General features: G+C 43.5%; 1 long non-coding RNA gene across 1 annotated transcript; it reads left to right on the forward strand.

Moving 5' to 3' along the window:
* Nucleotides 1-1,549: 1,549 nt before the first annotated feature.
* On the forward strand, nucleotides 1,550-34,090 carry LOC141575059 (uncharacterized). Its single transcript, XR_012502338.1, has 6 exons — nucleotides 1,550-2,406; nucleotides 9,824-9,976; nucleotides 10,726-10,833; nucleotides 28,095-28,663; nucleotides 31,916-31,988; nucleotides 33,357-34,090. It is a non-coding gene; the product is annotated as an uncharacterized LOC141575059 (long non-coding RNA).
* Nucleotides 34,091-72,089: the final 37,999 nt, after the last annotated feature.

Raw genomic sequence — 72,089 nt, forward strand, 5'->3', positions numbered from 1 at the left:
AATTAAGTATGTTTTTAAAACTAGAAATGTTTCAGGGGGCACTCAGGTCCTCCTCTTGCACCAGTTCCTGGTGTTGGCAGTTTCTGCTCTGAGCTCCAGATCTTGATCCAGCCGGTGGTCTATGGTGATGCCAGTGTGTACATGCTCTTCCTTGTGCACTGGTGAGGAAAGGAGGCAGCCCTTCCCCTAAATGAGGCTGCAACATGCTGGCACTCAAAGCAGGCACAATGAAGAATCAGCTAGAGTTCCCGGTACCAGCTGTCCCAGGTAGAAACATCACCTTCACCACAGTGTTCCTGTGCTCCTATCAGGCCTTCACTACTCGCAGCAGGCCATGCATGAGCAGTGTGACAGGTGACTGCCTGTCCCAGCACAGCATGGTGGTGATGATCCCACCTTATCTGTTTGTCTTTGGAGTGTCCCCACACCTCTCTGAGCTTCACTTTGCTCTTCTCACAGGCAGGCTTGTACAGGCATGAACCTCACAGGATTATGGTAGGTAGTCATGGTAGCTGCTCACCCAGTGGCAGGCTCTGCCGAGAGGGCTGCTGGGAGTGCTGTGTGTCTTCACACTTGTCCTTCACTCTCCCCAATGAAAACACTCTTGGCCTTATCCTTCCCTGGCCTGTGGCCTTTCTGTGTTTGCAAAAGAACATGGAAGCAATCTGCAAAGAAGTTTTGAGGTTCTGTCCATCTGGTCCAGGAAATGCTGACTCTGCTAGATGTGCTGTTGTGTGGGGTCTCATGGGAGAGGCTTGGGCAGGACTTCCCTTGGCAATAAGCTGCCCCACCCAGGCCTTTCCATGATCCAGACTCCTGGGACCAGGGTGCAAATCCCCAGCTCCTCACTTGTCAACAATGTGACCTGGGCAACTTTCTCAAACCCAAGCTTTGTCCACCCAAGGTCAGCAGAGATGGGGGATAACAGGATGTCCTGCACAGAGTGTCTGTGCAGATTAAGTGAGGTAGAACAGACAGAACAGTGGTGGGGCCTGGCCCGTTGGTTGGCAGAAGGGAGCTCACCATGTGCAGCAATTTCCGCCGGTCACCCAGCAATCTGCCCAGAGGCTTAGCCACTCCATCACTATCATGTGTCTGAAGTCCACTTAACCACATGGGAGAGAAACAAACACATATTCTGAGTGTAGCTGCCACAGGAAAAAGTGCATCTGAGCGGGGAGTAATACCAGAGGCTGATCAGGATGGTGGAAGATGCCCCCTTGGGTTGAGCAGAGTGTAGCTGCCCTCTGGAGCCTGGGGTTAGTGAGGATGTGCTTGTAGAAATGCCCCTCTCCTTTACCCATCAATGCTGGGTCCTGCGGGTACTGAGTCCCACAATCGGTGTGCTGCTAGTGCCCTCAGCACAGAGAAAAACCCAGGGGTTCCCACAAGGCTTCGGCCACATCCTCTGCTTCCTGAACTCCCATTCTGGTGACCCCACCTGGGATGCAGAGATGAGGTGAGGCAGGGGCTTGTGCTGTCAACACCACTGCTCTACCCTGGGAATCTGACACACAGTAGGTTCTCGGAAAGTCATTGTTGAATGAACAGCAATACTGGGTCAAGTTTCTGTGGGTGTCTGTGCCCCCAGATCAGGGACCCCTCAGGGCCCACCTCACAAGTGACATGAAAATAATAATGCCACCAGGAGCAATAACAGTTCCTCAGAATAAGTGGGCTTTTCCAAGCACTCTCCACCTGTTGCAAAGGCCTCCCAGCAGGGAAGTGGGCTGTCAGGGGCAACACTGCACTCTCCACTGTAACAAGGAGAAAGCCAAGGGCCACAGAGAGGAGTGCCTTTCCTGTGTCACTGCTCACTTTCCCACCTTTTGGGAGACTGGGAGGCTTTTCTACTACATTCTGGCTCTGAAGCCCCAATATTGTTTGGACATGCCTCCCTCCCTGGAGCAGGGAACCACTAAGTGACCTGTCACTTGTCACCAAGCAGACAGGCTCATTTCAGCTCATTGTGCCACCTGCAGTTTGTGCTAGTAGCAGGATCCTCTGGGAGACATCACACTCTCCCAACCTGAAAACAGGTGAACAGCTCACAGGTTTCCTGGAGAGGATGGTCACATGGCCTTGATCTGGCCAATCAGCATTTTCCATCCTCCCTGGCCACTGTGATTGGCTCAGGGCTGGGCACCAGCCCAATCAGGCTCCACGGAGGTCAGGCCTAGTTGCTGGAATCCTGGGAGCAGAGAAGTTCTATTTCAGTTGGGAGTTGAGGGGTGGTGATGTCAGCCTCTGGCAGTTGGTGACTATCTTGCTCTCGTAAAGGCAGAGCCATGTGAAGATGACACCAGTGGCAGAGCCCAGAGGTGGGGAAGGATGACTTCTGCTGATGTCACTGAGCACCAGGTACAGCCCTGCCTGAAGCTATCTCCCTGTGGATGTCTCAGTTAGGTAAGTCATTCTCTCCTGCCCTGTTTGCTTCTTTAAGCCACTTTGGTTTTCTGTCACTGGTTTTAAGAAAAAGTTTCACTATTCCTTCAAGCTGGCTAAATGGAGACCCTGGAACTGCAACAGTGTGGTGACAGGCAACAATGTGGCTAATAGACTCCAGAGGCCTCTGTTCAAACAGGGGATTGTAAATGACAAGGGAGAGTACACATGGCCTCAGTGAACAGATTTGCTAGTGGTAGCTCGCAGTTCCTGGATATTAGAGTGCATGCACTCAGCCAAGTCTCAGCCCTGCTCTCACACCTGCTAACCCATACATCTCCTCTCCCACCTGCCCGGCCTAGGGGCCTGGACACCCCCAGGCACCTGAAACAGCCCAGGGCTTTGTGTTGTAATTTACACAGGCTGCCCCCACTTCTGAGGGTGAGGGTGACTGGGTTCCAGTTTACAGAGAAACAGACTAGACGGTCTCACTGGTGAGCTGTGGGGGTGGGACCCCAATCTACCATCTGACCTATGACTTCAGAGTGGACAGCCTCCCCACCCTCAGCCAGGATGCTTGCTAAGCCTAGGGGCTCAGGAGTCCTGCTCCCTCCAGCACCCCTCCTGGAGGTGAGAGTGGGGGGCTCTGCCCTATACAACATTCACCCCTGCAGGGGCACACGTGTGACCTCACAGTCTGTCATCCCTTCCTTATGACCTGGACCTCCTTGGCAGGGCATGAGAGGTGCCTTGATGTGTGAGAACTGCAGTTCATGGCTGCACATGTGGGGAGGTGCACCATGACTGAGAGGACAGCACCCCAATTTAAGCCCCCTCCATGCTCAGATGATTACATCCTGGAATTGAGGGGTTCCCAGGGGTCAGGTGGCCAATTCTGGCCTTAAGGACAAATTCTTATCACCCAGGAGGCTAATTTTTAAATTAAATTACACATTTACAATTCAATAGTCAAGCCCCTTTCTCAGCAGCCTTGTAGCCTCTCAGCTTTTACCCCTCGCTGTGACCATGTTCTTAGCTTCAAATTGAGTGCCATTATGGACATGAACATGTCCCTGTCATGTGTCACCTTCAGAGTAAGGGGCCACCCAAAACTCCCCTCCCTTCCCCTTGTCGATACCTCCACACAGGGAGTAGGGCCCTTTCGATGTAGTTGTGCAAATGTGTGAGCTAAGGGTTTAGAATGACCAGGCTAGGAGGGGTCTGCCCCACATGGCAGGGCAGGTGGGCTGGCAGGGGGTGATGGTTCACTTGTAAAACTCAGCTGGTGTCAGGCAGCGACAACAGACTGGCAGCCAAGGGCTCAGCTGGTGCAGAGTAAGCGGATTAAATGTGTTCACCCAGACGCCTCGGGGATGGCAGCCCTGGAGTAAGACTACAAGTGAGGAAGGTGGAGGGTTCCCAGTGCCTGGACCTCCACCTTCTAAAAATCAGGACTGAGATGTGGCTTTGAAATCAAAACACTGGAGTTCAAAGCTTCCCCCACCACTCGGTCAATAATTCAAAGCAAATGAGCCTCAGTTTTCTCATGTGTAAAATCGGAACATTGAAGCCTCTCCCTCTGAGGGTGTGGAGGGAAGTAAATGCGGTGACAGCAGAGCACAGGAGCTGTCTGGGCTGAGCCTGAACACAGGCAGGCCGTTGTTGCTGCCATGACCACCGTCTTCCAGGGCAGGGTCTGCACACTCTCCCTGTGAAGGTCCAGACAGTAAACATTCTAGGCTTTGAGGGACCTACAGTCCCTGTCCCAACTACCACCCTCTGCTGTTGGAGGACAAAGGCAGCTCCTGCAGTAGGTAATCCAGGCTCGCACCCCCGCTTCCTGGGATAAGTATTCCTGAGATACAATTGTCACATAACTTTGTTGGCTTTAGGTGTGCAGCATAATGGCCTGTTACATGTGCATATTGTGAAATGATCACTGCATTAAGTTTACTTGACGTCTGTCATCACCCATAGTCACACACTATTTTCCTTGTGATCAGAAATTTTAAGAGGTACTCTCTTAACAACTGTCAAATGCACAGTGCAGTGTTATTAACTACAGTCACCTTGCAGTACATTATGTCCCCAGGACTTTTTTATCTTCTAACTGGAAGTTTGTACATTTTGATTATCTTCCCGTATTTCAATCACCCCCTGACTCACCTCTGGCAACCACCAACCTGATCTCTGTTTCTATGGGTTTTGGTTTATTTTATAGATTCCACATATAAATGAGATCATAGGTATTTGTCTTTCTCTGTCTTATTTATTTCACTTAGCATAATACCCTGAAGGTCCATCCAAGTTGTCACAAATGGCAGGATTTCATTTTTTTAATGTCTGAATAAGATTCCATTATATATACATATATATGCATCACGTTTTCTGTATCCATTCATCTGTTGATGGACACTTAGGTTGTTTACATATCTTGGTTATTGTAAATAATGGTACAGTGAACGTGAGGGTGCAGTTGTCTCATTGACATAGTGATTTCATTTCCTTTGGATATATTCCCAGCAGTGGACTTGCTGGATCATATGGAAGTTCTAATTTTAAATTTTGGGGGAGTCTTCTTACTCTTTTCCAGAGTGATGGCACCAATTTACATTCCCACCAACATTGCAGAAGTTTCCCTTTTCTTCACACCACCACTATCACTTGTTATCTCTTGTATTTTGATGACACCCACCCTGACAGGTGTGAGGGGATATCTCATTGTGGTTTTGATTTGCATTTCCCTGATGGTGAGTGATGTTGAGCACCTTTTCATGTACCTGTTAGACATCTGTGTGCCTTCTTTGGAAAAATGTCTATTCAGTTCCTCTGCCCACTTTTTAAATCAGATTGCTTGTTTTTTTGCTGTTGAATTGTAAGAGTTATTTATATGTTTTGGGTGTTAACCCCTTATCAGATACATAGTATGAAAGTACTTTCTCCCCTTCTGTCTGTTACCCTAACCTCTGCTTTCTGGATGACAGGGGTCCAGGCACTTGGGAATCTCTGCTTCTCACATGTTTCCAATGGTGGGTGGGTGAGGGCTGTGTTCTGATAAAACTGTGCACAACCGTGGGTCACTACCCCTTCTTTTAGAAGGTGGGCTCTGAAGAGTGCAGTGTGGGCAGGGATGTTTTCCTGAAGTCATCATTTGGATGGTCATGTGCCCTGGAACTCACATCTTCTAGCCCGGATGTGATGGGGGAATTTGCAAAGGGAGGACCTTGCAGCTAAGAGACTGACCAGGTGCTCTTGTGTCTTGTTGGAAGCACCTGGAAAAAAAGTTGTGTGGAACAGGGACTCCTCCAGGTCACAAGGCTCAGTTCAGGCTTCTGGGATGCAGAGACCTGCTCTGAGCCACTCACTGAGGAGGGAAGGGCCTCAGGCAGGAGGGAGGTGTTGCTGGATTTCACTTGCCCTGTTTGTCAAGTATCAGCTCTGTTGATGTGTGGCACATGGGCTTAGCTTTGGGCATGTAAGAGGAGAGGTTCCTGGGGAAGGGCTGGCTTTTTCCTCTGATTGAGGTCCTACTGTTTGCCAAGCACAGCAGTCCTCTGAGTCAGAGCTGGAAAGCCAAGCACAGAGAGGTCAGGGAGTTTCCAGGTCACACAACATTAGGGGCATCATTAGGGTCTGATGCAGACCTGACGCCCAGCCTACATTCTCTCTCCTTTCCCAGGACCATCATGATCCCACATGTCAGCATCACCCAGAGAGGCCCAGGTATGGGCACTGGGACCTTTCCTGCCTAACATGCCAGGAGCCTTATGAGGGAGGACAAGACACTTCCTAAGTCCATGATGCCCAGAGGCTGCTCTCAGCGAGAGGCCCAGCACACACTCTTGGATGAATCCTATCTCTGTACTGAGTCACTGTGTCCTCCTTGCCTCAGTTCTTCTGCCCACATGGGGCTGGAAACAGCAGCCACTTCACAAGGGTCTAAGGAACCTCCAGGATCCTGGAAGCAGCGCCCTCACACAGGGAGCATGGTGGGGTCAGCCTCCATTGTCTCCTTAATTTTTCCTCACCTCTTTGCTGGATGAGGAGCCCTAGCGGGGCCCTGGCTTGTCCCAATTCTCACCCCAGATCAGGGTCCAGCAGGGGGTGGTGTCCAGGCTGGACTCTGTCCTCTGCCCCTTCTGGGCAACCTCATTCCCCACACCTTGGCTGCCTGGACACTGTCTTCCAGGGGCCACTCTGTGCCTCCCACACCTACCTAGCATCCACCCACCATGGGTTAGTCCATCGCCCTCTGGCCCTTGGACACACACCTCCGTGTTGAGTGGAAATGAGGTGACGGACATGCTGGGCCTCCTAGACAGTCTGGGGGAGCCCGATATCCCCATCCTGCCCATCGCCCCAAGAGCTCAAGTTGGGGAGAGGGTGTGCCTCCATTCATACTCTGATTTGCTCAGATTCTCAGCACTTATTTGCTGGGTGGATATGGGGGCAGAGGGATGATGTAAAAGCAGGAGACCTGGACAGCAGAGCATGAGAAGGGGGCTAGCACAGGCTGGTCTCATAACCCCCTTAGACTTGGCTTTCTCATCTTTAAAGTGGGACAGACTATTGTGAGGTGAGCAGGATCCTGACCCATAGCCAGGCACTGTCCTACAAGCATAAGAGATCACTGACTCCTCATGAAAACCTGTGGGGCAGGGACAGGCGTTATCACCCATTTCTGCAGAAGTAACTGAGGCACAGAGAGAACAGGGGAGGTGACCACCCCAGATTACAGAGCCCAGGCCATCTGATTCCAGTGTCCAGGCTCATGGTCAGTGCCCACTCTGGGTTTCCTTCCTCCCTTCACCCTCCACTGGGACCCATGGCTGCAGCCTCATCTCAGTGTGATTGTTCATGGGAAACAGGATGGGGGCTCTGAGGGCCTGTTTCTCTGAGCACTGCTTTCCCAGAAGGCTCAAGGGGTTGACTGTATTCACTACTGGACACCCAGGCCTGGGCCCAGGCCAGCCACACTGCAAGGCCTGAATCAATGATTGTTGAGTGAATACCTGAACCTCTGCATATACCTGCATGTTGCTCCCATTTCCTCATCTCCACAGCTGGCTACCCGACCAACACCTCGTGTCATCTGGCCTCTGCCAGGGACAGTCAAGGGGACTAGAGCTGCTCATCTGGGGACAGGGAGCCTCAGGGGCCCTGTGTCTGTCCCAAGCATCTCCTGGGCCAATTCACAGGGAAGCCCAGCCAGCTTCCAGGAACAGCAATCAGGTCCCAATCCCAGGGGTGTAGAGTAGGTCTTGAGGGGTGTTTCCTGAGACTGATTTTGTGTATGAAGGGGTCCTGGGGGTCAGGCTGCTTTCAACCTCCATTCCAGGCCTACACCACTGCTGGCAGCATTGAGCTAGTCATAAAGGACACAGGCCGTGGGGCCAAGGCTATAGCAGGGCTCTGCTCCCTCTCTGTGGCTCAGTGTCCTCATCTGTAACAGAGAACTAGTAACAGGGCCAAGGGAGGGCTCACTGAGACCCTCCTCTGTAGCTTTGGTTGGACACTGCCCTCTCTCTGCTCAGTGCCCTTCTCTGTAATAGAGAACTAGTAACATTTTTCTTAGCCCCTTTTGGCCCCATTTTTCTGAGTCTCTTTCCACATTGAACCCAGGGCTTTCACAGAGATCACAGACTTGGGAGGTAATCAGAGTGTGGTCTCAGCCCTAGTGGTCCCAACTGAGGCCAGAGGAACTTCAGGAGGGGTGGGAATCCAGAAGTGCTTCATGGAGGAGGTGAGATCTGAGCTGTGTCCCCAAGGATGAGCTGTCATCCAGCTGAGACCTGGCACTGAGCAGGACCCATGTACATGGTGAATGAGGGTGTGAATGAATGAATGGGCACCCCTCTAACAGAGAGTGAGGGGGGAAGTCCCCCAGGCCAAAGCAGGAAACACAGGGCACCCTGGGGGAGCAGAGGGCGGGGCTGCAGTGTGATGCCTGCCTCACCCTTTATGGGTGTCTTGCCCCCACTTTAGCCTGTGTTCTGGTGGATTGGGAGCCCTTGCCTCTCCTCTGCTACAGTATCCTGCTCTTCATTCCTAGCAACACCCGCCTGTGTCACCTCAGTGTCCCCAAGTGGACCTGGACCTGTCTTGTGGGAGATTGTGAAGAGGGAATTGGTGTGCAGCCCAAGACTGAAGTGGGAGGGAGAGGATAATAGGGACCTCCAGAGGGGATCATGGGCTGGGGGAAGTCGGAGGGGTGGGGAAGGCAGAGACTCAGGGCTGAAGGATCCTGCTAGTGGTGGCTCCTTCACAAGGGGCTTCACAGGGAGGAAGCATTCATGGGGTAAAGGCAGAGCTCAGTTTGGGGCTCGCTGACATGGAACAGCTCATCACAGAGACGTCCAGACGAGCTGGATATAGGGAACAAAGGTGCCACTGATATCAGGGTCAGAGCCTGAGACCCAGATGAGGTGGGGTGGTGGTGCAGGGTAAGGGGCTTGAGAATGTCAAGATGTTCATTCATTGGGTTCCTCAGGGTGGGGAACTTCATGTTCATTTCACAGCCACCTGGTTTCTGACAGAGCTAGGCTTAGGGAGGTCACTGAGTAGACACGTGCTGACAACTTAGATTCTCCTGTTTTCACATAAAGTCCCTGGTGTGAAGCCAGGTGGCACTCTTTAGAGTCATACGCCCTCACCCATGGGCTCTCTGTGTGTCTAGAGCCCAGTGGCACCTTTCCTCCCACTCCCCACTGCAGGACCCTTTGCACACCTGAATTTCCACAAGCTATAAAACATCTTCTCTTGCTGTGTGTTTACCCTATGAAAACTCATTGCCCTAGGAAGAGAGGCCTCACATCCTGCCCTTATTAAAGTGGTAAAGCCTGTTGTTCAGAGAAGCCCCTGTCAGATCTCACAACCAACCAGGTACCTGTGCAAGAATTGATCATGCAGCCCCCTCCTCCTTGTGTGAACAGCACCCCCCCAATAACAGACCCCACACACTCAACCTTGGCCCTCATGTAGGCACCTCTTGCCTGTGTGGCCTGATGTTGCCTATAGCAGTGTCCCTATTAAACTTTCCTAGACCCTTCTCAGACGCTGGTAATTCTTTACCAACCCAAGTAACTAGCCCGCCATTGTGCCCACAACACCTGAAACAGAATTGGCTAAATTATGCAGATTGATGATGCAGTTTAATTTGCTATAAAGGTGAAATCAAGGTTTACAAATAAAACAACATACGTACTCAAGGCAGGACTAAGAACTCACACGGATAACTAAGACCCTCCACCCGCATCCCACTGTGGCCTCAGGGCCTTTGCGCTGGCTGCTCTTTCAGCCAGGATCTCTCTCCGCCTGCTTCTTGAACACCTCCAGGAATCTGCTCAAATGTCCTCCCTGACCTTATTTTTCTCCATGGAACATATCACCTCCGGACATTGTGTATATTTTACTTAATTTTCTCTGTGTCCCCCACCAGGCTGTCTGCTGCATGAGAATGGAGACCTGCCTGCTTCACTCCCTGCTGTGCCCGGTATATGGAACCCGCCCAACACACAGTAGAACCTCAGCGAATGTGTGACGGGTGTGTGATCACTGTAGGTCACAGACAAAGGTCTTCCCAGCAGTGATGGTAAGAGTCATTCATTCTCTACTTACTGAGCCCTACTGTGCACTGGATACTGACCTGGGTGGGAGGCATGCAGTGGATGAGACACAGTGAACACACACAGCATGTTAGGAGGGACACGTGCTCTGGAGAGCACACAGGGCTGGGGGAGTGCAGGAGAGGAGGAGAAGAGAGCCAGGTGGAGACAGTGGTGGCAGAAGAGACAGAGAGGTGGGGCCCAGGTCGTGCAGGGCTTGATGGCTCCTGTGAGGGCTTTTCCTCAGGGCAGCGGAACCATAGCTGGGCTTGGAGCAGGGGCCCGGTTCCTGAATGCTATGCAGGAGATGGAGCAGGTGTCTGCTTTGGAGATGTGCGTGGAGGAGGCTGTCCCTGTAGACTGTGCAGGCAAGGAAGGCTCCTCTGAGGGGGTGACATCTGAGCTGAGCCCTTGTATGGGCCATGTTTCCACCTTCTGTAGACTGGATGCTTTCGTCTGCCCTGCAGGCCAATGCAGGACACACCCTTTTCTCAGTCACCTGGGCTTGGCCTCCTGCCTCCATTATGGGCCTTCCCACCCCAGAAGGAGTCCTTCTAGATCTAACGCACTACCCCCTCCACTGGACTTGGACTCACACTGAGCCACTGTCCACCTGCCCAACTCACCCAGAGTCAAGTCCAGACACTTGGGGGAGCCCCTCCACCCCAGAGCCCATGAACTTACTCAAATAGCCAGTCCTCAGCCTGCTCACATGCCTCACCCTCCCCTCCTGCAGAAACCCTGTGACAGTTCCTGTCCACAGCACCCTGCTCCTCCGATCCTGACCCCAGGCTTTCCCATGGGGTGTGACCCCACATGGGGTGCAGTCCCCTCCTCCAGTCTGGTGAGTAGAAACTACCTTTTCTTTTTTCTTTTGTTAATATATTTATTTTTTAATTTTTATTTTATTGAGTTATAGTCAGTTTGCATTCTTGTGTCAATTTCCAGCATAGAGCATAATTTTGTCAATTGTGTTTACTCTTTCAAGAAACCATCTCTTGGCTTGATTTTTTCAAATGTTTCTAATATCTCTATTTTATTTATTTCCTCCCTGATCTTTATTATTTCCTTCCTTCTGCTTACTTTTGTTATTTTTTGCTCTTCTTTTTCTAATTCTTTTCGGTGGTAAGTTTGATTGTTTATTGCAGTTTTTCCTCTTTTTTGAGGTAGGCCTGATTCTCTCGCTATAAACTTCACTCTAAGCACTGCCTTTTCTGGATCCCATAGGTTCTGTGTGGTTGTGTTTTCATCATCATTTGTCTCACTGTGTTTTTTTTTTTTTATTTCTTCTTTGATTTCATCATCCACCCATTTTTTTTTAAAGTAATATGTTGTTTAATCTCCATGCTGTCATTTATTTCTCCTTTATTTTTCTGTAGTTAATTTCTACTTTTATGATATTGTGTTCAGAAAAAGTTGCTTCAAATATTTTCTATCTTCTTCAAATTGTTAATGCTTCTTTTGTGCCAAAGTATATGATCTATCCTAGAAAATGTGGTTCGTGCACTTGGGAAGAATGTATATTCTATTTTAGGGAAATATAATGTTCTGAAAATATTAACCAAGACAAATTGTTCTATTTTATCATTTAATTTCTACATTGTCTTATTAATTTTATGTATGGAAGATCTGTCCAGTGATGTTAATGGATAGTTAAAGTCTTCTACCATGACTGTATTCTGATCAAATTTTCCCTTTTTATCTGTTATGTATTTAGGTGCTCCTATATTGGGTTCATATATGTTAATGAGTGTAATATCTTCATCTATGACTCCTTTAATCAATATAAAATGCCCTTCTTAATCTTTCTTTATAATCTTTGTTTTAAAGTCTATTTTATTTGAAATCACTGTTGATATTCCTGCTTTCTTGTCATTTCCATTTTTGTGGAATATCTTTTTCAATCCTCTCGCTTTCAATCTATGTGTGTCCTTCTACCTAACGTGGGTCTTTTGTATACAGTGTATTGTAGATACTTGCTTTATTATCCACTCTGCACTCTATGTCCTTTGATTAAAGCATTTAGTCCATTGACATTTATAATAATTATTGATAGATATGTGTTTATTATATTTTGAACTTTGTTTTGCAGTTGATTTTGTATTTCCTCTTTGTTACTTTCTTTTTCTTTTTGTGGTCTGATAATTTTCCTTTTTATTATCTTGGTGTCTTTTTAGTTTTGTGACTCTATTGTAACTTTTTGGCTTGTGGTTACCTTACTTTGTTCATATATTAACCCATTACTATACCTGTTTGTTTTAAACAGATAGTAATATAAGCTCAAACTCATCCTACCAAGAACAAAAGAGAGAGAGAGAGAGAGAGAGAGAGACCTGTACATTTTCTTGTTCGCCTCACCCACCCTTAATGATTTAGATGTCCTCTTTTATGATTTCATGTTTATTCTGTTGTAATTCATTGTAGCAATCACCTTTCCAATCATGGTTTTCTCCTTTTTGTAGCATCCTGCTTCTTTTCTGCTTAGAGTAGGTCTTTCAATATTTCCTTTAGCATAGGTTTAGTGTTGCTAAATTCTTTTAGTTTTTGCTTGTCTGTGAAGTTCTTTATCTCTCCTTCTATTCTAAAGGATAGCCTTGCTGGATAAAGTATCGTAAGCTGCATCATATTTTCATTCAGGACTTTGAATATTCCTTGCCCCTCCCTTCTGGCCTGTACTGTTTGTGTAGAGAAATCAGCTGAAAATCTTATGGGGGTTCCCTTGTATCTCATTCTTTGTTTTTCTCTTGCTGCCTTTAGAATCATTTCCTATTCTCAACCCTGGTCATCCAAATTGTAATATGTCTTGGTGTGGGTCTGTTGGGTCCTCCTTGTTTGGGATGCTCTGTGCTTCCTGCACTTGTGTATCTGATTCCTTCTTTAGGTTTGGGAAGTTTTCAGTCATGATTTCTTCAAATACCTTTTCAATCCCCTTTGTTCTTTCTTCTCCTTCTGGGACCCCCATTATGAGTAGGTTGGCATGCTTTATGTTATTCCATAGGTCCCTTATATTGCTTTCATTGGTTTTTATTTGTTTTCTCTCAGCTGTTCTGTTGTCCTGTCTTCTAAGTCACATATTCATTCCTCTCAATTATCTAGCCTACATTTTACAGCCTTTAGCTCAACTCTCATCTCAGGAAATAAGTTTTCCAATTTTCGCTGGCTCCTCTTTAGAGTTTCAATTTCGTTTTTTGACATATTCTCTGTCTCTATAGACAATCTCTTTTAGTTTCTTCAGTATTTTGATCACTCCTTTCTTGAAATCATCTAGTAGACTATCAATGTCTATTTCATTGATTGTTCTTTCAGGGGATTTATCTTGTTCTTTTAATTGAGAGAGGTGGCTCTGCTTCTTCATCTTGCTTATATCTCTCTGGCACTATGGCTTATGGAGTATCAATTATCTACTGTGGTCCTTAAGAGTTTATTTATTTATAGAAAGTGGATGCAGAAATAAAACTAAGCACAAAGAAATTAGTTTTAAAAGCAGTATAATCAATAATAGAAGAACATATTGAAACAAGATAACAATTGAGTTGGGATGAATTTTTAAAATATTAAAGTAAGAAAATATTTGAGAACAGTATAATCATAACAGAAGAACAGAACAAAGATAAAAATGAAATTGGACAAATTGAAAGATAATAATATAAGTATTTTAAAAGAAAATTTTAAAAGGGATTAAAAATAGAAATATAAAAATTATTTAAGAAGTAACATTTAAAAAGTAAAAGAAAATGGAACAGAAAAAGAAGAGGGTATGTTCCCGTGAAGATTGTGTGCCCTTAATAATTTTATCAAGAGGTCCTTCTTAAATATGTGTGGTTGCCAAGTCTTACTTCTGTGCCTTTTGTCTGTTATCCCTTTGGTTAGGGATGTGGCCGTTAACATGTTAACCAGAGCCTACCCTGGTTATTGAATGGGGTCTCCTATTTTTTTTGTGGTTGTCACAGCTCCTGCCCTTGCCTTGCTTCATGAACTCAGCTCGTTGTTTCCAGAGACCCTCTGGTCACACCCTTGGTCTGTGCTGCTCCCAGTGCCTGTAGGTAGACATGTCACATCTCCTCCCAATGCTGCATCTTGGTGCTGCTCTCCTGCATGTTAGGTGGGCAGGTTGTGCCCCTTCCCAATGCCATGTCCAGGTGCAGCAGTGCTGCACAGTAGTTGGGTTGGTTGCTCCCCTGTTCAGTGCTACTCCCCACTCCACATCTGTTCCACACTCTGTAGGTGGGCTTGAGGCAAATGGCCACACCAGCCCTAGTCCCTGCTCTTTGCCAGAACTCTGCTCCTTGTTCATTTGTCTTAGAGGTGCGAGTTCGTAGAGGCACCAGGACAGAACCTTCCTATATGTCTGGGGATGTAAGCAAGTCTGAGTCCCACCTATGAGGCTGCAGAACTGCCAGGTACATATTCAGGTTTCCACCCTGCCTCTGCCTGGGTGGGTATGATGGCTGTGGCTGAGCCTCATCTCTCTTCTTCTGAGAAATCACCAGTTATGTTGCCGTGGGTCAGCAGAGACAAAGGCAAAACTCCCCTTCCCCCAGGCAAGCCAGCAATGTTGCTTTGCTTTATTTTTTTCTTATTTTATCGGGGTCCCAGGCTGTTCTGCTCTGTATAGAATCCAAGCAGTTGTCCACAGCACACTGTAGTCCCCCAGGGTTACCACTGTACATTCAACCAGAGTCTGCCTGGATCCAGCAGCCTGTCCCTTCCCATCCCTGATTCACTTCTAGGTTTGGGGGTTGTTGACACACTTTGTGCCCATGTAACTTAATTCTGTCAGTCAGGGCGGTTCTGTACACTTCTGAGCCTCAGAGGTTCCCTGTCGATCCTGCTGACCTCTCCGTTGGGAAGGGGGAGACCCAGTCAACCAGCACTATCCCTCCTTTGCTGCTCCCTCTTCAAAGGACCAAACCCAAGCCATTTTGCATTTTCGTCCTTCTTTTTTCCGTTTCTCCTACCAGATTGGTGGCACATTTTGTCTTTTGAAGATGGCAATGTTTTATCAAAGTTCAGCAGATGTTCTGAGTGGGTGGGTGTGTCTGTGAATGTCAGTCTTGGTGTATTTATTGGAGAGGATAAGATACAAGTATCCTTCTACTCCACTAACTTGGCCTTTCTCCAAGAATATGCACTCAATAATTTTGTCATAAGGTTGTTTTTAATTATGGGTGGTTGCCAAGTCTTCCTTCCATGCCTTTTGCCTGTTATCCCCTTTGTTGGTGGTGTGGCTAGTGTTCTGGTGTCCTGAGTCTGCCCTGGATATTGAGCAGGAGCTCCTTTTTTCCTGTGGTTGTCACACTCCTGCCCATATCCTGCTGTGAAAACTCCACTTGCTGGTTCCAGAGGCCCTCCAGTCGTGCTCCTGGTCTGTGTCCCAGCATCAGTAAGTGTGTGGTCTGCACCCCCACCAGATGCCTGGTCCCAGTACCACACTTGTGCAAGGTAGTTGGCAGGTAGCTCCCCTGCCGCATTAGGTCCATGCTTCATAGGTGGACTCAGAGAAAACAGCTGCACTAGCCCTCACCCCTGCTCTGTTCCAGAACACTGCTTCTTGTCCATTTGTCTTAGAAGAGCCAATTCAGAGAGGCATCGGTGTGTAATGGTCCCCTCTGCTTGGGACTGTAAACAAATCTCAGTGCCACCTATGAGGTTGTGGAGCCCCTAGGTAGGGATTCGGGTTTTGACCCCTCCTTCACCTGGGAACCATGAACCAGAAAATATGGTGGCTATGGCTGAGCCTTGACTCTCTTCTCCCAAGAAGTCTCCAATAATGGCACTGTGGGTCTGTGGACACAATGGCTACGGATCCCCTTCCCCCCAGGGCAGACCAGCAGTGTTGCTTTGCCTTTTTTTTTTTTTTGGATTTTATGGGGGACCCAGGCTGTTCTAATCTGTATACTCTCCCAGCCATGGCACACAGAACATTGCAGTCCCCCAAGGTTTCCTCTGTACAGTCAGCCCGAGTCCTCTGCTCGACTCAGACAGCCTGTCCCATCCCACCTCTGCTGGTTCACGTCTAGGGCTGGGGATCGTTGGGGCTCTTTGTGCCCAATTAACTTAGTTCTGTCAGTCAAAGGCTATTCTGTACAGATCCGAGCAGCAGATGTTCCCTCTCCATCTTGCTGAACTCGCCATTGGAGTTGGGTAGACCCAGTGTATTAATGCTATTACTCCTTTGCAGCTCCCTCCTCATTGGAATGGTCCTGAACTATTTTCCTTTTTCTTCTTTTCTCCTTTTCTCCTACCAGATTTGTGAAAATTTTATCTTTTGAAGAAGGCAATATTCTGTCAAAGTTCAGCAGGTGTTCTGGGTGGTGGGTGTGTCTGTGGATGTCACTTTTGGTGAATTTGTGGTAGAGGGGTGAGCTCTGAGCATCTTTTTTACTCCACCATCTTTCCCCCTCCTTCACTTTTTCTTTTGATTGGAACACTTTGTCCATTGACATTTATAGTAGTTATTTTATAGATGTGGTTTTATTGCCATTTTGAAATTTGTTTTCCAGTTGATTTGGTATTTCTTATTTGTTTCTTTGTTTTATTTTTTTTTTTTATTTTTGTCATTTGATAAATTTCTTTTCTATAAGCTTGGTTTCTTTTTGGGTTTTATGACTCTTTATATACTTCTGATTTGTGGTTATCTTGTCTTTCAAGTATGGTAACCCCTTACTTCATCTGTTTGGTTTTAGTTGATAGTCATATAGGCCCAAGTGCATCCTAAAAAGAAAGAAGACAAAAAGAAAGAAGAAAAAAAAAAAAGAAAGGGAACAAAATCTATATTCTCTTGCTCTCCTCTTTCACCTTTTATGATTTTGCTATTCTCTCTTTCTCTCTTTCTTTCTTGCTTTCTTTATTGACTTGCTGACTTATTTATATATTCATGTTTTCCCTTGCAATTCACTGTATTTATTGCATTTCCAATTATGGTTTCCTAATTTCTATAGTTTCCTGTTTATGTTTTATTTAGATTAGAACTTTCAATTTTTTTTTTTTTAGCATACATTTAGTACTGCTGAATTCTTTTAGTTTTGCTTGTCTGTGAAATTCTTTCTCTCTCTTTCTGTTCTAAAGGAGAGTCTTTCTAAATAGAATATCCTAGTTTGCAGCCTTTTCTCATTCAGGACTTTGAATATACCTTGCCACTCCCTTCTGGCCAGAAGTTTTTATGTAGAGAAATCTGCTGAATGCTTATGGGGCTCCCTTGTAACTAACATTTTGTTTTTCTCTCACTGCCTTTAGAATATTTTCTTTATCTTTAATTTTAACCATTTAAATTATAATATGTCTTGGTGTAGGTCTGTTTGGTTTCTTCTTGTTTGAGACCCTCTGTGCCTCCTGTACTTGGATAATTCTTTCCTTCTTAAGGTTTGGAAAGTTTTCAGTCATGATTCCTTTAACTATCTTTTCAATCCCCTTTTCTCTTTCTTCTCCTTCTGGGACCCACTATTATGCATAGGCTGGCACACTGTATATTATCTTGCTTTAATTGGTTTTTATTGGCTTTTCTGTCTGCTGTATTGGGTTATTTCTTTTATCTTGTCTCCTAAGTCATTTATTCATTCCTCTGCGTTATCTAGTCTGCTTTTGATTGCCTGTAGTTGAATTTTCTATTTTTAACTAGCTCTTCTTTATAGTTTAAATTTTCTTTTCAAAGTTTTCTGTCTCTATTGACAGTCTCTTTTAGTTCTTTCAGTGTGTTGTTCATTCCCTTTTTGAAGTCTAGTAGACTATCAGTCTATTTTACTGATTGTTCTTTCAGGGGATTTCTCTTGTTCTTTTAATTGAAAGTGGTTCCTCAGCTTCTTTATTTACTTATATTTCTCTGGCTCTATGTATTTCTTCTAGACCCGTTTCTGAGCTGTGGTGTGTAGTAGGCAGTGTGGGAGCACTTCAGTTGTGAAGAAAAATAGGCAGATGTCCACTGGGGAGTTCCCTCTGTGGTGTTGTCTGTCACCTGTTATGCAGACTTACAAAGTACTATTTGTTGATGTTGACTTTATCCCTGCCTTAGCTATGGGAATGTCAGCCACCTACTCTGGTGCCCCTCAGGTTCTGAGCCCCAGGAAACATCAGTGCAGATCCAGCAGTGTCAGTCCCTTGGACCTGCCTTAGCAAGTGTGTAGTCACACACATGAATTTGTGGTCCACTACAGGCTCAGCTCAAACCCCAATCCCGCATCCACATATGGAACCATACACCACCCTGTTGTAAATACCCTCACTGGCCACCCTTCTTGAGTCACAACTCCACTCACTGCCTGTAAGTCCCAGAGGTGTGGATCCACAAAGTGACCAGAGAGAGCAAATCCACCCTCTCTGCCTGGGGCTGTAAACAAATCTCAGTCCCGCCTGTGAAGTTGCAATGGCACAGGATATGGATTCAACATTCAGCTCTGCCTTTGTGCAGCAGTGTTGGCTATGACCAAGCCCCATTTCTCTTCTCATGAGAACACACCAACAATGGAGCCAAGTGGAGAAAGTGACTTTGGCACAGCCATGCGTCATTCCTTCCCCATTTTACCAACATTGGTGCTTTTTTATGAGGGTTTCAGTCTGTTCTGTTCCACACACACACACACACACACACACACAGCCAGAGCTCACACTGCCCTCTAGTTTCCTGATGCTGCCTCTCTGCAGTGTGACCCAGCCCTCTGCCTGGGCTCTTCACTGACTCCAGTAGACAGTCCTGGCTCATCCCTGCTAGCTCATGTCTAGTGCTGGTCATCACAGGGACCCTCTGTGTCAGTTCCCCAGTTCTGCCTGCCATGCAGTTGCCACTGTCTCCTCCAAACCTTGGAAGCTCTGCTTCTTTCCTAGTTGATCTCCCAGCTAGAGAGGTTGTGTCCCAGTGTGAGGGTGCCTTTCTTCCTATGCTACTCTTTCCCTGCAGGATCAGTCCTGCACTGAATTTTTCTTTTTTCTTTTTATTCCTTACCATATTTTGTGAGAATCTTCCTGTATTTCAAAATGAGAGACAGTCAGCCAGATTTCAGGAGGCTTCTGTGCAATTCAATGTTTTTGTAGATGTAATTCTTTGTGTATTTGTGGGAGAGGTCAAGCTGTGAGTCTGTCTACTCTGTCATTTTGGCTCCTTCAAATTTTAAAATAGGGCTAGGTCTTTCTTAATTACTCTCAACAAGCTGTTGTAGTTTCCAGCGTACATGTCTTGTAATTTTTCCTTGCCTCTATTGGATGCTGATTCAGAACATACACAACCTTCTGGAAAAACATGTCCCACCCTGCCATTTGCTGCCAACTAGCTGGCCTGTGTCTGAGTCACCAAAAGGTTTTGTTCTTTATCTGATTCTTAATTCTTTAGAATTTATCATTTTACTCTCATAAATGATGATTGTACTTGTAACAAATACTTTAAATAAAAATAATAAACTTTATGCTGTGGATGCAATATGAATGAATCTCAAGTAACATATGCTTTAAATACCTTAGAATTAGTAAAGCAATATAGATACATTATGAACACTTGAAATGTTGCCTAAAGGAAAAGTGCAGAGATTTGCAAATCCCACACCCAGAAGTGACCGTCATGAATGGCTTGGTGAACATCTCTCAGTCTCTATCTCTCTTATTCTCTCTGCCTCTGTCTCTCACACACCACAAGATTCATTTACATCTATGATGATTTGACACATATGTGGTCATAGATGGAATCTGGGATGTAGATGATGGATTAACAAGCATCCAAACTGAGGGCTTCCTTGACATCAGGTAAAGACCTAGCAGTCATTTTTCCAGCTGCACAACAATCATTCCTCCATGTGAACCAGAACTGATGAATCCCACCCCCTCTCCATGAACATTAGTGTTGCTTCCAATCTCCTACTAGTTAAACCAGAACTGTGATGAACATCCTTGGAAAGACATCTTTGAAAAATTGTGCAAGAATTTTAGTATGATCAACACTAAGCATCAGCACTACTCGGAAAGGGGTGAACTTGTGGAACTGTAATTCATCCTGCATACTCTTCTCCCAGAGAGGAGTGTCTGCTCACTCTTCCCTCCAGGGTATCTACTGTGGCCTCTGCCTCCTCATGTTGTCACTAGAGCTGGTTGTCACCAGGCTAAAGTCCTGCCAGTGTGATGGTGACCAATGCTGTCTCCAAAGTGTGTACATCTGTGTGCATCCTCACTTGAGAGGTCAAGCACCTCTAATATACACTGGCCACCTGCATTGCCTCTTGTTGGAATTGCATGTGTTTGTTCTGTTTCTGTTTAGAACACAGTGTTTCAAGAAGTTTTTGGACCACAGGGATGTGAAACCTTTCTCTGACTTTAGGTTATGAAAAATGATTTTTCCAGGTTGTGGTTTGTCTTTCATGGCTTTTGAATATTATTATTTTTTATTTTGTAGGTTATGTTTTGCCACAGGAAGAGCTAAGCATCTCCCTTCTGGCTCTGGTTTCACACATAGAATAGCAGTGCCTATCTCGAGATTATGCACATAGTTACTAAATTTTTCATTTTGTACATCTCATGTTTAATCCACCTGGGTTTCCCTTTCAAATAACCAAAATGCTACTTCAAGTAAAAAAAAAAAAAAAAAAACACCAGTCCCTTGTTAAAATATGAGAGCAGACACAAACAGCCATCTTTTGTATGATTTCATTGATAGGGAACATCCAGGGTAGGGAAAGACACACAGAAAGAAATAGGATTAGGGCTTGTCAGGGGCTGGGGGAGGGAGAAAAGAGAATATGTGCTTTGGATACAGGGTTTTATTATGAGGAAAGAAACAGTCTGAAACTAGACAGTGATGATGGTTACACAGCATTGTGAATGCACTTAATGCTCCTGAATTGCACAATTTAAAATGGAAAAACATCTAAATTTTATTATTGTAAACTTAAAACATAAAAAAAGATGATACTCTAAATGACATGAAAGAAAACAAGGAAATTACAGAAAAAACAAACAAAAATGATGCCAGGAGAAGGGAAGTAAAGTTTGGGTCTGGGAGTGGGTTGATTCTGAGAATTAGATGACAGTGTTGGTGTTTGCAGAGGCATCTCAGACCCTGAATTGGCTCTGGGTCTCATAGAAGTGTGTGTGTAGGTGCAGGAGGAGCTACAAGATCAGGCTCAGGGTCTCCCTGCAGGACTGGTAAAGTAACCTGTCTCTAGGTCTCCTGTAGGGCTAGTCTTACAGTCTCCCTGCAGAGCTGGTGGGATGTGACACGGTTCTGTGTTTTTTGCAGGTGCAGGTTCGGGTTCCCCTGCAGGGTTGGTAGAATGGGACCCAGTCCTGTGTCTCCTGCAGGATCCAGCTCAGGATCTCATGCAAGACCAGGCTCAGGGTCTCCTTGTAAGGCTTGTTGAATGAGACTCCATCCTTTTTCTCCTGCAGCAGCAGATTCATGGTGTCCCTGCAAGGTTTTTCAATTTCACCCTACTCTGTATCACCTGCAGGAGCAGGCTCAGACTGTCCCTGCTGGGTTGATGGCATATGACCCATCTCTGATTCTCTGGCAGAAGCAGGCTCAGGGTCCCTCTACAGGGCTAGTCAATTTTGTTCCAGTCCTAGGTCCCTTGCAGGTGCAGGATTGGGGTCTTCTTTCAGGGCTGGTGAAATGTGACTCAGCTGTTGGTCTCCTGCAGAAACAGGCAGAGTTTCTCCCTGCAAGCCTTGTGGAATGAGACCCAGTGCTGGGTCTCCTACAGGAGCATGCTCGGGGTCTCTATGCAGGGCTAGTGGAATTGGACCTGGCTAATGGTCTCCCTGCAGTCCTGTTGGAATTGGTCCAATTCTTGGGTGTCTTGAAGGTGCAGGCTCTAAGTCTCCCTGCATTGCTGGTGAAATGTGAGCCAGTTCTGGTTCTCCTGAAGGAACAGTCTCAGGGTTTCCCTGCAAAGCTGGTGGATGGGACATAGTCCTGGGTATCCTGGAGGAGCAGGCTCTGGGTCATTTTAGAGCTGTTGCAATATGACCAATCTCAGGTTCTCCTGCAGGAGTAGGCTCGGGGCCTTCCTACAGGGCTAGTGGAATTGGACACGGCTCATGGTCTCCCTGCAGTGCCATTGGAATTGGTCCAATTCTTGGGTCTTTTGAAGGTGTAGGTTCTAAGTCTCCCTGCATTGCTCATGGAATGTGACCTGGCTCTGGGTCTTCTGCAGGAGCAGGCTGATAAATTACCTGTAGGGCTGGTGGAATGTGACATGGCTCTTAGTCTCCTGCCAGAGCTGATTCAGGGTCTTTCCACAGGGCTGGTAGAATTGGCCCCAGGCCTGGGTCTCCTGCATGTGCAGGCTCAGGTATCCCTGCAGGGCTTGTGGAATGTGACTGGGTTTCTGTTTCCTTCAGGGGCAGGCTCAGACTCTCCTTGCAGTGTTGCTGGAATGGCACATGGCTCTGAGTTTCCTGTAACAGCAGTCTTATGTTCTTCCTACAGGGCTAGTGGAATATGACTCAGACCTTGGTCACTTGCAGGAGCAGGCTAGATTTCTCCCTGCTGGGGTGGTGGAATCAGACCCTGTCCTGGGTCTTCTGCAGAAGCAGGCTCCAGGTCTTCCTGCAGGGCTGTTGGAACATGACCCCATCACTGGTTCTGCTTCAGGAGTAGGCACAGGGTCTCCTTGCAAGGATAGTGTAATTGGACCCAGCTCAGGGGTCACTACAGGGCTGATGGAATGTGACCTGGCTCTGTGGTTCCTGCAAGTGTAGGTTCTGTGTCTCCCTTCAGGGTTGGTTTAATGGGACCCATTCCTGGGTCTCCTGTAGAAGTAGGTTCAGAGTCTCCCTGCAGGGCTGGTGGAATGGGACCCATCTCTGGGTCACCTGCCAGAACAGATTTGGACACTACCTTCAGGCTGGAGGAATTGGGCCTGTTCTTGCATTTCCTGCAGGAACAGGCCTTGGGTCTTCCTGGAAGAATACTGTAATATGACCCATCTCTGTTTCTCTTGCAGGAGAGGCTCATGGTCTCCCTAGAAGGTTAGCAGAATTTGTCCCATTCCTTTGTCCAAGGCTCAGGGTATCCCTGCAAGGTTGGTGGAATGGGACCTAGTCCTGTGTCTCCTGCAGCAGCAGGTTCTGTTCTCTTTGCAGGGCTGGTGGAATGTGACTCCACTCTGTAGTATTTTTTGCAGATGCAGGCTTAGGGACCCCACGAGAACTGATGGCTCTTAGTCTCCTATGGGAGCAGGTGAGGGATTCCCTGCTGAGCTGGTGGAATTCGTCCCAGTCCTTGGTCTCTTGCAATTGCAGACTCAGTGTCTCCCTGCAGGGTTTGTGGAATATGACTTGGCTGTGGGTATCCTGCAGGAGCAAGCTCAGTGTTTCCGTGCAGGGTTGGTGGAATGAGATCTAGTTCTGTCTCTCCTAGAAGAGGAAGCGGGGTTCTCCCTGGAAAGGCTGATGGAATTGGACTGGGATGTCTGTCTCCTGCAGGAGCAAGCCTAGGGATTACCTGCAGAGCTGGTAGAATGTCACACAACTCTTGTTCTTCTGCGGGAGCTGGCTCATGTTCTCTGTGAAGGGCTTGGTCTCCCCCAGGAGCAGGTTTGTAGTCTCACTACAGGGCTGGTGTTATGTGACCCACTCTGTTTTCTGCAGATGCAGTCTCAGTGTTTGACTGCAGGTTTGGTGGAATGGGACGAAGTCCTGGGTTTCCTGGAGTAGCAGGCTTACAGTCTCCCTTCTGGGATATTGGAATGTGACCCAGTCATGTGTTTCCTGCTGAAGTGGCCTCAGGATATCCCTGCAGGGCTGTTGGAATTGTACCTCGCTCTGTATCACCTGCAGGATCAGGTTTGTGCTCTCCCAGCAAGGCTGGTGGATTTGGACCTATTCCTGTGTCTCCTACAGGAGCAGGTTTTCAGTCTTCCTGCAGGGCTTCTGGAATATGACATATCTCTTATTTTCCTGCAGGATCAGGCTTGTGGGTCACCCAGCAAGGCTAGTGGAATTGGACCCACTTCAAGGTCTTCGTGCAGGGTTGATGGAATGGGACCCATTCCTGGGTCTCCTGCAGGAATTGGCTCAGTGTCTCCCTGCAGAACTGGTGAAATTAGACCCATTCCTGAGTCTCCTGCAGGAGGAGGCCCTGCATCTTCCTGGAGGGATGGTGGAATATGACAGAGATCTGGTTCTCCTGCAGGAATAGGCTCAAGGTCTCCCTACAAGGCTAGTGGAATTGGACACATTCCTGGATCCATTGCAAGTGAAGGCTTGGGGGTCTTCCTACAGAGCTGGTGGAATGTGATTTGGCTCTGAGTCTCCTGCAGGAGTAGGCTCAGGGCCTCCTTGAAAGATTGGTGAAATGGGACACAGTGCTGTGTCTCCTGCAGTAGCAGGCTCAGGTTCTCCCTACAGTGTTGGTAAAATTGGACCTGGCTCCAATTCAACTGCAGTAGCAGACTGAAGGTATACCTGCATGGCTGGTTTAGTGTGAAGGAACAGCAAGTCTTAATACATTGGGCCACTCCTGGTAAAACTATAAACAGGGCTTGGTGCATGGTCTCTTGTATTGTCTGAAAAAGCCCCTTGAGATGTGTTGATTATGATGACCTCTTCCAAGAACTTGAACACTTATAGAATCTCTGCCAACTCATCTTGTTTAGACTGAAGGAATCTGCCTTTCATCAGTTCTTGGAATGGGGATCAACACAAAATGAAAGAGGGAAGAAAAAATTACCAATCTATCTATTAAGAAATCAGCTGAAGACATTAGAAAGTTCTCTTGCAATGCACTTGTTTCTATTTTGGTGCATTTAGAATCATTTCTTTATTATCAACTTTGGCCATTTAAGTTAGAATATATATTGTTGTAGGCCTACTGGGGTTCATTATGCTTGGACCCTCTGTGCTTCCTGTGTTAAGATAGCTGGTTCTATCTTTGGTTTAAGAAAATTTCAGTCTGATTTCTTCAAATATCTTTTCAAACCATTTGTCTTTCTTCTTTTCCATGTGGGATCCCTATGAGTCATAGACTGGTATGTTTTCTCTTATCCCAGGTTTCAGTTGCATTGCTTGCATTGGTTTTCAATTGCTTTTCTATGTCGTGTTCTGACTGACTGATTGCGGTTATCCTGCTTTCGAAGTCACTTATTTGTTCCTCTGCATTATCTAGTCCGATTTGGACTGTCTTTAGCTTAGCTATTCTCACCATTGAGTTTTCTGATTATATTTGGCTCATCTAAAGTGTTTCTCTTTCCATTTATACTAGCCTGCATTTGTACTCATAGACTCAAGATTTCCTTCAGTGTTTTAATGTACTCCCTTTTCAAGTCATGTTCTAGTAAATTTTGGTGGTCTAATACATTGGATGTTCTTTCAGGAGACTCCTGTCTTTTGAAAATTTGGAATGGTTCTTTTAATTTTATTATATCTCTCTATCGCTATGGGTTAAGGATTATCAGTTATCTATTATAGACTTGAACAGCTTTTGTAAGTGAAATCATTTCTGTGCATATTTAATATTAATGCTGTGAGGATTGTTTTTGGTATGTAATGATGCCATGCATTCCTTCTGTGTCTGTTGCCTGTTATATCTATGATTGCTAGTGTGGTTTTTGTTGTGGTGAATACAACCTATTCTAGTAAAGTTAGCAGAGTGTCATTTTGCTTAAATGCTTATCATAGCTCTGACAGTCCTGGGACTAGTAATTTTTGCTGGAATAGAGGCTTCCAAATGGTTTCTGGGCTGCCGGCTGGATATGTGGATAGGGAATGGTTCCAATACACTCTCATGAAAGTGCATTCATCCTTACTATTGCCACGGAAAAGTCAAAATTTTATAATGGGTTCCCTCAGGTTCTCTGCAAACAAAAACAAAAGTGGAAACAAATCTAATGATGTCACACATTAGAACCTGTTGAAGCGTGCAGTGCCACAGTTGGGTCCTTAGTGTAGTACTGGGTCAGCACCACAACTATTGTTGCATTAGCATGTGGTAGTCACGTCTGATGGAAAGGCTTCAAATTCACATATTGTTCAGCAGATCTCTGCTCCAAGAACTCTTGCAATAAGGCATTGGAACTCAAAGGCAAGCATGGGGCATTTCAAAAACCTCTGCTTTGGACAATAAGAAATTTCAATCCTGCCTATGAAAGTTGCAGATCCTTGGGCTATAGAATCTGATTTCAACAATAAATTGCCCTGGATTCTAGAAACTAGATGAAGATGGCTCTGAATGAGACCCATTTCTCCTTTATGGAGAAAATGAGCAATTATACCGTGGATGTGGAAAGACTGTGACTAAGGCCCTGAGTTACTAAGCTAATTCACAACACATATGCCAGCAGATTTAATATTAAGAGAGGACCCAGGCAGATCTGTTCTCTAGATAGTACCAACCACAGACCAAAACAATCTCCAAACCCCTGGGAATAAATTTGTGACATCAGCCACAGCCCTAACACACAGATTCCACAGGCACTCCTAGCTCAAAATTAACAGGTGGAGTATTGGTCTGGGAATGAATTGCAGAGAAATTTTGTGATTATTGCTTTCAGATATGTCAACCAAACGTCCACTATGCACTCTTTTAACCCTCAGCACATTGTCTTCCGTCTCAAATGACCTGTCCACTTTAGAGTGTGCATTCCAGTAAAACACAGTTTCCCCTTTACTGCTCCCTCACCAAAGGTCAGGTCCTGCACTGATTTCCATTCTCTAATTTGCCTTCTACTCTTTCCAGGTTATGTGAGAATTCTTTCTGACTTTTGAAGTAAGAGATGTTTGGGCATTATTCAGCAGGGTTCCTGGGCCAAGGGCTGGGAGAGTGTATGTTTATCTTGCTGTATACATGGGAGAGAGTGAGCGAAGTTTGCACTGGTACTCTGCCAGTTTGGCATGGATAAATTAACACAATTTAGTCATAACTCACAGACACTTGATTCTTGTTTAGCTAATTTTCTGTATATCAATTGTGGGAGGATGTGTCCGGAAACTCCAGGTCTGACAATGTGTTCATACCTCATTGCAGACTTTCAAATAATAAACAGAATTAAATTACATACATGGGAAATGTATCAAAATAAATACAGTTTTAGAAACATACTAAATCTAACTATAAGACAGAGTTGCCAAATTTAGGTACCAGCTTGAAATATCCAAATAAGAAAAATGCCCAGAAAATATAAATTAGCAGCCAAAAGTCAAGAAGGAGGCAGGTCAACAGTTTTCTCTTGGTGCCTCCAGCACTAACAGAAACAATGAAATTATTCTTAGAACCATTAACAACCACAACCCTAGGTTTCCATTGTGCATGTGGTGCCCTTTCCTAATAATGCCACATACTGGTCAATGTTGGTGATTCAAGGGGAAAAATTATTATTTAGGAAACCACAAAGAAACCCAAACTATGTATTTTTACATAGGCTTGGTTTCAATAGCACTTAGAGATATTATAGATATGAGAACACTGCCGCAGCTTTGCTAGGCTATTGAGAATCATGTGCTCTTCTATCAAAGATGAGAATGTTTAATTGACTAATTATGTTGAGAAAAGCAATTTAACCCAAAAAATACAGCAATCACATTATATCCTGCTCCTGGGACTTGACAAAAGGGAAAAGACGGTCCACAAAAGAAGTGTCACTACATATCTATGCCAACAATTACACTTCATTTCAATAACTGAATTATAATAGTTACAAATACTGTTTTGAAAAAATGAGGATAAATAAATATCCAAATTCAGGCAAAAAATTCACTCACTTACAAAACTCCCTTCACACCAAAGTAGACATAAGCCCAGCATTTGCTGAATTTAGGGGAAGATCATCATTTCAAGGTGTGAGCGAAGAATTCAATACCAATCTATTTTAGTCGAGAGTAGTTGACAATGGAGGAGTTCACTGTTGTGCACAGAATGTGAAGGAGGAGGAACTCTGATACAAGGAGGGGCTTGCTCAGCTCCTACTGGCTTCATTGCAACTCAAGTGCTGATTCTTTGAAATGGATACATGAGGGGAGGGGAGGGAAGAGCAAGTGCTTGGTACCAAGGGCCAACCCTGGGAAAAGGCTTACCTGTGCTTCGTGCTTGGTCGTCTGAGTGGTTTATAAATGCCCCTTGGGACTTGTGGATTCTCACGACCTCTTCCAAGAACATGAGCGCTTTTATCATCTCTGCCATCTCTTCTCTTTTAGACGTCAGTAATCTTGGACCCGTTCTTGGAGCAGAGAATTGAGTACCTTCCTAAAGTGCACGTTGACACTCCATATGTTTCTGCCAGTATCAGCGAGGTTCAATATGTCTCATGAATGTCTTTTGAGCCTGGTATTCTCAACAGAAGTCTCCATGCCAGTATTCTCCATTGTAGCAGAACAACTCTCATCAATGTGTTCGCATCTCACCTCAATTCGTGCAGCCAGCTTTTCTGCCAACTTCCTTCATGTCTCCTATAAAGTCAAATTCTAAAGGACAGGGCAAGTCTGAAAGTACCTCGGAGCCTCACCTGTAAGCTGATGACAGGCAGATCTTCCACTATCTGCCCTTTCAGATTCTGGAAACTGACCCGTGAACTCAGGCCATTGCGCAGCACGAGTATCTCGAACTTAAACAGATTCCAGAAAAAGAGACTTAAGCCAAGCTCCATAGAGGGCGGTACCACCTCCATGACACTGATCCACCCACAGAATTCTGCCCAGTTACCTTGGATCCACCAGCCACAACAATCCTGGCGGAACACACCAAGATTCCACCTGGAATCCAACCGGTAACTGCCATCCCCAATGGTTGCTGCATCTTGTCAGTGTTGGGGGAGGGGCTGCATCAGACGAGAGGTTCCAAAGGTAAATGTGATCCTCTCCATTAGCGTCCCATGATCAGTTTTTTCTTCCCTCTATTCTTTTGTACAGATCTGTATACACAGTACAAACGGAGGGAATTCTGTCCATGTTAAGTTTATGGTTTCACACGTCTTTAAACTTTCTAACAGTTAACATTACACAAAGACCCACTATAAGAATCTTTTGTTTTTGTAATATCCATTCACCCACAATGCATATCCGTCTGTTGCTTTTCTGCTGAAATACACACTCTCTCAGAACATGGATCCATTTGTTTCATGGGGGCTGAAATTCCTAGAAGTGAAACCAATCCCAATGTGCACTTTCCTGTCTGTCTCTTTTGCTCTTAGTACAGTTTTGCAGAGCTACTTGTCTTTGTTATAGGTGTATGCCATTTATTCTCTACGTAGTGTTGAATATGCCATTCATTGATCCTGTTGGAAGACTTGTAATCCTATATCACGGACTATGACTCCATCTTATTCAAAATCGGCATTTGGGTTAGGTCACGATATGCTCTTTTGAATCAATATTTATGAATATTAATGCACACGTCTGTGTTCTGAATACATGTGTGTTGATTACATGCAAGCCTCGATACTGGGTCAATGCAGGCTGAATGATCCTTGACATCACTTTGAGTAATTTATTTTGAATTATCATGTTTCCTTTGGATAGATGTCAGCCAACCGTACACTTTTTGTGTTTATTTGTTTGACTGTTTGCTTGTTCTTTGTTTTGCAAACACATTACGCCATGAATCTCTCCGTTTGCTTCAGAGAGTTATGTAAGATGATTTACTTAGTATAGTGCAGAAAATCACCTATGATTTCCTGCTCCCCACTTCCATCTTCAGGATTTTGATTTCCTCATTGCCTTCTTGTTTATTCTTTGCAACTCTTTGCTCTTCTTGCATTTCCAATAATGGTTTTCTTATTTACATTTCTACTTGCTACTTTTCGATTCAGGGTGGAATTCTCAATCTTCCTTTAAGGCTAAGTTCCTAACTGCTGAATTCTTCTAAGTTTTGCCGGTCTGTGAAATTATCTAGCTCTGCCTTTAATAGGAATGGCAGTCTTGTAGCATAGGCTACCATAGATTGCAGCTTTTTCTTATTCAGGATTTGGTCTATGTCCTGTCACTCCTTCTATCCTGCAATATTCCTTTCGAAATATAAGCTGAAACCCCTCTGGAGGTAGTGTTGTGACTAAGTTGTTTTCCTCTAGATGCATTTAAAATCACTCGGTAGATCATGAACTTTGTTGATTTGAATAATACTGCTGAATGTAGGTGTATTGGGTTTCCAACTCCTTTGGTATGTGTACTTTCTGATTTCGTATACCTCATTCTTTCTTGTCTTTCAGCAAGTTACAGTCTGATTTTTCTACAAATATCTTTTCAGACTTTTTTGTTAATCTTGCTTTTCCATCTGGGACTCTTACGAATCTTACTCTTTCATGCTTTGTCTTACCCCAGGCTTCAACAGCAAAGTTTGCATTGGGTTGCACTTCTTTTTCTATGTCTTCTTCTGATCGAGGGATTTCTGTTCCCCTGTCTTCACAGTCTTTCACGAGTCCGTCTGCATTATCAAGTCTGCTTTGGACTGACTTTAGCACTGATATTATCTCATCCTTGAATTTTCTGGTATTATTTGGCTCGTTTTTAGAGTTTCTCTTCCCCTTTCCTGGATAACTGCCTTTTGTGATTCTGAGACACTGTTGTACTTCATGTTTTCCTCACCTCCGTTTTCAATACATGCTCTGGTAGCGTTTTGCAGTCTAGATGTTTGAAAGCTTATTTTTTGGGCCTTCAAACTCTTTGGAACTGAAAATGGTACTTCCTGTTTCTTTTACTCTACTTCTTTATCTCTACTGGTCAAGTAATATCAGATATCTAATATAGATTTATAGGGCTTTGTTAAGTGAAAATTTTAGACCATTGGGTGTACAAAGTTCCATGATATTTCTGTGAGGACAATTTTCCCTAAGCATTGATGCCATGTCCTGTTCCTGTGTGTGTTGTCTGGTATATCTCTAATTGCTGGTGTTGCCTTTGTTGTGATGAACAAACCATATAATTTCAATTAGTAAAACTTCGTTTTATTGCACTTACCTCACATTTCTGAAAGTGCAGAGTACACTTCCTGTTCTGGAAATGAAGCTTAAAGATTTTCAGCTCGGCATTCTGCTGTATGTCATATTGGAGTCTTTCCAAAACAGCAAATTGAGAGTGCGCTTGTGCTTTCTATTGCCATGGGAATGTCCCAACGTTACCAGTTCTTCCCAGAGCTCCTCTGTCTACAGAAACACCAGTGGAAGCATATGTATGGATGTCATACATCAGGGCCTGCTGGAATGATCCCGCAGACCAATCTTTGTGTCCTCTGTGCAGTACCATGTCAGTGCCATCCAAAATGTAGCATCTGCATTTGGGAGATAATGCTGAAGGAAATGCTTCAACTTCTCACGTTGTGGACTTTGACCACTATTCCTTGATCACTCATCCTTGGGTCATGGGTGAACGAATGCAACCACAGAGCTGTACTGAATTCTCTTCCTCAAACCAATCCATAATCCCTGTCCAGGTTATGACTGTAGCAGATCCTAAAGCTTTTAATACTGATTTCAAACCCAAGGGCCACTGAATCCCTCAGACCAGATGCACGACATCTCTGAGCCCCACACATGCTCTATTGGCAAAATGCCAAATTGATCCTGGGCCTGCAAGATGCAGTGGATGTGGCCATGGCACATATTGAAAAACTCAACCTCACACGCCAATGTGGTTGCTTTCTTAATGGGGTAACAGGTCGGTTTGCTCTCTTGATAGAACCCACCACAACCCACAATGCACTCCAGATCCCTGAGACTCAGCGTGTGCCATTATCTGTAGCTCTATAACTCATTTTCTGCTGCCTCTGCTGGCTCAAATTTGGCAGATCGGATCTTTGTCTCAGAATCAATTGTGAGAATATTTTGTGCTGATTTCTATGAGTTACGTCATCCAAGCATCTGCTGTGCACTCTTCTAACACTCAGCGCATTACCTACAATCCCATCTGTGCTGTCCGCTTGAGAGTGTGCGTCCAAGTAAAACAGAGTTTAACCTTTGCTGCTCCATCAGCAGGGGTCAGATCCTGCACAGATTTCCATTCTCTACTTTGCCTTCTCCTGCTTCCAGGTTTTCTGAGGCCTCATCCTGTCTTTGGACGTAACAGGCCACACTTTGGAAAGTGTCCTGTGCCAAGGGCTGGGTGAGTGGATGTTTACATTGCTGTGTACATGGGTGGGAGTGAGCGCAGGTTGCACTGGTTCTCTGCCAACTGGGCATCGATAAATCAACACTTTACAGATATAATTCACAGAATTGTGATGTTTGTTTAGCTCTGTTTAATATGCAGCCATGGTGGGAGGGTTTGTTCTTAGCCTCCAATTTTCACATTGTGTTGATAACTCAGTTGCAGTTTTTAAGAAGGTTAATAGAATTGATTTACATGTTTTGGGATTTATAAGAAAATGAAGGTAGATTTTGAGACATACTAAATCCACCTAGATGCCAGACCTATCAATTTTGTAACATTATGTCAACTATAAGAAAAATATAGACAGTTATAAAGTAAAATCGCTATCCAATATGTTGAAGGGGATATGTCAACTCTTTATTGTTGAAAACAACACCAACCGGAACCATGAAGTACCTATTGGAACCACGAAATAACCGAGAACCTGGGTTTCCCCTGTGCATGTGGTTCCCTTTACTCCCAATGACACATACTGGCCAATGTTGGCATTTCAAGGGGTAACATTCCTCTTTAGGAAAATACAAGAAAAACCAAACAAAATTATACATTTAGGCTTGATTCCAAAGCACCTAGAGGCATTTTAGCTATGAGAACCCTGCTGCAACTATGCTAGGCAATTGAGAACCAGGTGTTCTTCTATCATTGATGAGAACGCTTAATCATCCGATCATATTGGGTAAATCAATTTCACACAACCAAGTGTGCACCCCCATGATATCTTGCACCCAGAGCTTGTCTGAAGGGAAAGACGCCCCACATAACCTGTGTCTTTAATGTCTTTCACGACTTTTACAGTTCAGTTCACTATCTGACTTATAATATTTGACTATACTGTCTTGAAATACTGATGCCTAATACATATTCAAGTTCAGTCAAAGATTCCCCTCACATACCACACTCCCTTCACCTGAAAAAGACTTAACCACAGCATTTGCTGAATCTACGGGAAGGTCATCATTTCTTTGTGTGAGCTGAGTATTAAATACCTATCTATTTTAGTCGAGAGTATTTGACTTTTAAGTAATTCAGCATTCTTCACAGAGTGTGAAGTTGGAGGAACTCTGATTCTAGGAGGGGCTTGCTCTTCTCCTACTGGCTTCATTGCAGCTCAGGATCTGATTCTTTAAAATGGATGACTGAGTGGAGGGGTGGGAAGTGCAAGTGCCTGATAGCTATGCCCAAACCTGGGAAAAGGCTTACCTGGGCTTGGTGCATTTTGGTCTGAATGGTTTGTAAATGCCCCTTGGGACCTGTGGATTCTCATGACCTCTTCCAAGAACATGAGCGCTTTTATCATCTCCACCATCTCTTTTCTTATAGACATCAGGAATCTTGGACCCGTTCTTGAAGCAGGGATTTGAGTAACTTTCTCAAGAGCACGTTGACACTCCATATATTTCTACCAGTATCACCGAGGTTCAGTAGTTCTCATGAAAGAATTTCGAGTCTGGAATTCTCTAGAGAAGCCTCCATGCCGGTATTCTCCATTGTAGCAGAACAACTCTCATCAATATGTTCGCATCTCAGCTCAATCCATCCAGCCAGCTTTTCTGCCAGGTTCTCTTCGTGTCTCCCATAAAGTCGACTTCAACAGGACTTGGCAAGTCTGGAAGTAACTCAGCCTCACCAGTAAGCTGATGACAGGCAGATATTCCACTGTCTGCCTTTTCAAATTCTGGAAACTGACCCGTGAACTCAGGTCTTTGGGCAGCAGCAGGAACTCAAAGTTGCACAGCTTCCCGAGCAAAACACCAAAGCCAAGCTCCACAGAGGGCGGCAGACCCTCCATCACACTGATCCACCCACACAATTCTGCCCAGTTACCATGGATCCACCAGCCACAACAAGCCTCGCGGTACACAGCAACATTCCATCTGGAATTGCATCCGGTAACTGCCATCCCCAATGGTTGCTGCATTTTTTCAGTGTTGGGGAGGGGCTGCATTAGAGTAGAGGTTCCTAAAGGAAATGTGATTCAATCCACTGGCGTCCAATCGTCCTTTTTTCTTCCCGCTTTCCTTTGGTCCAGACTGTATACACAGTACAAACGGAGGGAAGTGTGTCCATTTTTAGTTTATGTTTTCAAACGTCTTGATACTTTCTAAAAGTTCACAGTACACGGAGACCCACTAAAGTAAAGTCATGTTTGTGTAATATCCATTCACCCAGAATACATATCCGTCTGTTGCTTTCTGCTGAAACATCCACACTCACAGAACATGGATCCATTTGTTTCATGGGGGCTGAAATTCCTCGAAGTGAAACAAATCCCAATGTGCCCTTTCAAGTCTGTCTCTTTTGCTCTTAGTACAGTTTTGCAGAGCTACTTGTCTTTGTTATAGGCTTATGCCATTTCTTCTCTACGTAGGGTAGAATATGACATTCGTTCATCCTGTTGGAAGACTTGTAAGTCTATATCACGTTCTATGAACCAATCATATTCAAAACCGTCATTTGGGTTGGCTCACGATATGCACTTCTGGATCAGTATCTATGAATAGTAATGCACGCGTCTGTTTTCTGAATTCAAGTGTGTTGAGTACATGCTAGCCTTCATAATGGGTCGAAGCGTGCTGAATGATCCTTGAAAACACTTTGAGTATATTGTTTTGAATATTCATGGTTGTTTGGAATATGTCAGCCAACTGTAACCTTTTGGTGTTTGTTTGTCTGATTGTTTGTATGTTTTGCAAACATATTAGGCCATGCATCTCTCCTTTTGCTTCAGACAGACAGTCATATAAGTGGATTCACTTAAGATAGTGCTTAAAATCATCTATGATTTCCAGCTACCCTCTACCATTTTTAAGATTTTGATGTCCTCCTTGCCTTCTTCTTCTTACTTCTTTGCAACTCAGGCTCTTCTTGCATTTGCAATAATGGTTTTGTTATTTCCATTTCATCTTGCTACTTTTATACTCAGGGTAGTATTCTCAATTTTTGTTTTAGGATTAGTTACAAACTGCTGAATTCTTTTAAGGTTTGCCGGTCAGTGAAATTCCCTAGCTCTGCCGTTGTTATAAACAGAGGCCATTTGGCATAGGCTACCCTAGATGGCAGCATTTTCTCATTCAGGATATGATCTATGTACTGGCTCTCCTCCCCTTGCTGCAAAATATCTGCCGAGATATCAGCTGAAACACCTCTGGAGGTAATGTTGTGACTAAATTTTTCCTCGAGGTGCATTTTACATCACTGAGAAGATCATGAATTTTTTTATTTGAATTCTACAGCTGCTTGTTGGTCTATTGGTATTCCAACAATTTTGGACTCTGTGTACTTCCTGAATTCGTATAGATGATACTTTCTTGGATTTCAGCAAGTTTCATTCTGATTTTTCTACAAATTCCTTTTCAGAATTTATTATTTTATCTCTTGCTTTTCCATTTCGGAATCCTATTAGTCCTACTCTTACCTGCTTTTTCTTAACCCAGGATTCAACAGTGATGTTAGCATTGGTTTGCACTTGCTTTTCTGTGTCGTCTTCTTCTGATGGAGGGATTTCTGTTCCCCTGTTCTCACAGTCAATCACGAGTTCCTCTGCATTTTATAGTCTGCTTAGGATTGACTTTAGCCCAGTTTTTATCTCATCCATTGAGTTTTCTGATACTATTGGGTTCTTCTTTAGAGTTTCTCTTCCCCTTTTCTGGTATGCTGCCTTTTGTGATTCTGAGGCACTGTGGTTCATCAGTGTTTTACTCACCTCCATTTTCAGAGCTTGCTCTGGTACCGTTTTGCCTACTAGTTTTTTGAAAACTTATTTTTTGGGCCTTCAATCTCTTTGGAACTGAAAATGGAAATTCCTATTACTTTTACTATACTTCTTTTACTCTACAGATCAGGTAATATCATGTATCTTATACAGAATTTTGGGGCTTGGATAAATGCAAACTTTAGACAATTTGGTGTACATAATTCCATGGTATTTCTATGAGGACAATTTTCCCTAGTCCTTGATGACATGCCCTGTTCCTGTGTGTGTTGTCTGGTATATCTCTAAATCCTGGTGTTGCTTTGGTGTGATGAACACACCATACTGTTTCAGTTAGTTGATCCTCTTTTTTATTACATTTATCTCACAATTCTGAAAGGGCGCAGGGCACTTCCTCTAGTGGAAATGAAGCTTCTATAGGTTTTCAGCTCTGCATTCTTCTGTATGTCATTTTGAAGTGTCTCCAAAACAGCCAACAGAGAGTGCGCTTGTACTTTCTACTGCCATGGGAATGTCCCAATGTTACCAGTTCTTCCCAGAGCTTCTGTGTCTACAAAAACAACAGTGGAAGCATATGTATGGATGTCATACTTCAGGGCCTGCTGGGATGATCCCGCAGGCCGACCTATGTGTCCTCGGTGCAGTACCCTGTCAGTGCCGTCCAAAATGTAGCATCTGCATTTGGGTGATAATGCTGTAAGAAATGCTTCATCTTCTCGTACTGTGGACTTTGACCACTCTTCCTATTTCGCTCATTCTTGAGTAATGGGTTCACGAAGGCAACCACAGAGCTGTTCCGCATCCTCTGCCTCAAACCAGAGTGTAATCCCTATCCAGGTTTGGAATGTAGCAGATCCTAAATCTTTTAATACTGATTTCAAACCCAACGCCCCCTGGAACCCTCAGTCCAGAAGCATGATACCTCTGATTGAGCCCCACGTGTGCTCTATTGGCAAAATGTCAAATTGGACCCTGGTCCTGCAGATGCAGTGGATGTGGCCATAGGACATATCGATAAACTCAAACTCACGTGCCAGTGCTGTTCCTGTCTCACTGAATTCACAGTTTCCTTTGCTCTCTTGAAAGAACCCACCAAAACCCACAATGCATTCGAGATCCCTGAGTTCTGCGAGAGCAATCATCCTTAGCCCTATCCCTCTTTTTCCGCTGCCTCTGCTAGCTCAGATTTGGCAGCTCGGATCTTGGTCTCAGATTCAATTGTGGGGATATTTTGAACTGATTTCTTTGAGTTCTGTCAGCCAAGCTTCTGCTGTGCACTCTTCTAACACTCAGCACATCACCTTCAATCCCATGCCTGCTGCCCGCTTGAGAGTGTGCTTCCACGGAAAACAGAGTTTCACCTTTGATGCTCCTTTACCAGAGGTCAGATCCTGCACTGGTTTCCATTCTCTACTTTGCCTTTTCCTGCTTACGGTTTTTCTGAGGCCTCATCATGTCTTTGGATGTAACAGACCACTCTTAGTCAAGTGACCTGTGCCAAGGGCTGGGTGAGTGTGTGTTTACAATATTTGGTGTATGGTGTCTAGTGAGAGCAGTTTGCACTTGTTCTCTTCCTACTGGGCATCGACAAATCAACACATTTCACAAATAATTCACAGAAATTGGATATTAGTTTCGCTCCTTTTTCTTTACCGCCATGGACGGATGATTTGTCCTAAGACTCCAGCTGTGACATTATATTGATAAGACAGTTGCAGTCTTTAAGAAGGTTAATAGAATCGATTTACGTATTTTGGGATTTATATGAAAGTGAAGTTAGTTTTCGAAAATAACCAAATGAACCTAGAAACCAGACTTGACAATTTTTGTAAGATTTTGTCAGCTCTAAGGAAAAAACAGACAGTCTCAATGTAAAATAGCAGTCCAAATGTTTGAAGGGGACATGCCAACTCTTTTCTCTTGAAGCCTCCAACAACAAAAGGAACAATGAAATACCTATTGGAACCATGAAATAACCCACAACATTGTTTCCCTTGTGCACCAGGTGCCCTTTACTCCCAATGACACATACTAGGCAATGTTGTCATTTAAAGGTATAACATTCCTCTCTAGGAATATACAAGAAAATCTAAACAGAATATACACATTTAGGCTTGATTCAAAAAGCAATTAGAGGCATTTAACTATGAGAAACCTGCTGCAGATATCCTAGGCTATAGAAAACCAGGTGCTTTTCTATCAGTGCTGAGAAGGCTTAATCATCCGATCATGTTGGGTAAAACAATTTAACACAACCAAGTCTGCACCTCCAAGATATAGTGCACCCGGGGCTTGACGGAAGTGAATGACTGTCCACATAACCTGTGTCTATAATGTGTTTTCGACTTTTACAGTACAGTTCACTATCGGACTTCTAATATTATCCTGTAGTGTCTTGAAAAACTGAGATTCAAGTTCATTCAAAGATTCCCCTCACTTCCCACACTCCTTTCAGCCCAAAGAATACATAACCCCAGGATTTCCTTAATCTAGGGGAAGGTCATCATTTCTTTGTGTGAGCTAAGTATTCAATTCCTATCTATTTCAATCGAGAGTATTTGAATATTAAGGAGTTCACAGTTGTTCACCGCGTGTGAATGAGGAGGAACTCTGAATCTAGTAGGGGCTTGCTCTCCTCCTCCTGGATTCATTGCAGCTCAGGTTCTGATCCTTTGAAATGGATGCCTGAGTGGAGTGGAGGGAAGAGCATGTGATTGATAGCTAGGCACAAACGTGGGAATAGGCTTACCTGTGCTTGGTGCATTTCGGTCTGAATGATTCATAAATGCCTATTTGGGTGTGTGGATTCTCACGACCTCTTCCAAGAATATGAGCGCTTTATCATCTCTGCCATCTCTTCTCTTTTAGACGTCAGGAATCTTGGACCCGTTCTTGGAGCAGAGAATCGAGTAACTTTCTCAAGGGCACGTTGACTCTCCGTATGTTTCTGCCAGTATCAGCGAGGTTCAGTAGGTCTCATGAAAGCCTTTCGAGCCTGGTATTCTCTAGAGATGTCTCCATGCCGATATTCTCCACTGTGGCAGAACAACTTTCATCAATGTGTCCGCACATCTCCTCAATCCATGCAGCCAGTGTTTCTGCCAGCTTCTCTTCGTGTCTCCCATAAAGTCGACGTCAACAAGAATGGGCAAGTCTGAAGATACTTCGGAGCCTAACCAGTAAGCTGATGACAGGCAGATCTTCCACTGTCTGCCCTTTCAGATTCTGGAAACTGACCCGTGAACTCAGGTCTTTGGGCAGCAGCAGTATCTCGAACTTACTCAGCTTCCCGAACAAAAGACCTAAGCCAATCTCCACATAGGGCAGCAGACCCACCATCAAACTGATCCACCCACAGAATTCTGTCCAGTTACCTTGGATCCACCAGCCGCAACAAGCCTCGTGATACACACCAACATTCCACCTGGAATCCAACCGGTAACTGCCATCCACAGTGGTTGATGCATCAAGTCAGTGTTGGAGGTGATGCTGCATTAGACGAGAGTTTCCTAAGGGAAATGTGATTCTATCCACAAGGGTCCAATTTTCCTTTTCTCTTCCCTGTTTCCTTTTTTTTCAAATCTATATACACAGTACAAACTGAGGGAAGTGTGTCCATGTTCAGTTTATGGATTCACACCTATTTAAACTTTCTAACAGTTCACATTACACAGACACCCACTCAAGGAAACTCATGTTTGTGTAATATCCATTCACCCAGATTACATATCCTTCTGTTGCTTTCTGCTGAAACACCCACACTCTCAGAACATGGATCCATTTGTTTCATGGGGGCTGAAATTCCTAGAAATGAAACCAATCCCAACGTGCACTTTCCAGTCTGTCTCTTTTACACTTAGTTCAGTTTTGCAGAGCTACTTGTCTTTGTTATAGGCTTATGCCATTTCTTCTCTACGTAGGGTAGAATAAGGCATTCGTTCATCCTGTTTGAAGACTTCTAAGACTATATCCCGTTCTATGACCCACTCTTATTCAAAACCGTCATTTGGGTTGGCTCACAATGTGCACTTCTGGATCAGTATCTATGAATATTAATGCACGCGTCTGTTTTCTGAATACAAGTGTGTTGAGTACATGCTAACAGCGATAATAGGTCGATGCGTGCTGAATGAAACTTGACATCACTTTGAGTAATTTGTCTTGAATAATCATGGTTGTTTGGTATTTGTCAGACAACTGTAACCTTTTGGTGTATGTCTGTTTGTCTGATTGTTTATTTTGCAAACACATTAGGCCATGCATCCCTCCTTTTGCTTCAGACAGACAGTCATGTAAGCTGATTCACTTAAGATAGTGCTTAAAATCACCTATGATTTCCTGCTACCCTCTCCCATCTTTAGGATTTTGATGTCCTCCTTGCCTTCTTCTTCTTACTTCTTTGCAACTCAGGCTCTTCTTGCATTTGCAATAATGGTTTTGTTATTTCCATTTCATCTTGCTACTTTTCTACTCAGGGTAGGATTCTCAATTTTTGTTTTAGGATCAGTCTCAAACTGCTGAATTCTTTTAAGGTTTGCCGGTCAGTGAATATCCCTAGCTCTGCCGTTGTTATAAATGGCGGTCATTTGGCATAGGCTACCCTAGATTGCAGCTTTTTCTCATTCAGGATATGGTCTATGTCCTGGCACTCCTCCCCTTGTTGCAAATTTTCTGCCGAGATATCAGCTGAACCCCCTCTGGAGGTACTTTTGTGACTAAGTTTCTTTCCTCGAGGTGAATTTTACATCACTGGGATGATCATGAAATTTGTTTATTTGAATTCTACTGCTTCTTGTTGGTCTATTGGTATTCCACCTCTTTTGGACGCTGTGTACTTCCTGAATTCGTATAGATGATACTTTCTTGGATTTCAGCAAGTTTCATTCTGATTTTTCTACAAATTCCTTTTCAGAATGTACTATTTTATCAATTGCTTTCCATTTGGGAATCCTATGAGTCCTATTCTTACCTGCTTGGTCTTAACCCAGGATTCAACAGTGATGTTAGCGTTGGTTTGCACTCGCTTTTCTGTGTCTTCTTCTGATGGAGGGATTTCTGTTCCCCTGTCCTCTAAGCCATTCACGATTCCTTCTGCATTAATTAGTCTGCTTAGGATTGACTTTAGCCCAGTTTTTATCTCATCCATTGTGTTTTCTTATACTATTGGTTTCTTCTTTAGAGTTTCTCTTCCCCTTTTCTGGTATTCTGCCTTTTGTGATTCTGAGGCACTGTGGTTCATCATTGTTTTCCTCACCTCCATTTTCAGAGCTTGCTCTGGTAACGTTTTGCCGTCTAGTTGTTTGAAAGCTTATTTTTTGGGCCTTCAATCTCTTTGGAACTGAAAATGGTACTTCCTGTTTCTTTTACTATACTTCTTTTACCCTATAGTTCAGGTAATATCATGTATCTAATATAGACAAATTGGGCTTGGATAAGTGCAAACTTTAGACTTTTTGGTGTACGCATTTCCAAGGTATTTCTGTGAGGACAATTTTCCCTAGACCTTGATGCCATGCCCTGTTCCTGTGTGTGTTGTCTGGTATATCTCTAAATCCTGGTGTTGACTTTGTTGTGATGAACACACCATACTGTTTCAGTTAGTTGATCCTCTTTTTTATTACATTTATCTCACAATTCTGAAAGGGCGCAGGGCACTTCCTCTAGTGGAAATGAAGCTTCTATAGGTTTTCAGCTCTGCATTCTTCTGTATGTCATTTTGAAGTGTCTCCAAAACAGCCAACAGAGAGTGCGCTTGTACTTTCTACTGCCATGGGAATGTCCCAATGTTACCAGTTCTTCCCAGAGCTTCTGTGTCTACAAAAACAACAGTGGAAGCATATGTATGGATGTCATACTTCAGGGCCTGCTGGGATGATCCCGCAGGCCGACCTATGTGTCCTCGGTGCAGTACCCTGTCAGTGCCGTCCAAAATGTAGCATCTGCATTTGGGTGATAATGCTGTAAGAAATGCTTCATCTTCTCGTACTGTGGACTTTGACCACTCTTCCTATTTGGCTCATTCTTGAGTAATGGGTTCACGAAGGCAACCACAGAGCTGTTCCGCATCCTCTGCCTCAAACCAGAGTGTAATCCCTATCCAGGTTTGGAATGTAGCAGATCCTAAATCTTTTAATACTGATTTCAAACCCAACGCCCCCTGGAACCCTCAGTCCAGATGCATGATACCTCTGATTGAGCCCCACGTGTGCTCTATTGGCAAAATGTCAAATTGGACCCTGGTCCTGCAGATGCAGTGGATGTGGCCATAGGACATATCGATAAACTCAAACTCACGTGCCAGTGCTGTTCCTGTCTCACTGAATTCACAGTTTCCTTTGCTCTCTTGAAAGAACCCACCAAAACCCACAATGCATTCGAGATCCCTGAGTTCTGCGAGAGCAATCATCCTTAGCCCTATCCCTCTTTTTCCGCTGCCTCTGCTAGCTCAGATTTGGCAGCTCGGATCTTGGTCTCAGATTCAATTGTGGGGATATTTTGAACTGATTTCTTTGAGTTCTGTCAGCCAAGCTTCTGCTGTGCACTCTTCTAACACTCAGCACATCACCTTCAATCCCATGCCTGCTGCCCGCTTGAGAGTGTGCTTCCACGGAAAACAGAGTTTCACCTTTGATGCTCCTTTACCAGAGGTCAGATCCTGCACTGGTTTCCATTCTCTACTTTGCCTTTTCCTGCTTACGGTTTTTCTGAGGCCTCATCATGTCTTTGGATGTAACAGACCACTCTTACTCAAGTGTCCTGTGCCAAGGGCTGGGTGAGTGTGTGTTTACAATATTTGGTGTATGGTGTCTAGTGAGAGCAGTTTGCACTTGTTCTCTTCCTACTGGGCATCGACAAATCAACACATTTCACAAATAATTCACAGAAATTGGATATTAGTTTCGCTCCTTTTTCTTTACTGCCATGGACGGATGATTTGTCCTAAGACTCCAGCTTTGACATTATATTGATAAGACAGTTGCAGTCTTTAAGAAGGTTAATAGAATCGATTTACGTATTTTGGGATTTATATGAAAGTGAAGTTAGTTTTCGAAAATAACCAAATGAACCTAGAAACCAGACTTGACAATTTTTGTAAGATTTTGTCAGCTCTAAGGAAAAAACAGACAGTCTCAATGTAAAATAGCAGTCCAAATGTTTGAAGGGGACATGCCAACTCTTTCCTCTTGAAGCCTCCAACAACAAAAGGAACAATGAAATACCTATTGGAACCATGAAATAACCCACAACATTGTTTCCCTTGTGCACCAGGTGCCCTTTACTCCCAATGACACATACTAGGCAATGTTGTCATTTAAAGGTATAACATTCCTCTCTAGGAATATACAAGAAAATCTAAACAGAATATACACATTTAGGCTTGATTCAAAAAGCAATTAGAGGCATTTAACTATGAGAAACCTGCTGCAGATATCCTAGGCTATAGAAAACCAGGTGCTTTTCTATCAGTGCTGAGAAGGCTTAATCATCCGATCATGTTGGGTAAAACAATTTAACACAACCAAGTCTGCACCTCCAAGATATAGTGCACCCGGGGCTTGACGGAAGTGAATGACTGTCCACATAACCTGTGTCTATAATGTGTTTTCGACTTTTACAGTACAGTTCACTATCGGACTTCTAATATTATCCTGTAGTGTCTTGAAAAACTGAGATTCAAGTTCATTCAAAGATTCCCCTCACTTCCCACACTCCTTTCAGCCCAAAGAATACATAACCCCAGCATTTCCTTAATCTAGGGGAAGGTCATCATTTCTTTGTGTGAGCTAAGTATTCAATTCCTATCTATTTCAATCGAGAGTATTTGAATATTAAGGAGTTCACAGTTGTTCACCGCGTGTGAATGAGGAGGAACTCTGAATCTAGTAGGGGCTTGCTCTCCTCCTCCTGGATTCATTGCAGCTCAGGTTCTGATCCTTTGAAATGGATGCCTGAGTGGAGTGGAGGGAAGAGCATGTGATTGATAGCTAGGCACAAACGTGGGAATAGGCTTACCTGTGCTTGGTGCATTTCGGTCTGAATGATTCATAAATGCCTATTTGGGTGTGTGGATTCTCACGACCTCTTCCAAGAATATGAGCGCTTTATCATCTCTGCCATCTCTTCTCTTTTAGACGTCAGGAATCTTGGACCCGTTCTTGGAGCAGAGAATCGAGTAACTTTCTCAAGGGCACGTTGACTCTCCGTATGTTTCTGCCAGTATCAGCGAGGTTCAGTAGGTCTCATGAAAGTCTTTCGAGCCTGGTATTCTCTAGAGATGTCTCCATGCCGATATTCTCCACTGTGGCAGAACAACTTTCATCAATGTGTCCGCACATCTCCTCAATCCATGCAGCCAGTGTTTCTGCCAGCTTCTCTTCGTGTCTCCCATAAAGTCCACGTCAACAGGAATGGGCAAGTCTGAAGATACTTCGGAGCCTAACCAGTAAGCTGATGACAGGCAGATCTTCCACTGTCTGCCCTTTCAGATTCTGGAAACTGACCCGTGAACTCAGGTCTTTGGGCAGCAGCAGTATCTCGAACTTACTCAGCTTCCCGAACAAAAGACCTAAGCCAATCTCCACATAGGGCAGCAGACCCACCATCAAACTGATCCACCCACAGAATTCTGTCCAGTTACCTTGGATCCACCAACCGCAACAAGCCTCGTGATACACACCAACATTCCACCTGGAATCCAACCGGTAACTGCCATCCACAGTGGTTGATGCATCAAGTCAGTGTTGGAGGTGATGCTGCATTAGACGAGAGTTTCCTAAGGGAAATGTGATTCTATCCACAAGGGTCCAATTTTCCTTTTCTCTTCCCTGTTTCCTTTTTTTTCAAATCTATATACACAGTACAAACTGAGGGAAGTGTGTCCATGTTCAGTTTATGGATTCACACCTATTTAAACTTTCTAACAGTTCACATTACACAGACACCCACTCAAGGAAACTCATGTTTGTGTAATATCCATTCACCCAGATTACATATCCTTCTGTTGCTTTCTGCTGAAACACCCACACTCCCAGAACATGGATCCATTTGTTTCATGGGGGCTGAAATTCCTAGAAATGAAACCAATCCCAACGTGCACTTTCCAGTCTGTCTCTTTTACACTTAGTTCAGTTTTGCAGAGCTACTTGTCTTTGTTATAGGCTTATGCCATTTCTTCTCTACGTAGGGTAGAATAAGGCATTCATTCATCCTGTTTGAAGACTTCTAAGACTATATCCCGTTCTATGACCCACTCTTATTCAAAACCGTCATTTGGGTTGGCTCACGATGTGCACTTCTGGATCAGTATCTATGAATATTAATGCACGCGTCTGTTTTCTGAATACAAGTGTGTTGAGTACATGCTAACAGCGATAATAGGTCGATGCGTGCTGAATGAAACTTGACATCACTTTGAGTATTTTGTCTTGAATAATCATGGTTGTTTGGTATATGTCAGACAACTGTAACCTTTTGGTGTATGTCTGTTTGTCTGATTGTTTATTTTGCAAACAGATTAGGCCATGCATCCCTCCTTTTGCTTCAGACAGACAGTCATGTAAGCTGATTCACTTAAGATAGTGCTTAAAATCACCTATGATTTCCTGCTACCCTCTCCCATCTTTAGGATTTTGATGTCCTCCTTGCCTTCTTCTTCTTACTTCTTTGCAACTCAGGCTCTTCTTGCATTTGCAATAATGGTTTTGTTATTTCCATTTCATCTTGCTACTTTTCTACTCAGGGTAGGATTCTCAATTTTTGTTTTAGGATCAGTCTCAAACTGCTGAATTCTTTTAAGGTTTGCCGGTCAGTGAATTTCCCTAGCTCTGCCGTTGTTATAAATGGCGGTCATTTGGCATAGGCTACCGTAGATTGCAGCTTTTTCTCATTCAGGATATGGTCTATGTCCTGGCACTCCTCCCCTTGTTGCAAATTTTCTGCCGAGATATCAGCTGAACCCCCTCTGGAGGTACTTTTGTGACTAAGTTTCTTTCCTCGAGGTGAATTTTACATCACTGGGATGATCATGAAATTTGTTTATTTGAATTCTACTGCTTCTTGTTGGTCTATTGGTATTCCACCTCTTTTGGACGCTGTGTACTTCCTGAATTCGTATAGATGATACTTTCTTGGATTTCAGCAAGTTTCATTCTGATTTTTCTACAAATTCCTTTTCAGAATGTACTATTTTATCAATTGCTTTCCATTTGGGAATCCTATGAGTCCTATTCTTACCTGCTTTGTCTTAACCCAGGATTCGACAGTGATGATAGCGTTGGTTTGCACTCGCTTTTCTGTGTCTTCTTCTGATGGAGGGATTTCTGTTCCCCCGTCCTCTAAGCCATTCACGATTCCTTCTGCATTAATTAGTCTGCTTAGGATTGACTTTAGCCCAGTTTTTATCTCATCCATTGTGTTTTCTTATACTATTGGTTTCTTCTTTAGAGTTTCTCTTCCCCTTTTCTGGTATTCTGCCTTTTGTGATTCTGAGGCACTGTGGTTCATCATTGTTTTCCTCACCTCCATTTTCAGAGCTTGCTCTGGTAAAGTTTTGCCGTCTAGTTGTTTGAAAGCTTATTTTTTGGGCCTTCAATCTCTTTGGAACTGAAAATGGTACTTCCTGTTTCTTTTACTATACTTCTTTTACCCTATAGTTCAGGTAATATCATGTATCTAAAATAGACAAATTGGGCTTGGATAAGTGCAAACTTTAGACTTTTTGGTGTACGCATTTCCAAGGTATTTCTGTGAGGACAATTTTCCCTACACCTTGACGCCATGCCCTGTTCCTGTGTGTGTTGTCTGGTATATCTCTAAATCCTGGTGTTGTCTTTGTTGTGATGAACACACCATACTGTTTCAGTTAGTTGATCCTCTTTTTTATTACATTAATCTCACAATTCTGAAAGGGCGCAGGGCACTTCCTCTAGTGGAAATGAAGCTTCTATAGGTTTTCAGCTCTGCATTCTTCTGTATGTCATTTTGAAGTGTCTCCAAAACAGCCAACAGAGAGTGAGCTTGTACTTTCTACTGCCATGGGAATGTCCCAATGTTACCAGTTCTTCCCAGAGCTTCTGTGTCTACAAAAACAACAGTGGAAGCATATGTATGGATGTCATACTTCAGGGCCTGCTGGGATGATCCCGCAGGCCATCCTATGTGTCCTCGGTGCAGTACCCTGTCAGTGCCGTCCAAAATGTAGCATCTGCATTTGGGTGATAATGCTGTAAGAAATGCTTCATCTTCTCATACTGTGGACTTTGACCACTCTTCCTATTTCGCTCATTCTTGAGTAATGGGTTCACGAAGGTAACCACAGAGCTGTTCCGCATCCTCTGCCTCAAACCAGAGTGTAATCCCTATCCAGGTTTGGAATGTAGCAGATTCTAAATCTTTTAATACTGATTTCAAACCCAACGCCCCCTGGAACCCTCAGTCCAGATGCATGATACCTCTGATTGAGCCCCACGTGTGCTCTATTGGCAAAATGTCAAATTGGACCCTGGTCCTGCAGATGCAGTGGATGTGGCCATAGGACATATCGATAAACTCAAACTCACGTGCCAGTGCTGTTCCTGTCTCACTGAATTCACAGTTTCCTTTGCTCTCTTGAAAGAACCCACCAAAACCCACAATGCATTCGAGATCCCTGAGTTCTGCGAGAGCAATCATCCTTAGCCCTATCCCTCTTTTTCCGCTGCCTCTGCTAGCTCAAATTTGGCAGCTCGGATCTTGGTCTCAGATTCAATTGTGGGGATATTTTGAACTGATTTCTTTGAGTTCTGTCAGCCAAGCTTCTGCTGTGCACTCTTCTAACACTCAGCACATCACCTTCAATCCCATGCCTGCTGCCCGCTTGAGAGTGTGCTTCCACGGAAAACAGTTTCACCTTTGATGCTCCTTTACCAGAGGTCAGATCCTGCACTGGTTTCCATTCTCTACTTTGCCTTTTCCTGCTTACGGTTTTTCTGAGGCCTCATCATGTCTTTGGATGTAACAGACCACTCTTACTCAAGTGTCCTGTGCCAAGGGCTGGGTGAGTGTGTGTTTACAATATTTGGTGTATGGTGTCTAGTGAGAGCAGTTTGCACTTGTTCTCTTCCTACTGGGCATCGACAAATCAACACATTTCACAAATAATTCACAGAAATTGGATATTAGTTTCGCTCCTTTTTCTTTACCGCCATGGACGGATGATTTGTCCTAAGACTCCAGCTGTGACATTATATTGATAAGACAGTTGCAGTCTTTAAGAAGGTTAATAGAATCGATTTACGTATTTTGGGATTTATATGAAAGTGAAGTTAGTTTTCGAAAATAACCAAATGAACCTAGAAACCAGACTTGACAATTTTTGTAAGATTTTGTCAGCTCTAAGGAAAAAACAGACAGTCTCAATGTAAAATAGCAGTCCAAATGTTTGAAGGGGACATGCCAACTCTTTTCTCTTGAAGCCTCCAACAACAAAAGGAACAATGAAATACCTATTGGAACCATGAAATAACCCACAACATTGTTTCCCTTGTGCACCAGGTGCCCTTTACTCCCAATGACACATACTAGGCAATGTTGTCATTTAAAGGTATAACATTCCTCTCTAGGAATATACAAGAAAATCTAAACAGAATATACACATTTAGGCTTGATTCAAAAAGCAATTAGAGGCATTTAACTATGAGAAACCTGCTGCAGATATCCTAGGCTATAGAAAACCAGGTGCTTTTCTATCAGTGCTGAGAAGGCTTAATCATCCGATCATGTTGGGTAAAACAATTTAACACAACCAAGTCTGCACCTCCAAGATATAGTGCACCCGGGGCTTGACAGAAGTGAATGACTGTCCACATAACCTGTGTCTATAATGTGTTTTCGACTTTTACAGTACAGTTCACTATCGGACTTCTAATATTATCCTGTAGTGTCTTGAAAAACTGAGATTCAAGTTCATTCAAAGATTCCCCTCACTTCCCACACTCCTTTCAGCCCAAAGAATACATAACCCCAGCATTTCCTTAATCTAGGGGAAGGTCATCATTTCTTTGTGTGAGCTAAGTATTCAATTCCTATCTATTTCAATCGAGAGTATTTGAATATTAAGGAGTTCACAGTTGTTCACCGCGTGTGAATGAGGAGGAACTCTGAATCTAGTAGGGGCTTGCTCTCCTCCTCCTGGATTCATTGCAGCTCAGGTTCTGATCCTTTGAAATGGATGCCTGAGTGGAGTGGAGGGAAGAGCATGTGATTGATAGCTAGGCACAAACGTGGGAATAGGCTTACCTGTGCTTGGTGCATTTCGGTCTGAATGATTCATAAATGCCTATTTGGGTGTGTGGATTCTCACGACCTCTTCCAAGAATATGAGTGCTTTATCATCTCTGCCATCTCTTCTCTTTTAGACGTCAGGAATCTTGGACCCGTTCTTGGAGCAGAGAATCGAGTAACTTTCTCAAGGTCACGTTAACTCTCCGTATGTTTCTGCCAGTATCAGCGAGGTTCAGTAGGTCTCATGAAAGCCTTTCGAGCCTGGTATTCTCTAGAGATGTCTCCATGCCGATATTCTCCACTGTGGCAGAACAACTTTCATCAATGTGTCCGCACATCTCCTCAATCCATGCAGCCAGTGTTTCTGCCAGCTTCTCTTCGTGTCTCCCATAAAGTCGACGTCAACAAGAATGGGCAAGTCTGAAGATACATCGGAGCCTAACCAGTAAGCTGATGACAGGCAGATCTTCCACTGTCTGCCCTTTCAGATTCTGGAAACTGACCCGTGAACTCAGGTCTTTGGGCAGCAGCAGTATCTCGAACTTACTCAGCTTCCCGAACAAAAGACCTAAGCCAATCTCCACATAGGGCAGCAGACCCACCATCAAACTGATCCACCCACAGAATTCTGTCCAGTTACCTTGGATCCACCAGCCGCAACAAGCCTCGTGATACACACCAACATTCCACCTGGAATCCAACCGGTAACTGCCATCCACAGTGGTTGATGCATCAAGTCAGTGTTGGAGGTGATGCTGCATTAGACGAGAGTTTCCTAAGGGAAATGTGATTCTATCCACAAGGGTCCAATTTTCCTTTTCTCTTCCCTGTTTCCTTTTTTTTCAAATCTATATACACAGTACAAACTGAGGGAAGTGTGTCCATGTTCAGTTTATGGATTCACACCTATTTAAACTTTCTAAAAGTTCACATTACACAGACACCCACTCAAGGAAACTCATGTTTGTGTAATATCCATTCACCCAGATTACATATCCTTCTGTTGCTTTCTGCTGAAACACCCACACTCTCAGAACATGGATCCATTTGTTTCATGGGGGCTGAAATTCCTAGAAATGAAACCAATCCCAACGTGCACTTTCCAGTCTGTCTCTTTTACACTTAGTTCAGTTTTGCAGAGCTACTTGTCTTTGTTATAGGCTTATGCCATTTCTTCCCTACGTAGGGTAGAATAAGGCATTCGTTCATCCTGTTTGAAGACTTCTAAGACTATATCCCGTTCTATGACCCACTCTTATTCAAAACCGTCATTTGGGTTGGCTCACGATGTGCACTTCTGGATCAGTATCTATGAATATTAATGCACGCGTCTGTTTTCTGAATACAAGTGTGTTGAGTACATGCTAACAGCGATAATAGGTCGATGCGTGCTGAATGAAACTTGACATCACTTTGAGTATTTTGTCTTGAATAATCATGGTTGTTTGGTATATGTCAGACAACTGTAACCTTTTGGTGTATGTCTGTTTGTCTGATTGTTTATTTTGCAAACAGATTAGGCCATGCATCCCTCCTTTTGCTTCAGACAGACAGTCATGTAAGCTGATTCACTTAAGATAGTGCTTAAAATCACCTATGATTTCCTGCTACCCTCTCCCATCTTTAGGATTTTGATGTCCTCCTTGCCTTCTTCTTCTTACTTCTTTGCAACTCAGGCTCTTCTTGCATTTGCAATAATGGTTTTGTTATTTCCATTTCATCTTGCTACTTTTCTACTCAGGGTAGGATTCTCAATTTTTGTTTTAGGATCAGTCTCAAACTGCTGAAATCTTTTAAGGTTTGCCGGTCAGTGAATTTCCCTAGCTCTGCCGTTGTTATAAATGGCGGTCATTTGGCATAGGCTACCCTAGATTGCAGCTTTTTCTCATTCAGGATATGGTCTATGTCCTGGCACTCCTCCCCTTGTTGCAAATTTTCTGCCGAGATATCAGCTGAACCCCCTCTGGAGGTACTTTTGTGACTAAGTTTCTTTCCTCGAGGTGAATTTTACATCACTGGGATGATCATGAAATTTGTTTATTTGAATTCTACTGCTTCTTGTTGGTCTATTGGTATTCCACCTCTTTTGGACGCTGTGTACTTCCTGAATTCGTATAGATGATACTTTCTTGGATTTCAGCAAGTTTCATTCTGATTTTTCTACAAATTCCTTTTCAGAATGTACTAGTTTATCAATTGCTTTCCATTTGGGAATCCTATGAGTCCTATTCTTACCTGCTTGGTCTTAACCCAGGATTCAACAGTGATGTTAGCGTTGGTTTGCACTCGCTTTTCTGTGTCTTCTTCTGATGGAGGGATTTCTGTTCCCCCGTCCTCTAAGCCATTCACGATTCCTTCTGCATTAATTAGTCTGCTTAGGATTGACTTTAGCCCAGTTTTTATCTCATCCATTGTGTTTTCTTATACTATTGGTTTCTTCTTTAGAGTTTCTCTTCCCCTTTTCTGGTATTCTGCCTTTTGTGATTCTGAGGCACTGTGGTTCATCATTGTTTTCCTCACCTCCATTTTCAGAGCTTGCTCTGGTAACGTTTTGCCGTCTAGTTGTTTGAAAGCTTATTTTTTGGGCCTTCAATCTCTTTGGAACTGAAAATGGTACTTCCTGTTTCTTTTACTATACTTCTTTTACACTATAGTTCAGGTAATATCATGTATCTAATATAGACAAATTGGGCTTGGATAAGTGCAAACTTTAGACTTTTTGGTGTACGCATTTCCAAGGTATTTCTGTGAGGACAATTTTCCCTAGACCTTGATGCCATGCCCTGTTCCTGTGTGTGTTGTCTGGTATATCTCTAAATCCTGGTGTTGTCTTTGTTGTGATGAACACACCATACTGTTTCAGTTAGTTGATCCTCTTTTTTATTACATTTATCTCACAATTCTGAAAGGGCGCAGGGCACTTCCTCTAGTGGAAATGAAGCTTCTATAGGTTTTCAGCTCTGAATTCTTCTGTATGTCATTTTGAAGTGTCTCCAAAACAGCCAACAGAGAGTGCGCTTGTACTTTCTACTGCCATGGGAATGTCCCAATGTTACCAGTTCTTCCCAGAGCTTCTGTGTCTACAAAAACAACAGTGGAAGCATATGTATGGATGTCATACTTCAGGGCCTGCTGGGATGATCCCGCAGGCCGACCTATGTGTCCTCGGTGCAGTACCCTGTCAGTGCCGTCCAAAATGTAGCATCTGCATTTGGGTGATAATGCTGTAAGAAATGCTTCATCTTCTCGTACTGTGGACTTTGACCACTCTTCCTATTTGGCTCATTCTTGAGTAATGGGTTCACGAAGGCAACCACAGAGCTGTTCCGCATCCTCTGCCTCAAACCAGAGTGTAATCCCTATCCAGGTTTGGAATGTAGCAGATCCTAAATCTTTTAATACTGATTTCAAACCCAACGCCCCCTGGAACCCTCAGTCCAGATGCATGATACCTCTGATTGAGCCCCACGTGTGCTCTATTGGCAAAATGTCAAATTGGACCCTGGTCCTGCAGATGCAGTGGATGTGGCCATAGGACATATCGATAAACTCAAACTCACGTGCCAGTGCTGTTCCTGTCTCACTGAATTCACAGTTTCCTTTGCTCTCTTGAAAGAACCCACCAAAACCCACAATGCATTCGAGATCCCTGAGTTCTGCGAGAGCAATCATCCTTAGCCCTATCCCTCTTTTTCCGCTGCCTCTGCTAGCTCAGATTTGGCAGCTCGGATCTTGGTCTCAGATTCAATTGTGGGGATATTTTGAACTGATTTCTTTGAGTTCTGTCAGCCAAGCTTCTGCTGTGCACTCTTCTAACACTCAGCACATCACCTTCAATCCCATGCCTGCTGCCCGCTTGAGAGTGTGCTTCCACGGAAAACAGAGTTTCACCTTTGATGCTCCTTTACCAGAGGTCAGATCCTGCACTGGTTTCCATTCTCTACTTTGCCTTTTCCTGCTTACGGTTTTTCTGAGGCCTCATCATGTCTTTGGATGTAACAGACCACTCTTAGTCAAGTGTCCTGTGCCAAGGGCTGGGTGAGTGTGTGTTTACAATATTTGGTGTATGGTGTCTAGTGAGAGCAGTTTGCACTTGTTCTCTTCCTACTGGGCATCGACAAATCAACACATTTCACAAATAATTCACAGAAATTGGATATTAGTTTCGCTCCTTTTTCTTTACCGCCATGGACGGATGATTTGTCCTAAGACTCCAGCTTTGACATTATATTGATAAGACAGTTGCAGTCTTTAAGAAGGTTAATAGAATCGATTTACGTATTTTGGGATTTATATGAAAGTGAAGTTAGTTTTCGAAAATAACCAAATGAACCTAGAAACCAGACTTGACAATTTTTGTAAGATTTTGTCAGCTCTAAGGAAAAAACAGACAGTCTCAATGTAAAATAGCAGTCCAAATGTTTGAAGGGGACATGCCAACTCTTTCCTCTTGAAGCCTCCAACAACAAAAGGAACAATGAAATACCTATTGGAACCATGAAATAACCCACAACATTGTTTCCCTTGTGCACCAGGTGCCCTTTACTCCCAATGACACATACTAGGCAATGTTGTCATTTAAAGGTATAACATTCCTCTCTAGGAATATACAAGAAAATCTAAACAGAATATACACATTTAGGCTTGATTCAAAAAGCAATTAGAGGCATTTAACTATGAGAAACCTGCTGAAGATATCCTAGGCTATAGAAAACCAGGTGCTTTTCTATCAGTGCTGAGAAGGCTTAATCATCCGATCATGTTGGGTAAAACAATTTAACACAACCAAGTCTGCACCTCCAAGATATAGTGCACCCGGGGCTTGACGGAAGTGAATGACTGTCCACATAACCTGTGTCTATAATGTGTTTTCGACTTTTACAGTACAGTTCACTATCGGACTTCTAATATTATCCTGTAGTGTCTTGAAAAACTGAGCTTCATGTTCATTCAAAGATTCCCCTCACTTCCCACACTCCTTTCAGCCCAAAGAATACATAACCCCAGCATTTCCTTAATCTAGGGGAAGGTCATCATTTCTTTGTGTGAGCTAAGTATTCAATTCCTATCTATTTCAATCGAGAGTATTTGAATATTAAGGAGTTCACAGTTGTTCACTGCGTGTGAATGAGGAGGAACTCTGAATCTAGTAGGGGCTTGCTCTCCTCCTCCTGGATTCATTGCAGCTCAGGTTCTGATCCTTTGAAATGGATGCCTGAGTGGAGTGGAGGGAAGAGCATGTGATTGATAGCTAGGCACAAACGTGGGAATAGGCTTACCTGTGCTTGGTGCATTTCGGTCTGAATGATTCATAAATGCCTATTTGGGTGTGTGGATTCTCACGACCTCTTCCAAGAATATGAGCGCTTTATCATCTCTGCCATCTCTTCTCTTTTAGACGTCAGGAATCTTGGACCCGTTCTTGGAGCAGAGAATCGAGTAACTTTCTCAAGGGCACGTTGACTCTCCGTATGTTTCTGCCAGTATCAGCGAGGTTCAGTAGGTCTCATGAAAGTCTTTCGAGCCTGGTATTCTCTAGAGATGTCTCCATGCCGATATTCTCCACTGTGGCAGAACAACTTTCATCAATGTGTCCGCACATCTCCTCAATCCATGCAGCCAGTGTTTCTGCCAGCTTCTCTTCGTGTCTCCCATAAAGTCCACGTCAACAGGAATGGGCAAGTCTGAAGATACTTCGGAGCCTAACCAGTAAGCTGATGACAGGCAGATCTTCCACTGTCTGCCCTTTCAGATTCTGGAAACTGACCCGTGAACTCAGGTCTTTGGGCAGCAGCAGTATCTCGAACTTACTCAGCTTCCCGAACAAAAGACCTAAGCCAATCTCCACATAGGGCAGCAGACCCACCATCAAACTGATCCACCCACAGAATTCTGTCCAGTTACCTTGGATCCACCAGCCGCAACAAGCCTCGTGATGCACACCAACATTCCACCTGGAATCCAACCGGTAACTGCCATCCACAGTGGTTGATGCATCAAGTCAGTGTTGGAGGTGATGCTGCATTAGACGAGAGTTTCCTAAGGGAAATGTGATTCTATCCACAAGGGTCCAATTTTCCTTTTCTCTTCCCTGTTTCCTTTTTTTCAAATCTATTTACACAGTACAAACTGAGGGAAGTGTGTCCATGTTCAGTTTATGGATTCACACCTATTTAAACTTTCTAACAGTTCACATTACACAGACACCCACTCAAGGAAACTCATGTTTGTGTAATATCCATTCACCCAGATTACATATCCTTCTGTTGCTTTCTGCTGAAACACCCACACTCTCAGAACATGGATCCATTTGTTTCATGGGGGCTGAAATTCCTAGAAATGAAACCAATCCCAACGTGCACTTTCCAGTCTGTCTCTTTTACACTTAGTTCAGTTTTGCAGAGCTACTTGTCTTTGTTATAGGCTTATGCCATTTCTTCTCTACGTAGGGTAGAATAAGGCATTCATTCATCCTGTTTGAAGACTTCTAAGACTATATCCCGTTCTATGACCCACTCTTATTCAAAACCGTCATTTGGGTTGGCTCACGATGTGCACTTCTGGATCAGTATCTATGAATACTAATGCACGCGTCTGTTTTCTGAATACAAGTGTGTTGAGTACATGCTAACAGCGATAATAGGTCGATGCGTGCTGAATGAAACTTGACATCACTTTGAGTATTTTGTCTTGAATAATCATGGTTGTTTGGTATATGTCAGACAACTGTAACCTTTTGGTGTATGTCTGTTTGTCTGATTGTTTATTTTGCAAACAGATTAGGCCATGCATCCCTCCTTTTGCTTCAGACAGACAGTCATGTAAGCTGATTCACTTAAGATAGTGCTTAAAATCACCTATGATTTCCTGCTACCCTCTCCCATCTTTAGGATTTTGATGTCCTCCTTGCCTTCTTCATCTTACTTCTTTGCAACTCAGGCTCTTCTTGCATTTGCAATAATGGTTTTGTTATTTCCATTTCATCTTGCTACTTTTCTACTCAGGGTAGGATTCTCAATTTTTGTTTTAGGATCAGTCTCAAACTGCTGAATTCTTTTAAGGTTTGCCGGTCAGTGAATTTCCCTAGCTCTGCCGTTGTTATAAATGGCGGTCATTTGGCATAGGCTACCCTAGATTGCAGCTTTTTCTCATTCAGGATATGGTCTATGTCCTGGCACTCCTCCCCTTGTTGCAAATTTTCTGCCGAGATATCAGCTGAACCCCCTCTGGAGGTACTTTTGTGACTAAGTTTCTTTCCTCGAGGTGAATTTTACATCACTGGGATGATCATGAAATTTGTTTATTTGAATTCTACTGCTTCTTGTTGGTCTATTGGTATTCCACCTGTTTTGGACGCTGTGTACTTCCTGAATTCGTATAGATGATACTTTCTTGGATTTCAGCAAGTTTCATTCTGATTTTTCTACAAATTCCTTTTCAGAATGTACTATTTTATCAATTGCTTTCCATTTGGGAATCCTATGAGTCCTATTCTTACCTGCTTTGTCTTAACCCAGGATTCAACAGTGATGATAGCTTTGGTTTGCACTCGCTTTTCTGTGTCTTCTTCTGATGGAGGGATTTCTGTTCCCCCGTCCTCTAAGCCATTCACGATTCCTTCTGCATTAATTAGTCTGCTTAGGATTGACTTTAGCCCAGTTTTTATCTCATCCATTGTGTTTTCTTATACTATTGGTTTCTTCTTTAGAGTTTCTCTTCCCCTTTTCTGGTATTCTGCCTTTTGTGATTCTGAGGCACTGTGGTTCATCATTGTTTTCCTCACCTCCATTTTCAGAGCTTGCTCTGGTAAAGTTTTGCCGTCTAGTTGTTTGAAAGCTTATTTTTTGGGCCTTCAATCTCTTTGGAACTGAAAATGGTACTTCCTGTTTCTTTTACTATACTTCTTTTACACTATAGTTCAGGTAATATCATGTATCTAAAATAGACAAATTGGGCTTGGATAAGTGCAAACTTTAGACTTTTTGGTGTACGCATTTCCAAGGTATTTCTGTGAGGACAATTTTCCCTAGACCTTGATGCCATGCCCTGTTCCTGTGTGTGTTGTCTGGTATATCTCTAAATCCTGGTGTTGTCTTTGTTGTGATGAACACACCATACTGTTTCAGTTAGTTGATCCTCTTTTTTATTACATTAATCTCACAATTCTGAAAGGGCGCAGGGCTCTTCCTCTAGTGGAAATGAAGCTTCTATAGGTTTTCAGCTCTGCATTCTTCTGTATGTCATTTTGAAGTGTCTCCAAAACAGCCAACAGAGAGTGAGCTTGTACTTTCTACTGCCATGGGAATGTCCCAATGTTACCAGTTCTTCCCAGAGCTTCTGTGTCTACAAAAACAACAGTGGAAGCATATGTATGGATGTCATACTTCAGGGCCTGCTGGGATGATCCCGCAGGCCGTCCTATGTGTCCTCGGTGCAGTACCCTGTCAGTGCCGTCCAAAATGTAGCATCTGCATTTGGGTGATAATGCTGTAAGAAATGCTTCATCTTCTCATACTGTGGACTTTGACCACTCTTCCTATTTCGCTCATTCTTGAATAATGGGTTCACGAAGGTAACCACAGAGCTGTTCCGCATCCTCTGCCTCAAACCAGAGTGTAATCCCTATCCAGGTTTGGAATGTAGCAGATCCTAAATCTTTTAATACTGATTTCAAACCCAACGCCCCCTGGAACCCTCAGTCCAGATGCATGATACCTCTGATTGAGCCCCACGTGTGCTCTATTGGCAAAATGTCAAATTGGACCCTGGTCCTGCAGATGCAGTGGATGTGGCCATAGGACATATCGATAAACTCAAACTCACGTGCCAGTGCTGTTCCTGTCTCACTGAATTCACAGTTTCCTTTGCTCTCTTGAAAGAACCCACCAAAACCCACAATGCATTCGAGATCCCTGAGTTCTGCGAGAGCAATCATCCTTAGCCCTATCCCTCTTTTTCCGCTGCCTCTGCTAGCTCAGATTTGGCAGCTCGGATCTTGGTCTCAGATTCAATTGTGGGGATATTTTGAACTGATTTCTTTGAGTTCTGTCAGCCAAGCTTCTGCTGTGCACTCTTCTAACACTCAGCACATCACCTTCAATCCCATGCCTGCTGCCCGCTTGAGAGTGTGCTTCCACGGAAAACAGAGTTTCACCTTTGATGCTCCTTTACCAGAGGTCAGATCCTGCACTGGTTTCCATTCTCTACTTTGCCTTTTCCTGCTTACGGTTTTTCTGAGGCCTCATCATGTCTTTGGATGTAACAGACCACTCTTAGTCAAGTGTCCTGTGCCAAGGGCTGGGTGAGTGTGTGTTTACAATATTTGGTGTATGGTGTCTAGTGAGAGCAGTTTGCACTTGTTCTCTTCCTACTGGGCATCGACAAATCAACACATTTCACAAATAATTCACAGAAATTGGATATTAGTTTCGCTCCTTTTTCTTTACCGCCATGGACGGATGATTTGTCCTAAGACTCCAGCTTTGACATTATATTGATAAGACAGTTGCAGTCTTTAAGAAGGTTAATAGAATCGATTTACGTATTTTGGGATTTATATGAAAGTGAAGTTAGTTTTCGAAAATAACCAAATGAACCTAGAAACCAGACTTGACAATTTTTGTAAGATTTTGTCAGCTCTAAGGAAAAAACAGACAGTCTCAATGTATAATAGCAGTCCAAATGTTTGAAGGGGACATGCCAACTCTTTCCTCTTGAAGCCTCCAACAACAAAAGGAACAATGAAATACCTATTGGAACCATGAAATAACCCACAACATTGTTTCCCTTGTGCACCAGGTGCCCTTTACTCCCAATGACACATACTAGGCAATGTTGTCATTTAAAGGTATAACATTCCTCTCTAGGAATATACAAGAAAATCTAAACAGAATATACACATTTAGGCTTGATTCAAAAAGCAATTAGAGGCATTTAACTATGAGAAACCTGCTGCAGATATCCTAGGCTATAGAAAACCAGGTGCTTTTCTATCAGTGCTGAGAAGGCTTAATCATCCGATCATGTTGGGTAAAACAATTTAACACAACCAAGTCTGCACCTCCAAGATATAGTGCACCCGGGGCTTGACGGAAGTGAATGACTGTCCACATAACCTGTGTCTATAATGTGTTTTCGACTTTTACAGTACAGTTCACTATCGGACTTCTAATATTATCCTGTAGCGTCTTGAAAAACTGAGATTCAAGTTCATTCAAAGATTCCCCTCACTTCCCACACTCCTTTCAGCCCAAAGAATACATAACCCCAGCATTTCCTTAATCTAGGGGAAGGTCATCATTTCTTTGTGTGAGCTAAGTATTCAATTCCTATCTATTTCAATCGAGAGTATTTGAATATTAAGGAGTTCACAGTTGTTCACCGCGTGTGAATGAGGAGGAACTCTGAATCTAGTAGGGGCTTGCTCTCCTCCTCCTGGATTCATTGCAGCTCAGGTTCTGATCCTTTGAAATGGATGCCTGAGTGGAGTGGAGGGAAGAGCATGTGATTGATAGCTAGGCACAAACGTGGGAATAGGCTTACCTGTGCTTGGTGCTTTTCGGTCTGAATGATTCATAAATGCCTATTTGGGTGTGTGGATTCTCACGACCTCTTCCAAGAATATGAGCGCTTTATCATCTCTGCCATCTCTTCTCTTTTAGACGTCAGGAATCTTGGACCCGTTCTTGGAGCAGAGAATCGAGTAACTTTCTCAAGGGCACGTTGACTCTCCGTATGTTTCTGCCAGTATCAGCGAGGTTCAGTAGGTCTCATGAAAGTCTTTCGAGCCTGGTATTCTCTAGAGATGTCTCCATGCCGATATTCTCCACTGTGGCAGAACAACTTTCATCAATGTGTCCGCACATCTCCTCAATCCATGCAGCCAGTGTTTCTGCCAGCTTCTCTTCGTGTCTCCCATAAAGTCCACGTCAACAGGAATGGGCAAGTCTGAAGATACTTCGGAGCCTAACCAGTAAGCTGATGACAGGCAGATCTTCCACTGTCTGCCCTTTCAGATTCTGGAAACTGACCCGTGAACTCAGGTCTTTGGGCAGCAGCAGTATCTCGAACTTACTCAGCTTCCCGAACAAAAGACCTAAGCCAATCTCCACATAGGGCAGCAGACCCACCATCAAACTGATCCACCCACAGAATTCTGTCCAGTTACCTTGGATCCACCAGCCGCAACAAGCCTCGTGATACACACCAACATTCCACCTGGAATCCAACCGGTAACTGCCATCCACAGTGGTTGATGCATCAAGTCAGTGTTGGAGGTGATGCTGCATTAGACGAGAGTTTCCTAAGGGAAATGTGATTCTATCCACAAGGGTCCAATTTTCCTTTTCTCTTCCCTGTTTCCTTCTTTTCAAATCTATATACACAGTACAAACTGAGGGAAGTGTGTCCATGTTCAGTTTATGGATTCACACCTATTTAAACTTTCTAACAGTTCACATTACACAGACACCCACTCAAGGAAACTCATGTTTGTGTAATATCCATTCACCCAGATTACATATCCTTCTGTTGCTTTCTGCTGAAACACCCACACTCTCAGAACATGGATCCATTTGTTTCATGGGGGCTGAAATTCCTAGAAATGAAACCAATCCCAACGTGCACTTTCCAGTCTGTCTCTTTTACACTTAGTTCAGTTTTGCAGAGCTACTTGTCTTTGTTATAGGCTTATGCCATTTCTTCTCTACGTAGGGTAGAATAAGGCATTCGTTCATCCTGTTTGAAGACTTCTAAGACTATATCCCGTTCTATGACCCACTCTTATTCAAAACCGTCATTTGGGTTGGCTCACGATGTGCACTTCTGGATCAGTATCTATGAATATTAATGCACGCGTCTGTTTTCTGAATACAAGTGTGTTGAGTACATGCTAACAGCGATAATAGGTCGATGCGTGCTGAATGAAACTTGACATCACTTTGAGTATTTTGTCTTGAATAATCATGGTTGTTTGGTATATGTCAGACAACTGTAACTTTTTGGTGTATGTATGTCTGTCTGATTGTTTATTTTGCAAACAAATTAGGCCATGCATCCCTCCTTTTGCTTCAGACAGACAGTCATGTAAGCTGATTCACTTAAGATAGTGCTTAAAATCACCTATGATTTCCTGCTACCCTCTCCCATCATTAGGATTTTGATGTCCTCCTTGCCTTCTTCTTCTTACTTCTTTGCAACTCAGGCTCTTCTTGCATTTGCAATAATGGTTTTGTTATTTCCATTTCATCTTGCTACTTTTCTACTCAGGGTAGGATTCTCAATTTTTGTTTTAGGATCAGTCTCAAACTGCTGAATTCTTTTAAGGTTTGCCGGTCAGTGAATTTCCCTAGCTCTGCCGTTGTTATAAATGGCGGTCATTTGGCATAGGCTACCCTAGATTGCAGCTTTTTCTCATTCAGGATATGGTCTATGTCCTGGCACTCCTCCACTTGTTGCAAATTTTCTGCCGAGATATCAGCTGAACCCCCTCTGGAGGTACTTTTCTGACTAAGTTTCTTTCCTCGAGGTGAATTTTACATCACTGGGATGATCATGAAATTTTTTTATTTGAATTCTACTGCTTCTTGTTGGTCTATTGGTATTCCACCTCTTTTGGACGCGGTGTACTTCCTGAATTCGTATAGATGATACTTTCTTGGATTTCAGCAAGTTTCATTCTGATTTTTCTACAAATTCCTTTTCAGAATGTAATATTTTATCAATTGCTTTCCATTTGGGAATCCTATGAGTCCTATTCTTACCTGCTTGGTCTTAACCCAGGATTCAACAGTGATGTTAGCGTTGGTTTGCACTCGCTTTTCTGTGTCTTCTTCTGATGGAGGGATTTCTGTTCCCCCGTCCTCTAAGTCATTCACGATTCCTTCTGCATTAATTAGTCTGCTTAGGATTGACTTTAGCCCAGTTTTTATCTCATCCATTGTGTTTTCTTATACTATTGGTTTCTTCTTTAGAGTTTCTCTTCCCCTTTTCTGGTATTCTGCCTTTTGTGATTCTGAGGCACTGTGGTTCATCATTGTTTTCCTCACCTCCATTTTCAGAGCTTGCTCTGGTAACGTTTTGCCGTCTAGTTGTTTGAAAGCTTATTTTTTGGGCCTTCAATCTCTTTGGAACTGAAAATGGTACTTCCTGTTTCTTTTACTATACTTCTTTTACCCTATAGTTCAGGTAATATCATGTATCTAAAATAGACAAATTGGGCTTGGATAAGTGCAAACTTTAGACTTTTTGGTGTACGCATTTCCAAGGTATTTCTGTGAGGACAATTTTCCCTAGACCTTGATGCCATGCCCTGTTCCTGTGTGTGTTGTCTGGTATATCTCTAAATCCTGGTGTTGACTTTGTTGTGATGAACACACCATACTGTTCCAGTTAGTTGATCCTCTTTTTTATTACATTAATCTCACAATTCTGAAAGGGCGCAGGGCACTTCCTCTAGTGGAAATGAAGCTTCTATAGGTTTTCAGCTCTGCATTCTTCTGTATGTCATTTTGAAGTGTCTCCAAAACAGCCAACAGAGAGTGCGCTTGTACTTTCTACTGCCATGGGAATGTCCCAATGTTACCAGTTCTTCCCAGAGCTTCTGTGTCTACAAAAACAACAGTGGAAGCATATGTATGGATGTCATACTTCAGGGCCTGCTGGGATGATCCCGCAGGCCGTCCTATGTGTCCTCGGTGCAGTACCCTGTCAGTGCCTTCCAAAATGTAGCATCTGCATTTGGGTGATAATTCTGTAAGAAATGCTTCATCTTCTCATACTGTGGACTTTGACCACTCTTCCTATTTCGCTCATTCTTGAGTAATGGGTTCACGAAGGCAACCACAGAGCTGTTCCGCATCCTCTGCCTCAAACCAGAGTGTAATCCCTATCCAGGTTTGGAATGTAGCAGATCCTAAATCTTTTAATACTGATTTCAAACCCAACGCCCCCTGGAACCCTCAGTCCAGAAGCATGATACCTCTGATTGAGCCCCACGTGTGCTCTATTGGCAAAATGTCAAATTGGACCCTGGTCCTGCAGATGCAGTGGATGTGGCCATAGGACATATCGATAAACTCAAACTCACGTGCCAGTGCTGTTCCTGTCTCACTGAATTCACAGTTTCCTTTGCTCTCTTGAAAGAACCCACCAAAACCCACAATGCATTCGAGATCCCTGAGTTCTGCGAGAGCAATCATCCTTAGCCCTATCCCTCTTTTTCCGCTGCCTCTGCTAGCTCAGATTTGGCAGCTCGGATCTTGGTCTCAGATTCAATTGTGGGGATATTTTGAACTGATTTCTTTGAGTTCTGTCAGCCAAGCTTCTGCTGTGCACTCTTCTAACACTCAGCACATCACCTTCAATCCCATGCCTGCTGCCCGCTTGAGAGTGTGCTTCCACGGAAAACAGAGTTTCACCTTTGATGCTCCTTTACCAGAGGTCAGATCCTGCACTGGTTTCCATTCTCTACTTTGCCTTTTCCTGCTTACGGTTTTTCTGAGGCCTCATCATGTCTTTGGATGTAACAGACCACTCTTACTCAAGTGTCCTGTGCCAAGGGCTGGGTGAGTGTGTGTTTACAATATTTGGTGTATGGTGTCTAGTGAGAGCAGTTTGCACTTGTTCTCTTCCTACTGGGCATCGACAAATCAACACATTTCACAAATAATTCACAGAAATTGGATATTAGTTTCGCTCCTTTTTCTTTACCGCCATGGACGGATGATTTGTCCTAAGACTCCAGCTTTGACATTATATTGATAAGACAGTTGCAGTCTTTAAGAAGGTTAATAGAATCGACTTACGTATTTTGGGATTTATATGAAAGTGAAGTTAGTTTTCGAAAATAACCAAATGAACCTAGAAACCAGACTTGACAATTTTTGTAAGATTTTGTCAGCTCTAAGGAAAAAACAGACAGTCTCAATGTAAAATAGCAGTCCAAATGTTTGAAGGGGACATGCCAACTCTTTTCTCTTGAAGCCTCCAACAACAAAAGGAACAATGAAATACCTATTGGAACCATGAAATAACCCACAACATTGTTTCCCTTGTGCACCAGGTGCCCTTTACTCCCAATGACACATACTAGGCAATGTTGTCATTTAAAGGTATAACATTCCTCTCTAGGAATATACAAGAAAATCTAAACAGAATATACACATTTAGGCTTGATTCAAAAAGCAATTAGAGGCATTTAACTATGAGAAACCTGCTGCAGATATCCTAGGCTATAGAAAACCAGGTGCTTTTCTATCAGTGCTGAGAAGGCTTAATCATCCGATCATGTTGGGTAAAACAATTTAACACAACCAAGTCTGCACCTCCAAGATATAGTGCACCCGGGGCTTGACGGAAGTGAATGACTGTCCACATAACCTGTGTCTATAATGTGTTTTCGACTTTTACAGTACAGTTCACTATCGGACTTCTAATATTATCCTGTAGTGTCTTGAAAAACTGAGGCCTAATACATATTCAAGTTCATTCAAATATTCCCCTCACTTCCCACACTCCTTTCAGCCCAAAGAATACATAACCCCAGCATTTCCTTAATCTAGGGGAAGGTCATCATTTCTTTGTGTGAGCTAAGTATTCAATTCCTATCTATTTCAATCGAGAGTATTTGAATATTAAGGAGTTCACAGTTGTTCACCACGTGTGAATGAGGAGGAACTCTGAATCTAGTAGGGGCTTGCTCTCCTCCTCCTGGATTCATTGCAGCTCAGGTTCTGATCCTTTGAAATGGATGCCTGAGTGGAGTGGAGGGAAGAGCATGTGATTGATAGCTAGGCACAAACGTGGGAATAGGCTTACCTGTGCTTGGTGCATTTCGGTCTGAATGATTCATAAATGCCTATTTGGGTGTGTGGATTCTCACGACCTCTTCCAAGAATATGAGTGCTTTATCATCTCTGCCATCTCTTCTCTTTTAGACGTCAGGAATCTTGGACCCGTTCTTGGAGCAGAGAATCGAGTAACTTTCTCAAGGGCACGTTGACTCTCCGTATGTTTCTGCCAGTATCAGCGAGGTTCAGTAGGTCTCATGAAAGTCTTTCGAGCCTGGTATTCTCTAGAGATGTCTCCATGCCGATATTCTCCACTGTGGCAGAACAACTTTCATCAATGTGTCCGCACATCTCCTCAATCCATGCAGCCAGTGTTTCTGCCAGCTTCTCTTCGTGTCTCCCATAAAGTCCACGTCAACAGGAATGGGCAAGTCTGAAGATACTTCGGAGCCTAACCAGTAAGCTGATGACAGGCAGATCTTCCACTGTCTGCCCTTTCAGATTCTGGAAACTGACCCGTGAACTCAGGTCTTTGGGCAGCAGCAGTATCTCGAACTTACTCAGCTTCCCGAACAAAAGACCTAAGCCAATCTCCACATAGGGCAGCAGACCCACCATCAAACTGATCCACCCACAGAATTCTGTCCAGTTACCTTGGATCCACCAGCCGCAACAAGCCTCGTGATACACACCAACATTCCACCTGGAATCCAACCGGTAACTGCCATCCACAGTGGTTGATGCATCAAGTCAGTGTTGGAGGTGATGCTGCATTAGACGAGAGTTTCCTAAGGGAAATGTGATTCTATCCACAAGGGTCCAATTTTCCTTTTCTCTTCCCTGTTTCCTTTTTTTCAAATCTATTTACACAGTACAAACTGAGGGAAGTGTGTCCATGTTCAGTTTATGGATTCACACCTATTTAAACTTTCTAACAGTTCACATTACACAGACACCCACTCAAGGAAACTCATGTTTGTGTAATATCCATTCACCCAGATTACATATCCTTCTGTTGCTTTCTGCTGAAACACCCACACTCTCAGAACATGGATCCATTTGTTTCATGGGGGCTGAAATTCCTAGAAATGAAACCAATCCCAACGTGCACTTTCCAGTCTGTCTCTTTTACACTTAGTTCAGTTTTGCAGAGCTACTTGTCTTTGTTATAGGCTTATGCCATTTCTTCTCTACGTAGGGTAGAATAAGGCATTCGTTCATCCTGTTTGAAGACTTCTAAGACTATATCCCGTTCTATGACCCACTCTTATTCAAAACCGTCATTTGGGTTGGCTCACGATGTGCACTTCTGGATCAGTATCTATGAATATTAATGCACGCGTCTGTTTTCTGAATACAAGTGTGTTGAGTACATGCTAACAGCGATAATAGGTCGATGCGTGCTGAATGAAACTTGACATCACTTTGAGTATTTTGTCTTGAATAATCATGGTTGTTTGGTATATGTCAGACAACTGTAACATTTTGGTATATGTCTGTTTGTCTGATTGTTTATTTTGCAAACAAATTAGGCCATGCATCCCTCCTTTTGCTTCAGACAGACAGTCATGTAAGCTGATTCACTTAAGATAGTGCTTAAAATCACCTATGATTTCCTGCTACCCTCTCCCATCTTTAGGATTTTGATGTCCTCCTTGCCTTCTTCTTCTTACTTCTTTGCAACTCAGGCTCTTCTTGCATTTGCAATAATGGTTTTGTTATTTCCATTTCATCTTGCTACTTTTCTACTCAGGGTAGGATTCTCAATTTTTGTTTTAGGATCAGTCTCAAACTGCTGAATTCTTTTAAGGTTTGCCGGTCAGTGAATTTCCCTAGCTCTGCCGTTGTTATAAATGGCGGTCATTTGGCATAGGCTACCCTAGATTGCAGCTTTTTCTCATTCAGGATATGGTCTATGTCCTGGCACTCCTCCCCTTGTTGCAAATTTTCTGCCGAGATATCAGCTGAACCCCCTCTGGAGGTACTTTTCTGACTAAGTTTCTTTCCTCGAGGTGAATTTTACATCACTGGGATGATCATGAAATTTGTTTATTTGAATTCTACTGCTTCTTGTTGGTCTATTGGTATTCCACCTCTTTTGGACGCTGTGTACTTCCTGAATTCGTATAGATGATACTTTCTTGGATTTCAGCAAGTTTCATTCTGATTTTTCTACAAATTCCTTTTCAGAATGTACTAGTTTATCAATTGCTTTCCATTTGGGAATCCTATGAGTCCTATTCTTACTTGCTTGGTCTTAACCCAGGATTCGACAGTGATGATAGCGTTGGTTTGCACTCGCTTTTCTGTGTCTTCTTCTGATGGAGGGATTTCTGTTCCCCCGTCCTCTAAGCCATTCACGATTCCTTCTGCATTAATTAGTCTGCTTAGGATTGACTTTAGCCCAGTTTTTATCTCATCCATTGTGTTTTCTTATACTATTGGTTTCTTCTTTAGAGTTTCTCTTCCCCTTTTCTGGTATTCTGCCTTTTGTGATTCTGAGGCACTGTGGTTCATCATTGTTTTCCTCACCTCCATTTTCAGAGCTTGCTCTGGTAACGTTTTGCCGTCTAGTTGTTTGAAAGCTTATTTTTTGGGCCTTCAATCTCTTTGGAACTGAAAATGGTACTTCCTGTTTCTTTTACTATACTTCTTTTACCCTATAATTCAGGTAATATCATGTATCTAAAATAGACACATTGGGCTTGGATAAGTGCAAACTTTAGACTTTTTGGTGTACGCATTTCCAAGGTATTTCTGTGAGGACAATTTTCCCTAGACCTTGATGCCATGCCCTGTTCCTGTGTGTGTTGTCTGGTATATCTCTAAATCCTGGTGTTGTCTTTGTTGTGATGAACACACCATACTGTTTCAGTTAGTTGATCCTCTTTTTTATTACATTAATCTCACAATTCTGAAAGGGCGCAGGGCACTTCCTCTAGTGGAAATGAAGCTTCTATAGGTTTTCAGCTCTGCATTCTTCTGTATGTCATTTTGAAGTGTCTCCAAAACAGCCAACAGAGAGTGCGCTTGTACTTTCTACTGCCATGGGAATGTCCCAATGTTACCAGTTCTTCCCAGAGCTTCTGTGTCTACAAAAACAACAGTGGAAGCATATGTATGGATGTCATACTTCAGGGCCTGCTGGGATGATCCCGCAGGCCGACCTATGTGTCCTCGGTGCAGTACCCTGTCAGTGCCGTCCAAAATGTAGCATCTGCATTTGGGTGATAATGCTGTAAGAAATGCTTCATCTTCTCGTACTGTGGACTGGAACCACTCTTCCTATTTCGCTCATTCTTGAGTAATGGGTTCACGAAGGCAACCACAGAGCTGTTCCGCATCCTCTGCCTCAAACCAGAGTGTAATCCCTATCCAGGTTTGGAATGTAGCAGATCCTAAATCTTTTAATACTGATTTCAAACCCAACGCCCCCTGGAACCCTCAGTCCAGAAGCATGATACCTCTGATTGAGCCCCACGTGTGCTCTATTGGCAAAATGTCAAATTGGACCCTGGTCCTGCAGATGCAGTGGATGTGGCCATAGGACATATCGATAAACTCAAACTCACGTGCCAGTGCTGTTCCTGTCTCACTGAATTCACAGTTTCCTTTGCTCTCTTGAAAGAACCCACCAAAACCCACAATGCATTCGAGATCCCTGAGTTCTGCGAGAGCAATCATCCTTAGCCCTATCCCTCTTTTTCCGCTGCCTCTGCTAGCTCAGATTTGGCAGCTCGGATCTTGGTCTCAGATTCAATTGTGGGGATATTTTGAACTGATTTCTTTGAGTTCTGTCAGCCAAGCTTCTGCTGTGCACTCTTCTAACACTCAGCACATCACCTTCAATCCCATGCCTGCTGCCCGCTTGAGAGTGTGCTTCCACGGAAAACAGAGTTTCACCTTTGATGCTCCTTTACCAGAGGTCAGATCCTGCACTGGTTTCCATTCTCTACTTTGCCTTTTCCTGCTTACGGTTTTTCTGAGGCCTCATCATGTCTTTGGATGTAACAGACCACTCTTAGTCAAGTGTCCTGTGCCAAGGGCTGGGTGAGTGTGTGTTTACAATATTTGGTGTATGGTGTCTAGTGAGAGCAGTTTGCACTTGTTCTCTTCCTACTGGGCATCGACAAATCAACACATTTCACAAATAATTCACAGAAATTGGATATTAGTTTCGCTCCTTTTTCTTTACCGCCATGGACGGATGATTTGTCCTAAGACTCCAGCTTTGACATTATATTGATAAGACAGTTGCAGTCTTTAAGAAGGTTAATAGAATCGATTTACGTATTTTGGGATTTATATGAAAGTGAAGTTAGTTTTCGAAAATAACCAAATGAACCTAGAAACCAGACTTGACAATTTTTGTAAGATTTTGTCAGCTCTAAGGAAAAAACAGACAGTCTCAATGTAAAATAGCAGTCCAAACGTTTGAAGGGGACATGCCAACTCTTTTCTCTTGAAGCCTCCAACAACAAAAGGAACAATGAAATACCTATTGGAACCATGAAATAACCCACAACATTGTTTCCCTTGTGCACCAGGTGCCCTTTACTCCCAATGACACATACTAGGCAATGTTGTCATTTAAAGGTATAACATTCCTCTCTAGGAATATACAAGAAAATCTAAACAGAATATACACATTTAGGCTTGATTCAAAAAGCAATTAGAGGCATTTAACTATGAGAAACCTGCTGCAGATATCCTAGGCTATAGAAAACCAGGTGCTTTTCTATCAGTGCTGAGAAGGCTTAATCATCCGATCATGTTGGGTAAAACAATTTAACACAACCAAGTCTGCACCTCCAAGATATAGTGCACCCGGGGCTTGACGGAAGTGAATGACTGTCCACATAACCTGTGTCTATAATGTGTTTTCGACTTTTACAGTACAGTTCACTATCGGACTTCTAATATTATCCTGTAGTGTCTTGAAAAACTGAGATTCAAGTTCATTCAAAGATTCCCCTCACTTCCCACACTCCTTTCAGCCCAAAGAATACATAACCCCAGCATTTCCTTAATCTAGGGGAAGGTCATCATTTCTTTGTGTGAGCTAAGTATTCAATTCCTATCTATTTCAATCGAGAGTATTTGAATATTAAGGAGTTCACAGTTGTTCACCGCGTGTGAATGAGGAGGAACTCTGAATCTAGTAGGGGCTTGCTCTCCTCCTCCTGGATTCATTGCAGCTCAGGTTCTGATCCTTTGAAATGGATGCCTGAGTGGAGTGGAGGGAAGAGCATGTGATTGATAGCTAGGCACAAACGTGGGAATAGGCTTACCTGTGCTTGGTGCATTTCGGTCTGAATGATTCATAAATGCCTATTTGGGTGTGTGGATTCTCACGACCTCTTCCAAGAATATGAGCGCTTTATCATCTCTGCCATCTCTTCTCTTTTAGACGTCAGGAATCTTGGACCCGTTCTTGGAGCAGAGAATCGAGTAACTTTCTCAAGGGCACGTTGACTCTCCGTATGTTTCTGCCAGTATCAGCGAGGTTCAGTAGGTCTCATGAAAGTCTTTCGAGCCTGGTATTCTCTAGAGATGTCTCCATGCCGATATTCTCCACTGTGGCAGAACAACTTTCATCAATGTGTCCGCACATCTCCTCAATCCATGCAGCCAGTGTTTCTGCCAGCTTCTCTTCGTGTCTCCCATAAAGTCCACGTCAACAGGAATGGGCAAGTCTGAAGATACTTCGGAGCCTAACCAGTAAGCTGATGACAGGCAGATCTTCCACTGTCTGCCCTTTCAGATTCTGGAAACTGACCCGTGAACTCAGGTCTTTGGGCAGCAGCAGTATCTCGAACTTACTCAGCTTCCCGAACAAAAGACCTAAGCCAATCTCCACATAGGGCAGCAGACCCACCATCAAACTGATCCACCCACAGAATTCTGTCCAGTTACCTTGGATCCACCAGCCGCAACAAGCCTCGTGATACACACCAACATTCCACCTGGAATCCAACCGGTAACTGCCATCCACAGTGGTTGATGCATCAAGTCAGTGTTGGAGGTGATGCTGCATTAGACGAGAGTTTCCTAAGGGAAATGTGATTCTATCCACAAGGGTCCAATTTTCCTTTTCTCTTCCCTGTTTCCTTTTTTTCAAATCTATTTACACAGTACAAACTGAGGGAAGTGTGTCCATGTTCAGTTTATGGATTCACACCTATTTAAACTTTCTAACAGTTCACATTACACAGACACCCACTCAAGGAAACTCATGTTTGTGTAATATCCATTCACCCAGATTACATATCCTTCTGTTGCTTTCTGCTGAAACACCCACACTCTCAGAACATGGATCCATTTGTTTCATGGGGGCTGAAATTCCTAGAAATGAAACCAATCCCAACGTGCACTTTCCAGTCTGTCTCTTTTACACTTAGTTCAGTTTTGCAGAGCTACTTGTCTTTGTTATAGGCTTATGCCATTTCTTCTCTACGTAGGGTAGAATAAGGCATTCATTCATCCTGTTTGAAGACTTCTAAGACTATATCCCGTTCTATGACCCACTCTTATTCAAAACCGTCATTTGGGTTGGCTCACGATGTGCACTTCTGGATCAGTATCTATGAATACTAATGCACGCGTCTGTTTTCTGAATACAAGTGTGTTGAGTACATGCTAACAGCGATAATAGGTCGATGCGTGCTGAATGAAACTTGACATCACTTTGAGTATTTTGTCTTGAATAATCATGGTTGTTTGGTATATGTCAGACAACTGTAACCTTTTGGTGTATGTCTGTTTGTCTGATTGTTTATTTTGCAAACACATTAGGCCATGCATCCCTCCTTTTGCTTCAGACAGACAGTCATGTAAGCTGATTCACTTAAGATAGTGCTTAAAATCACCTATGATTTCCTGCTACCCTCTCCCATCTTTAGGATTTTGATGTCCTCCTTGCCTTCTTCTTCTTACTTCTTTGCAACTCAGGCTCTTCTTGCATTTGCAATAATGGTTTTGTTATTTCCATTTCATCTTGCTACTTTTCTACTCAGGGTAGGATTCTCAATTTTTGTTTTAGGATCAGTCTCAAACTGCTGAATTCTTTTAAGGTTTGCCGGTCAGTGAATTTCCCTAGCTCTGCCATTGTTATAAATGGCGGTCATTTGGCATAGGCTACCCTAGATTGCAGCTTTTTCTCATTCAGGATATGGTCTATGTCCTGGCACTCCTCCCCTTGTTGCAAATTTTCTGCCGAGATATCAGCTGAACCCCCTCTGGAGGTACTTTTGTGACTAAGTTTCTTTCCTCGAGGTGAATTTTACATCACTG

The sequence above is a fragment of the Camelus bactrianus genome, chromosome 25 (genome assembly GCF_048773025.1).
Source record: "Camelus bactrianus isolate YW-2024 breed Bactrian camel chromosome 25, ASM4877302v1, whole genome shotgun sequence".
Lineage (NCBI taxonomy): Eukaryota > Metazoa > Chordata > Mammalia > Artiodactyla > Camelidae > Camelus > Camelus bactrianus.